Source organism: Diplotaxodon limnothrissa, linkage group LG7, assembly GCF_057381915.1.
Source record: "Diplotaxodon limnothrissa isolate DT_005_m linkage group LG7, D_limnothrissa_male_GT1.1, whole genome shotgun sequence".
NCBI lineage: Eukaryota > Metazoa > Chordata > Actinopteri > Cichliformes > Cichlidae > Diplotaxodon > Diplotaxodon limnothrissa.
This window is the reverse complement of record NC_140602.1, coordinates 39618097-39690185: the sequence shown is the minus strand read 5'-3', so window position 1 is coordinate 39690185 and position 72089 is coordinate 39618097. Positions and strand designations below refer to the sequence as shown.

The 72089-nt window shown below is 38.9% G+C and overlaps 1 protein-coding gene and 2 pseudogenes across 1 annotated transcript; 1 reads left to right on the top strand and 2 right to left on the bottom strand.

Annotated features, from left to right (window-relative positions):
• LOC146628755 (uncharacterized) overlaps positions 1-23202 on the top strand; it is a 23500-nt pseudogene extending 298 nt beyond the window's left edge.
• A 3130-nt stretch (positions 23203-26332) lies between these two features.
• LOC146628754 (uncharacterized) lies at positions 26333-42084 on the bottom strand (annotated as a pseudogene).
• A 4528-nt stretch (positions 42085-46612) lies between these two features.
• Positions 46613-49012, bottom strand: LOC146628753 (uncharacterized). Its single transcript, XM_085357078.1, has 8 exons — positions 48509-49012; positions 47827-47878; positions 47650-47727; positions 47268-47431; positions 47055-47174; positions 46931-46978; positions 46765-46855; positions 46613-46656 (listed from the first exon to the last, which is right to left on the bottom strand). Exons 1-7 carry the CDS (start codon positions 49010-49012, stop codon positions 46784-46786), a joined length of 1038 nt encoding a protein of 345 aa, XP_085213204.1. The 3' UTR covers positions 46613-46656; positions 46765-46783.
• Between the last annotated feature and the right edge of the window lie 23077 nt (positions 49013-72089).

Sequence of the window (72089 nt, the reverse complement as noted above, 5' to 3'; positions counted from 1 at the left end):
GGGTAGATACACATGGAGACACAACCAGGTCCTCAGGTGTCTGGCTGAGTAAGTTGAGCGCAAAAGGAAATCCATCAACGCTCAACCCTTCACAAAGCAAGAGGACCGTCAGTTTTCATCAGCATTTGTCCGGGAAGGGAGACAAGCCGAGGACGAGACCCTCAACTCCGGACTTGAACATGCTGAAGGTTGCCAGGGATTGCAAACGCAAGCTGACTTGGATCAGAGGCTAATTTTTCCCACAGAGATCGTAACAACTACTCTGCGACCAGACCTTGTCCTTCGGTCTAACTCCCAAAAACTTGCGTATGTCATTGAGCTGACAGTACCATGGGAGGAAGCAATTGAGGAGGCATTTGAGGGTAAGAAGCTGCGGTATGCAGCTGAGGCAGAGGACAGAGGCTGGAAGATCAAGGTGCGCCCGGTGGAAGTGGGGTGTAGGGGCTTTGTTGCCAGTACAACAGCAAAACTGTTTAGAGACTATAAGAGAATTAGCAAACACTGCTGAGAGGAGCAGTCACTGGCTATGGCTAAAAAGGGCTGGCATAACTTGGACAGCTAAGGCAGTCAGCTAACCACGATACACATGCCAAGGATTGATCGACTCGTGGTGGGCCTGCCTCAACAGGGGGCGTCGAAAGGGTAAAACTTAACATTAGAAGTCTCAGGGCCTCCTGAGACTGTGCAGTTAACCTCATGGTAGTAAAACTAAAAAGAGTAATGAAAAATGTTCCGCTCTTCTCCCCTGTGCTCTTCTTCCCTTTCCTGGGAGGCAGTGGGGAGGTAGAGCGTACAGCCCGATCCGGCAGGGAGGTGTGGGAAGCCAGATCGGGCGCCCCCCTTCTGGCTCTCCTCTCTGCTCTCTCCTATCTTATCTTACTTGTCTTACTCCTCTCTGTCACCTTTTCTGTCCCTTTGAAGAAATGAGGCTCCATAAATGCTAAAGAGGTAAGTATTTCTCAGTTGCAGTGAATAGATAGAACTGTAGAAAATTAAACAAGAGAAAGAAGAAGAGAAAAACTATTTTAACATAAACCACTGACACACTCCGTGGCCTGATCAAGCCTGGCAGGGCCTCCTTGGATGAGGGTGTCTAGTGATAATGGCTGAAACACCCGATGAATCCAAGGTCCACTACTGACAATGTGTCCCAAATTTTAACAATTTAGATTGGATCTCTAATCCCTCAACCTAACCAGGGAAAATGGCAGGTTAGCTTGGGTAAAAGAACGAAAGTTGAGGCACACAATGATGTGTGCTGCTGGTAAAGTTTATGGGCTGCTTTCCTCATAACAGCCATCCCTCAAGATTTTCTCCATTAAAAGCAATGCATTGTCCGGGATTGTAACATCTAGTCCTTTACTGAATCTGTTTATTTTTAAGATGATGAATTTCAGATATTTTGCCTCTTGCTCCTTCCTGGTCTTGTTTCTTCATCCCTCTCTTCCACCTCCATTCTTCTATAATCTCAATATTCTACTCTTGTTGAAACTGATCCCTTGCTGAACATTACAAGTATGGATCTCACTCAGTCAGGTTCTCCAGCTAAGTAAGCCGATCTGGTGAGAAGCCATAAAAGCATTGTTTATGAAAAAAGCAGTAAGTGCATTGTTGGCAATATAAACCAACCTGATTTATGTTAAGGAGAATGCAGGCAGTAATAAACTGGAGGCGAATAAAATCTCCACTTGTCTATATATGCATGAGTTCATCTCTTTTGTGACTTTCTCACCTCTTTTATAACCATTTATCTTTATATCTTTTTCACTTTCTCCTTTCAACCAGATCACTCTCATTTTCTGCCCACATTTTGTGTAGTAATTTTCACTTAAACCCTCCCCCTCATGCGTTAAAATTTATTGCCTTTTACTTTTTTAATACCACACTATTTCATGTGAAAGAGGTAGCCTTTTGTTTGAAAATGTGCTTTGTAACAATATTCTGTAAATTGTACTGAATTACTCTAATCCATCCTAATCTTTCATTTATTTTTTGCTGCCATAATATTGTTTTATTTAATGGAACTATCACTGTAGGCTAGCAATTAGCTGACGTAATGGCATCAGCAGTAATAATGTTGTACAGGATCTTTGAGGAGAACACATCCAGGTGTCCAGCAAAGAGTCTTCAGTGAAATGTGGTTATAATTTAGTAATGAACTTTATTTCATACACAGAATCACAATCTTGATTAACAAAACAAGTGGTAAAAGTCAAGCACATTACTCTGCATCCCTAACTAAAATATTAAGCTAGGAACCAGTATGGCTAAATAGGGAAATTCACATTGTGTCTACACTATATAGATTCTGAATTGAGTGGAAAATCTCAGCATCTAAGAACTTGTCAATTACATAATCAGAAGTCATAAGTCTTAAAATTTTGCGAACTGCATGAAACTCTGAAAGAAAATAGTGCAAATTCTTAAATAAATCAAACAGAAATTCAAGCATATACATTTATAAAAGAAATAAATTGGACGACAGTGTCCTGTTGGTGGTTGTGACAAGATTGATTTCCCTGCCCTGCGGAAACGACAGAAGAAGAAGGAATTAGGGAAAGAGCTGCATGCCAAGAAGGTAAAATGCATCAAAGTGGCAGACAAGGATACAGTATCAGTGACAGGTATGGAGAGGAAAAGTAGGGAATAAAAGTAATGCAACTCATGGAAGCGGCAGAGAAGGAAATGGTGACAATTCAGGGGTGAGGAAGAAGGCCAGAGGGACTGAAGGATAACAAGTGAGAAATAATGATGAGATGAGAAAATGAGGAAGTACACAAGAGCAGAGAAAAATGAGAATGTGTGGAAGTTAATATAACATTGATACAAAATTAGCAGAGGGTAAAAGAGAGATGTAAAAAAAAACATTTAAAAACATCAGCGATAAGAAGAGTTTGGAAAGAATAAATGGGGAGTTGGACCGAGGAGACAAGAGTGACGAAAGTAACAGACCATTAGTTAAGAATGGAGTTCAGTGAAGGAAAAAACAAACAAGAATAAATGAGTGACAAGTGATGGAAGGAAAAATGGGAGAATCAAGTAATATGCAACTGATAATTGCGACACATCTTATTCTTGTCTGTTTTCCATGTTTAGGGCTAAACACTGCTCAAACAATCCCACAGAAGTTGCTCAAGTTAATGTGTGTTGCATTGACTGGAATGTCTTGTAATAATTTTGGGGATTTAGAAACTTTTAGAAAATGTATGAAACATTGTTGGGTCAGAATGGTGGTGTGGTGGTTAGCACCATTGCCTCACAGCAAATAGGTCCTGAGTTTAATTCTACCATTTGGCTGGGGCCTCCCTCTGTGGAGTGTGCATGTTCCCCTTGTGTCTGTGTGGGTTCCTTCTGGGTACTCAAACTTCCTGCAGTCTAAAGACATGCAATTAGTGGGGTTAGGTTTTGGTAGCTGAAAGAATAAAAACTAAATCTCACTCAATAATGTGTAATGTATTTCAAAATATGACAAGGTTTTATCATAAAATCCTGTTAGAACATAGAATTATACAATGCAGTACAGTACAGTACTCAGATCTTCTCCTTATTCATTCAGCTGTTCTCGTTATGGGTCACCACAACCACCTGTCTCCATCTCATTCTTTCCTCTTTGCATCCTCTTCTGTCACACCAACCTTCTGTATGTCCTCTTTCATTACATCCATGAACATTCTCTGTGGTCTTTCCCTTTTCTTCCTGCTTGTTAGCTTTTTCCAGTATATCCATTACCCAACCAAAACATCTCAGCCTTACCACTCTTGTCTACAAACCACTCAGCCTGACCTGTTTTTCTAATATGCTCATTATGATGCTGTCTCTCCTGGTCACGTCCAATGAAAATCCTGATATTTTAAGGACAAGATACACATTTTGGTGGACTGAGTGCACCCTTAACTTAAAAAGTCATAGCTGAATATTAGCAACAGTTCAGTAGTGCAACAAACAGATACATACCAATAGCTCAGTAGGATCTCCATATTGTCACAGTGCAGTGGACTGGACAGATACTTTACAAGATTTAAAATACTTTCTTTGTTATATATTTTGGAAATTCTTTTGTTACAGCAGTTATGATACTACTAGAACTAATATTACTACTACTACTACCACTAATAATAATAATAATAATAATAATAATAAGGGTGCAAGATGACAACATATAGGAACATCTGTGCCGGGTATGGCCTGGAAATGGGATATGCCCCCTAGGGTTGTCAAGAATGACCGAGCTAAGATCCTGTGGGACTTCCATCCCTTCCATCTTAACCAAAAAAATAGTAATGTGCTTTACTATGTTTTCCTCCTTTTTCTTTGTAAAATTCACGGATAACAACAATAATTATCATTTTAGGGCCATGCTAGCTTCCCTACCAAAGTTATCAGAATAACTGAATTCACCTATATTGAATTTGGTTTGTGGTCAGTGTTGGGAAGGTTACTTTTAAAATGTATTCCACTACAGATTACAGAATACATGCCCCAAAATGTATTTTGTAATGTATTCTGTTATGCTACTCAATGAGAGTAACGTATTCTGAATACATTGGATTACCTATTATATTATCATGCTTTTTACAACTACATGAATGTCCTATTGCTGTGTGAATTATTACTTTTACTGAAGGATACCCACCATACCAATAGCAACTAGATGTTTAAATCTTAATATAAAATGAGTAACAGTTGGGTGGACATTAGGTACAGAAAACTGTTTCATGCGTATATAAATTATTATATAATTATTATTATATTTACATGCTTCCATCTCTCGCTTCTGGTCGGTGACAACTTGCACTTTTCCACTCTCTTTTTTCTCCCTCCCTCGCTCACAAACACATAACAGGTATGGCAGTCCATTCTCCCTGCAGCACGGACTACACTGCCCATGAGGCTACATTCTTTAGGGCTATGACTGTAACACTCTGCCTATTGCCTTCATATTAAATAATTTTTGTGAATAATTTTTAAAAATATTTCTTCACGTCATTATGCGGGCCACAAGTAGAGGTGACATGGGCCACGAGATTGAGACACAGGCATTAGAGCTTCTTAATGCGTGTTTTGTTTGGGGCGTGGAAACGAAAAATAGAGAGGGCATAGCCGAACATATGAAACAGGAAAACACCGCCGTGTAATCCCTTTATTTCAGCAAAGTAACTGTATTCTAAATACCACCTTTTTAAACGGTAACTGTAACGGAATACAGTTACTCATATTTTGTATTTTAAATACGTAATGGCGATACATGTATTCCGTTACTCCCCAACACTGCTTGTGGTTTACGGAATTAACCAAAGATGAATCAGACTAACTAGCACAGTACCTGCATAATTAGTAAAGTATGTTTATGTAATATACAAGTGACAAGGAGGAGGTTAGGTTCACACAGTCAGTTATCATATATTAACTGACATGGAGTTTCTTTGATGACAAACCCAGAATTCCCATCATCAAGCTCAGAATTTTTACTACACCCACTTTTTAAAAGTCATTTCAAAAACATGGTTGGAAGCACAGACAGGCCAAAACATGTGCACATTGGGATGCAGAAGCAGCAACATGAACATTTTGTACTCTGTATGCTGCAATAAAACATAAGATCAGAGCAGATGAAATCAGCAGCAACAGACAACACACTACACTAACAAGCGTATAAACAAACAGAGAGAAAAGCATACATGCATTAAAAAAAATGCTAACAGCTGAAAACCAGTTGTGTTTTGCTAATTCAGTCCATATTTTACTCTTATAAACTCAAGGATGGATCACATTAAAGACAGATGTGGCCAGTGATCATTAGGAAAAATGGGAATAGATGACTGAAAAGGTGAGTAGATAAATGAAAGAGCTTCAAAGGGATTTTGATGGAAGAAAGATAGAACAGTGGTGGGGTGGATGATTAAAAAGGTGATACATCTAAATGAAAGGGCTTATGTAGTTTTATACAAATACATTTTTACACAATAAAAGTCCCAAGTTCTCAATTCATCTCTTCATCATTTTAAGTGCCACATAAGGCTTTCACAATAATAAATTCTCTTGCTTTGAAGAAAGCCTGTAAGCCATCTGTGGGACTTATTTCAAAAGAAAAAAAGAGAAAGCATGCTCATTGTTTTATCATTCTTTGTTTAAACACTTACAAGATATAACAGCAAGAGAGCCTTGAGGTGTCAGGCTGAAACTGGTGGAAATATGAACAACAAACAAAAACAGCAGGGTGGAAAGAATGAAACACTTGGGGTAAAGTGAGAGGGTGAGAAATGGGGAGGAATAGAAAGGACACAGTTCCAGAGGAGCTACAAATTAAGAGGAAGCAAGTAGTAAGGGTGCAGTTTCTGTAAAGAAAATTTGTCTGGTTTCTCAGGATTATAAATATCATCCATTATGGTTTTGGGTGGACAAGTGTTGGAAAACTATTAGAAGATGATATGCTATATTCAAGCCAAAAGGGACATTACTTGTACAAAATGCAATGTAAAAAAATGAACCTTTCTTCTTTTGAGAACAAGTACAGTGTGTCATTGTTTAATATTCCCATGCCTATTGTTCATAGTATCACGACACAAATGTTGTACTGCATTTTGTATGTGGAAGTGATTTTGTTTTACAGCATGCACTTCATGCAAACCACAAACATGTTCAAACTGATTTTTAAAAATAAATACTGCCAAACAAGAGCCTCTGTGGCCTGGCCATCTTACGAATTGTAGTACTAAACACATATAGGGTTAGACTGTTGGTTTTGGACATCAACCTGATGCTTGTTGGGCCACCACATGTGAAAAGGAAAGAAGAAAGCCCAACAAGACAAGTGTTTCCAGTTCACTTTCAAGAGCAAATGAACAATGACCTAAAAGTAATACAAGCTGTGTCTGATGCAAATGCAGACCCTAAGGTTGAACATGAATATGCTTGCAGTGCACAGGCACACTGCCAGTTAATCAAAGCCAAAGAGATATTATGCAGACAATGACAAAGGCATATGAAGCTAAACTGGCAATGGGAGCCACATATACACAGTATCAGTTTAGAAAAAGCAGTGTCCACAGAAACTAATTAGGTTATAGGATCCAGCTGCAGAGGCAGGCAGCAGGTCACAAGAGCTGATCAGGAGATGAAATGCAGAAGTGAAGGGCAGACAGATACGTTGGGTCACAAAAACAGGAGCAGGAGACATATGTCCTGTTGTGTATGTTTTACAATGGACTGAATCAAAGCACTTACCAAGGACACTGAGAATGGCAGCAACACTGCAGAGAACTTCAGATAGAATTTGGAGTTTATAGCAGTGATAGGAAAAGCACCTATAGTAGTCATAAAGAAGTGATGTTTTGTTCAAGAACACATAAACAGGGTGGATCTTGAATGTGATAGATGACCTTTCCCATCTTTATCATCAGGTGATGTAAAATCTTTGTCAGATGCTTGATAATTGGCCTGTTTAAGAGAAGACTTCAATCAGCTCTTAATTTGTTTATTGCTATGCCTTTTATTTCCCTTCTCTGACTTAAGAAAAACTAAGATTTTTATAATTTTTCCTCAAATATCATTTTATCATAAACATACAGGCTTGTGCATATCTATAATTGACAGAGGCTCTAATTAGAAAGGCTCATTCTGTCACGGCTGCCGAGACGAGCGTGTGGTGGTGGAGGGAGAAAGGACACAAAATGCAGGCAGTAGATGATAATGCTAGTGATGTTTGTTTATAAAGTGGTGTAGTGGCAAAACTAAAGCAACCTAAACTGGGAAAACTAAATAACAAACCTGAGATACCAAACAGGGTGAACAATGCAGATGACAAACCAGCAACAGGCAGGAGAACACACAGGGCTTAAATACACACAGCAGTAATCAGGGGATGAGAGACAGGCGGGCAACACACCTGGGAGAAGTCAGAGCCGACGGGACAGGGGAAACGTAAACTGAACACACTCACATGAGATGGGGACCTTCAGAATAAAACAGGAAACTCAGACACAGAGCACCAGACAAGGCACTGAACTAAGCAGACAGGTTCACAAACAGACAGTGTGACACCATAGACAGACAGAACACAGAAGTGGGACCAGGGCAGGCACAGAACAGAAACCTAACAAATGGCAAATCATACATATAGAATACATACTCAGAATAAACAAAAAGCATAAAGAAACACAAAAGACTGAGGACCATGACACATTCTCCTTATTACTTTTTCTATAATTGTAATTCATTGCAGGGAAAAAGAAATGTAAAGTATCTGCAAACACGCTGTAATATAAATAAGGTTTACTAGGGAAACTAGGACTCTTACTATTCATTTTCATAACTCTATCCAGAAGAATTCTATGATTCCCTGCATTTTGTTCTAAGAGTAATCTTTGCGAATATTTTTTCATGATAAAAACAAATAAAACATTCTAAAAGCAGAGGTCCATATTTGCACAAAGTGATTGCAGTATAGTTTATACTGCAGTATACTTTAAGGGACAGTCACGTAGCAGCTGACTTGGGCCTGCTATCAGCATGCCTCAGGATTGGCTGTCTTTATGGATCCTGTCTCTGTATTAAAATAATGTCAGCGGTCAGCTTAAGTGCAGAAAAAAACATTTCAAAGTTTAGCTGAAGGATAGAAAATGCAAAATTACATCTGAAGACACAACTGTTGATTATAACACCCACTGGCAGGCCTGTCTGATAAGGGTCCAAAAGCTTCAGAAGGCTAAGGCAGCCACTGTCACTGAGTATGACACATGAGAAAGACAACCTGAGGCAGCGAATTGCACAGTAGAACAGTCTGACTCAATATCCAGGTTAAGTTGCAAGTATCATCACTGCTAATGTGCAACTAACTGACTTTGGTTTGCAACTAAAGTGTGAACAGTTTTAAAATATGTGGGAGACCTGGATTGAATAGTCCCAGACACCATACATACTTTAGATAAGGAATACAGAGACATTTAAAGCACTTAAAGAGTGGTCATTCTAACTGGACTGTCAGAAAATTGCCAAAGATGCACAAGAACCTCAGACACCAACCATGGAAAAAAACAGATGGACAGAGCAACATTGTTGTCCTTTATGTGGCAGGTTTGTTGTAAAAATCAACCTGTAGCTAAAAACCCCTCTCCATATGCTGTCCATGGGGAAATATATGCACAAACAGACACAATTACTGTATCATAAAATATGCATTAGAGAAGTTTCACGCTCTGTCCTGGTAATGACCCACATCTATATTTCACACCTTGAATGGTTAAATATCAGAAATCTTTATCAGTTGTTTTTCGAACTGAAGAAGCATGTTAGAAGAAAGGTGTAACATCTTCATAAAACTAAAGAATTCGAGTTGCTATCTTTTCAAATACTCAAGACTACCCTGACCTTAATGACTGAGAACCTACACAGACATGATCATTACATTTTATTCTGTGCGCATACAGTATATCAAGGAGTATGATCAATTTATGCTTCAGTATGGACTTGTATGTCTGAGGGAGGGGGTGTTTTAAGTGTTAGAGAAAAACAAGTAAATTCTGAACTTATTTACCATATTCCATCACATCTCATATGACTTACTATAGTAGGCTGTCATATTTCACTGTGACAGTTATTATTTTATCAACTCCATTTTAAATGCTACAGTTTAACGGCCCTACTAGTAGGGACTTAATGAAGAAGTTCGTATAGTCCTGCATTCTGGGTATCCATTCTTTCTTCCTACAACAGTCCAATAGGTGAGGAATAATTGGTTGTCTGTCTTAGTTAGGCCTGTGATAAACTGGCAACATGTCCAGGGTGTACCGCACACCTCTCCCAGTGGGATTGGCTCAAGTGCTCCTGTGACCCTGAATTGGAAAATTTAAAAAAAAAAATGGCTGGATATTCCACCCTGCTGAAGTGAAGTAAGGGTATTCAGAGTTTTCAGGTTAAAATGGCAGCAGGAGGCAGAAGTAGTGGTAGAACCATCGATCCAACCATTATGATTCACACCCATTTCAAACAAGCTGTTTTAAAGGACTTTTTAAAAAAAATTTACTTTCAGTTTTATGTACAATTTTAATTGCAATTCTTCAAATTTCACTAATTACTAAGAATGCCAAAACCCTACGGAGATGGCTATAAGCAGTGTTGGACTACACTCCCTGCAGCAGTGTAGTCCGTGCTGCAGGGAGAATGGACTGCTATACCCGTTATGTGTCTGTGAGCGCGAGGAGGGAGAAAAGGGGAGTGGAAAAGTACGAGATGTCACCGACATGAAACGGGAGCTGGAAGCATGTAAATATAATAATAACCACTGCAGACAAAAAGAGTGCCTGACGAGCCCAGTTGTAAGTAAGCTATTAAGACTTGACTGTACACTGTTTTCGTGTTTTCCTCCGAAACAATAAGTTCTGTTGAAGCAGCCTTTCAACGCCTCTCTCTGTCTCTCGCAAGCAAACTTGACCCAGACAATCGGCTACGAACCCGTATTAGCCAGAGGTCCCTTTACTACGGGTCGGAGCCGCGGACCTGTTTTATATAGGCGCGGAATAGTCTTCTATACGAGATGACTGCAAAAAGTGCAGCCTTGCCTAATGTCCATCCTACTGTTACTCATTTTATATTAAGATTTAAACATCTAGTTGCTATTGGTATGGCGAGTAACCTTCAGTAATAGTAATAATTCACACAGCAATAATACATTCATGTAGTTGTATAAAAGCATGATAATATATTAAGTAATCCAAAGTATTCAGAATACGTTACTCTCATTGAGTAACGTAACATGCTACAAAATACATTTTGAGACTTGTATTCTGTAATCTGTAGTGGAATACATTTTAAAAGTAACCTTCCCAACACTGGCTATAAGGTATAAGATGGCACTTATATCTATAGATTTTGGGGGGGTTTTTTCTATACTTTGCCTGACATTTAAAATGCTTTTCAAGGAGAAACTAACATTTTATATAATTAGTTTCAAAAGAAAGTTAAAAAAATAAAGACAGAAATCCATTGTATCATTTTCATTTAACGACAGTTAAATGATAGATTTAAAACAATGAACAAAACTGCCTAGCAACCACTACCTAAAATTAAGTTTTTTTTAAATTTTGCTAAAAACTTTTTTTTTTTTTAGCATTTAGGTGCCTTATAACACCTATAACACCTTATAAAACCATTTCATCATCTCATTTCATTTCATATCACAGCATCGTCTAATTTAGCAAATATTAAATATACTCAACACTAGATACTTTTGCTGTATCTATGTGTAGCGAGTGTAGCATTGGTATGTGCTGGCTTACTTCATAATAGTTTTTTTTAAAACTGTCTTTGTTCACTTAACTACATTCCAATTTGTTTTAAGTCACAGTTAAAATTTCTGGTTAGTGCCAAATGAACAAAAAATAAATAAGTGAGTGAATAAAAAATAAATTCATTACTTAAAAAATAAGTGGAAAGTTTTAAATTAACCTCAAAATTGCAGTGTAACTCCCATCTCCATTTTTATCTTCTGTTCTCGCCATCTGCTTTTCCTGGTCAGACTAATGATGCAATAAGACTGCCCTTTTTTAAAGGTTAAAAAAATAATGTTTTTATTTTTGTTATTATCATCTAATTGCTTTGGCAGTGCTACTAGCAGTCCATTTAAAGCACAACTGAAAATTAAATTTGAAATTGAGTTGTTCAGAGAGAGCGAGATACAGAGAGCAATAGCAAGAGGCATTCACTATTATTCCTTGGCAATGAAGTATTGTTACTTGTGCCAAATACAGTGCAATGAAATAAAGGCTAAGGGGGAAGACAAAGCACTCTCTGGAGTGAGTCTCTCAATGGAGAAATAAAGACATACATACACAAATAGAGAAGCAAGAAACAAAAGAGAGGACAAAGGAAGATAGAATAGAATGAATGAATAAAGCAAAACAAAACAACACAAAAAATACCAGTGAAATACAACCCCCTCCTCACTGCCCTCCAACCAAGGCTATCATCATGCTGGCAGTACTGAGATTACATCAAGGGAAAGGCAGAGTTAAAGGAAAGGGGCTGAATGTTGGATCAATATGTCTGGTGAGAGAAACATAAGGTAAAGTCCAGACAGAAGGAGAGAGAACGAGTGTAAAAGAGTATTAAGACAGAAGCAAGAAGAAGGTTAGTTAGTATAAACTCACTATGTTTTTGTTTTATTCAAGGTGTAAAATATGCATCCTTGCAGATGTTCTACATTGCACGTTCACGTGTGTGCCTTGTGGCCCTGTTGTTGCCTTGAGGCTGACATTTAGTTTTGCTTAATTATGAGTGTGAAAGTTTAGACATTTGAGTTTTTATGTGTGACAAAAATTTAGATGCATGAATATTCTTGTGCATCATTTTGCGTTATCAATCTTTAATGTGGTTTGCCAATTCTTTGCACTCCTTACGTTCTCAAATGCACAAGCTGAAGTCTTTACATAAAAATGGACATTTTATTATATCCTTGGAACTGTCACATATACAGACTGTTCCATTTCCATGTCACACTTTTTCTTTTCTATGTGTTTGCGGGAAAAAACCTGGACGATACCTAATATCTAAGACTAATTTGCTCTGAGTAAATGTTCTAAGTGTCTATGACATTTAGAGCAACAACATGGATTCATGTACTGTACATTTATTGGATTTCTGTGTGTGTGTGTGTGTGTGTGTGTGTGTGTGTGTGTGTGTGTGTGTGTGTGTGTGTTTGTGTGTGTGTTGAGCAAGTGAAGCAGATGGGTACAGCAGCTGTGTTGCTAAGGTTGTTTCATGACTCGATACCCAACAATAAATCTCCACTAAATGTAAAAATGAGCACCTTCACAGTGTTCCACAGGGTCTCTGACACACTTCCTGCCATTACTTTACACAGGTAAACAAAGTAGTTATTATTTAGGATAGAATTTACCTCCAGCCAGCAAAGTGTTCATATTCTGAATTTATTCATCTAAGAGATGAAGAGGACTTCCTATAAAACAATGAACTTTTGATTATCAATTGGCTAGTTTGAAGACCAGAAATTATAAGAGCATGCTTTCCTTTTCCTTTTTTTCTTCATTCATTCCAGGTTATTCAGTTTGACTTTTTCCTCCCACCAAATGGTCTCCTTTCCCTGTCAAGCTGCCAATATCTGGATGAGAGATGAGAGGAGCTGCTCAACATGTGTACACACCTATTAGAGTTGCTTTAAGTTATTACAGTGTGCTCAGAGAAAATAGTCAGTAGAAGGTTGCACAGCAACGTGTTTTGCTGACTCTTGGGTGCAGCCTGGCTTTCAAGCTACAATCAGCCTTAATTTGCTACTAAGGTTATATTGACTGAAGCCTGGGAGGAAAACTTATAAAACACAGATGAAAACATTTTTGACATAGAGCTCATATTTCTTGGTACTCTTAATGCAACAGTTGATAAATATGGAAGATTCAGGACTCCATAAAATTTGTTTCACTGATAAACTACAGTCTGAAACATATATCCAACTTGCCCTATCTACATAAGTTTACAACCATCGGGCTTTGTGGTGTAAAACTATTTTCTTTAGGTACATTAGTTGACCATAGTACAATAACCTTGTCAAATAATTTAAAAGTTATAAACTCTGGTGATAAAAGCTAACATTTTTAGTTTTTCTTTCTAATTTTGTATACTATCTAATATGTATAAATCATTGTAAACAGTCTAATATGGTGTATGGTGTGGTAGTATGGTGATGCTGTTATCAACCGCCATAGTGCCATTAAATTTCTTACTCAAAGCCAACATCCAAAATATCTCAGTTATTTAAAAATGCTTGATTGTTACCGCCATAAGCCTGTCTTTTATCCTAAGAGGTTTCTATACAGCGTCTGAGATATTTAGCATGCTTTTGAAACTTTTTTTAATAGTAATTTACTGGCTATAATTTCCTCTGTTAATCCTTTTTTTTTTTTTTTCCTCTGTTAATCCTGTCGTAGAAGCTGTGGAAATTCCGTAAGTTGCTTGTGGAGAGTTACACAGAGCAGTTGTTTAATTTCCACGACGATCTGCTGCCTGTGCATTTACATGTAATCCTTGGTGATAAATTAGAATTAAGGAGGAGGATCAGTGTTGGGGAGTAACGGAATACATGTACCGCCGTTACGTATTTAAAATACAAAATATGAGCAACTGTATTCCGTTACAGTTACCGTTTAAAAAGGTGGTATTCAGAATACAGTTACTTTGTTGAAATAAATGGATTACACTGCGGTACTTTCCTGTTTGATATTGCGGCGGGTCAGGACTGTTTGGGTTTTGTTTGACAGCTACGTTCTGTTGTTCCAGGCGGCAGCGTTACGGTTGCCATGGTTACAGGGCGACGCTCTCTCTCTGCGACTGTGTGTTTCCTGGGTGAGAGAGCGCCTTTTCGTTGTTGTTGTTGTTGTGCTAAGCTAACAGGCTGAATGCTACAAGCATAGCTCTAAAGAGTGTAGCATCATGGGCAGTGTAGTCCGTGCTGCAGGGAGAATGGACTGCCTTACACGTTATGGGTCTGTGAGCGCGAGGAGGGAGAAAAAAGGGAGTGGAAAGGTACGAGTTGTCATCGAGCAAAAACGGGAGCTGGAAGCATGTAAATATAATAATAACCACTGCAGCCAAGAAGAGTGCCTGACGAGCCCAGTTGTAAGTAAGCTATTAAGACTCGACTGTACACTGTGTTCGTGTTTTCCTCCGAAAACAATAAGTTCCGTTGGAGCAGCCTTTCAACGCATCTCTCTGTCAAGAAAAGTTGACCCACACAACAAGGTAAAGCTATTTTTCGGCTACGAGCCGACAGGAACCCCGCCGTATTAGTCAGAGGTCCCTTTACTACAGTTCGGAGTCGCGGACCTTCAGTAATAGTAATAAATCACACAGCAATAGTACATTCACGTTGTTGTAAAAAGCATGATAATATATTAAGTAATCCAAAGTATTCAGAATACTGTCATTGAGTAACGTAACGGAATACGTTACAGAATACATTTTGGGGCATGTATTCTGTATTCTGTAATGGAATACATTTTAAAAGTAACCTTCCCAACACTGAGGAGGATGGAATGACAAAAAGAGAGAAACACCAATTTCAGACTTTCATTCAGTTTTTGTCGAAGCGGGAAATGTATCTCGCGGAGCCTTGAGCAGCAGTCTTCATCTTGGGCTGAAACAAACCGTTGTCTTACTTTCACAGTGACCACTGGCTTGAATGCAATCAAGCTACTCCTATTCATCTGCCTGCCAAATATATTAACATCTATTGTTTATCTTTGTTGTCACAGGCGGCCTGATAATTATTAAAATGTTAATCTGATTACAAATTTATGCCAAAATAATTTTCTCTTGTTTTGGATTCTGGAATCTTCTGTCACTGTGATGACCAGTTCACAGCTGTTCACACACAAACACAATCCACACTGATTTTACGGGTGACATGATTTCTATGTAATTAGTCTGTTTTTATTCTGAGGCACAAAGTCCCAGTTTTATCATATTTTAGCAGCCACATTCACAAAATTGTTGATATGCATTAAGCCATTTCTTTTAGTAATGATTACAAACATCTACTTTATTATTCATTACTTTGCACACCCATGTATCCACACACAGGGTACAGAATATAAGCACACAAAAGAACAAGGAACAGCAATAGCCTACGGCATTTATTAATATTAAATGTCTCCATTCATTTCCACAGGTGAATATAAGCTATTACATACACACACACACACACACACACACACACAGTTACATATACAAATATTTGCTGTGAGTGAAACTCTCTCAGTGCATCTGAATAAATAATGTAGTAGTTTACCCCTTAAGCATCAAAGTAAATAATGCGCTAATTTCACATTCTCCGTGCAGAGGGCAGACAGTATGAATGCTGTCCTTTTACATGTTTGCCCTAAATGATTTCCAGTTCATTGATTACATTTACAGAACATTTATAACCATTAACACAAAAGAGATACGTAAATATTTAAAAATAAAATACTCTCTTTTTTGCATTAGGGATCAGTGGTATAAAGAAGTCTAACTTTGGTATTTAGGAGATTATATCTTTATAATATAGACATAAAATGTAAAAGTAAAATTGAAAATGCATTTTCTAAGAGCACCATGTCTCTGAATAAGCAAAGTTTCACTTTTCTTCCTCAAATAAAAGTCAGTCCAACCTTGAACTGTGCTGAACTTGCACTGCTGGTAAGTCACATAAGCCTGTGGGGACAGACTTGACCCAGTCACAAGCTTCCTGTGGGGACAGACTTGACCCAGTCACAAGCTTCCTCACCCTGCCTCTCTTACTTCCTCCATCAGTCCCTCCCTATTTTTCTTTATCTTGTCAACATGTGGTATTAGTCTCAATGTCCTCTTCCCTCCATCATTTGTGTGGTCTATGGTTATGTCCTCTCTGTTCTTCATAGGATTAGTACTTTATCTTGTACCAGAGTTTGGAGACAGTTGGAGAAAGGACAGTGACTATAGTAGGGTGATGTAATTGTTAACTAAAGCTAAATAGTAGACCAATTATTCCACTAGCTCCTTGTATTTTGACTTTACCCATTGTTGTTTTTGTCTCTTTTTTTAAATATAAAATTTAGCCACATCACCCTTTCCACTTTTCTCAGACTGTTATTTGCCTTGCCCTCTAGCCCTATAAATGCTTAGGTTGTTGGGCATTAAAAAGTTATGTATAGGGACGAAATCATTTTAAAATGTGTTTTAAAAGAGTTTATGAGGAGATGAGTATTCAAATAGAGAAAGGTTGGGGAGGGACATACAAGCCAAGTGTGCACACTCACACTTGCAGACACTTGCAGGCGAAAACGCATCAAATCAGACTTTTTTGACCCTATGCAACCCATATCGCATATATTTTCAAATCCGATCTGGGTCACTTTTGTATGTGGTACTGAATCCGATACGTACCTGATGTTTTAAAAAGCAACTGCTGTTTGAATGGTTATGTCGCATTAAATCCGTCTTTTAGGTCACTGACACAAGACAGACGCCAATTATCAGAGCTGGAGAAGCGCCCAATAAGACATCGCGAACGCTTCCTGGCCATCCCATGTAGATGTTAGTGAAACTGTTGGGAAGACAGCGTTGGAGAAACGTGAACGTTTTATTTGTACTGTATAATCTGCAGATTCTGACAGAAATCTGCAACTATCCTTTGAAGCACCGCTCCTCTCTAAAACAGCAATAAGGATAATTATTAGGCCATATGTAAATAACAAAATAACTTTATAACTTAAAGCAAAATTTGGAAACGTAAAGTCCAAAACAAGTCTTTATATTAAGGGCCATCAGTCAAACAATACTGTTTGCTCTGGGTCTAAACAGAGTGCGTTGTTTGTGACGTCTTCTTTTGCGCATGCGGGCTGCTTTGAGGGTTCGCACTAAAGCGTTTGCTGTCACATTTTATTTGTAGTGGGAACAAGCAGACAAAAAAAATCTGATTTGATCAAAAAATCAGAATTGAGCATTAAGACCTGCAGTGTAAATGCAGCCTTAGACTTAACGGGCATTTTGCTGCAAAGTCAAGGAAAATGGATTGATTTGAACACAAGCGATACAAACACAAATAAAAAGGAATTTTCACTCACATATCTTGCGATACTATGTGCAGCAGTATGTGCATCAAAACATGATCAGATCTCTTGAGATATTTCAGACTTTGCTACTCACTATAGATCTTCACTACAAGTTCCTCTGTGTAGGCACTCTGAATTTTTCAAAGACTGGCAACAGCTTGTGAAAGTTTTACCACTGGGCTGTTTGTACAGCTCATGTTTAATAAACACAGAAACCCAGAGTAGCAACTGTGCAGACAATAACTGTAGCAAGATTTCAATAATGGCTGCATCAAGTTCAAGTGGACCCTCTAAAGTAATCATTTTCCTTCGTCTTTCTTTGCTATTTCACTCAACTGGACATATGTGTAGTTTTTATTAGCTAAATCTGGTGAAGTTGTGGTAAAATGCCAACATTAGCCTATTCGTTGTAGCAAGCTAGCTGGCAGCTAAAATTTGCTAAATTCAGTGATGCCCCTGTCTCTTTTAGGAGTTAGAGGCCCGTGTTATAACGGCGGCACAAGATATAATCAACAGGTTAGCTCAAATTCTTCAGCAACCTAATACCACATGTCTACCAAATGCTGAGCACTCTCACGAGCACTCAGGTGGACAAGCCCAGACCCCAAAAGATACAGTGCAGGCGGAGATGGCAAGGTTAGAAATTGTATTGAACCATTATACTTTTAATCATTTGGATTAGTAAAAAAATAAAATAAAATCCCTGCATGTTGAAAATTATTTCTGCTTCTCACATATAGGTCATTTCCAGGATTTTTTAAAAGAAAAAGGGGGGGGGGGGAATCGCTTTTCCCCACTCCAAAGTAGCACGCTGAGGCCTAAATCCAGCAAGCCATTCAGTGTATATATATATATATCTAGTGAATAAAGGCTGCACCAACACTCCTTCTGCTACTGAGGAGCTGCAGCTGAGCCAAGCAGGGCTGGGAAAGAGATCCCTCATCTTGACTGATGATATGAGCCATACAATGGTAATGTAGTTAAACTTATATAAGAGAAATGCATTTACATAAAAAAAACATGTTCTATATCAAATCATAATGATAGACATTCAAATGATAGTTGGTTTGGGTCATATATTAGCACTGATAAAAATATTTCTTAATTGTGTAGTTTTACCAATTGTGTCCCCTTATGTACTGTTTTAGATTAATAAAATGATCACTGAAGAATATCCCAAAATGGATGGCGTGCAAGGATGATTGTTGCACAAGTCATCAGGTGCATAATTTTCCTCTTTGAAATTATTCTTTTTAGATGCTAGTGAAAGTTGAAAATTGTACAATGTTTTTTCTATCAATCTGTGTATTTAATTTAGGTGGTCAAGGTAGGAGGAAACTTGTAGCAATTCCTCCTGATGTAAATGGCTACACAGGAAGACTGATCCGCAATGTTTCCAGTGCAGGAAAGACCCTCTTGTATGTTGTTCCGCTGCAGCAGGACCTTGATCTTACTCCTCTTCCATCAGATGCAGCTGGATTTCAAACCATGCCAAAGGCTTCTTGCCAGGTGTGCAAGGAAAGTATGCCTCTGCATATCCTAGCACTCCATGTCAACAATTGTGTGAAGTCTCAGTCAACAGAAGAGGAAGATGAGGTGAATTTATGTTATATTGTGGAATATTGCCTTATCAACAGTCTATAAATATTTGGGATATTTGTGCACGTAATTATAGAAGGTTTTTTCGTGTTCTATTCTGTTTTTGTTAATGTACAATACATTGTAGTAATTACAATTGTACTTCATAGACTAATGTCCAGCTTCTGTCTGTCATGAATTCACGAAGTTTTTGTAGAGAGCCTCTTGACATGAAGCAGGTGATAATGTTCAATCCACATATTTACAAATCATTGTTTCTTTTATGTTTTAACAATATTTTTTTTCTCTAGGACATGAAAGAATGCCCAATTTGTCTTTGCTGCTTTCCAGTGAATGAGATTGCCCAGCATGCAAGCCTGTGTGGTGAAAGGTTCGTTCAAATTTATACATATTAAACACATTTTCCTATGTTTACATCGGATTCCTTTTTAAAATTTTTAAGCCATTACAGTTTTGAGCTCAGTATGTAGTTACAGTAAATACTTACTTGGTCCACATTTTAATGCTTACAGTATAATTGAAACACACAATGTAATCACCGTACCTATTAAGCTCAGGACGCAATTTAAATGCCAGTAAAATCAGTTAAAAGACATCATAAGTTACATCACATATATTTTTGCTATTGTTCATAATTTTTAGACCTGAGGACACTTCCACTCACATGACAGACGTTTATGCCAGTACTGACTCTGAGTGCAGTGTGCCAATCAACAGAACAGATCCTTTGACTGATTTAGTCAGGTATGATTTATATTCTTTGCCCTTTCAGATTATCTGGTTTTGTTTATAATACATTTGCTTTCATTTTAAGAAACGATAATCATTTTATATATTTTTTTCTCAGTGAAGCAGATGTGCTACAGTGGCTTTCAAGTCAGGTGGATACCAGCAAAGACTTTAGGATTTGCATCACTCGCAATGATCTTGTTCAAAGAGGCTTCATTCAGTGGCAACGACAGAAGAAGGCTTCCCCTGTCAACAAACGCCACGTGATTTTTATCGGAGAAGCAGGAATTGATACTGGTGCATTAAGCAAAGAATTTTGGACTGATATAGCTATGTACATTGTACTTACAGTTCAGATATTGAATATGGCCAAATCAAATTAAGATACAGTATACCCTTTAAATTATTTTGTCTTTCTGTATCTCTATGTAGAAATGATGCATGGTATTGAGACTCGACTGAAGGCAGTGGCAAGAAGGGAAAGAGCCCTGTCATGATGTCACGAGCCCAGCGGCAGCAGCAAAGCTAGGCTAACACTAACTAGCTAGCAAGATTATAAACCTGGTGCTAAACTAAGAGAAGCCACAAAATCAGTTTGAATAAGAGTAAACATTTACTCACCAAGTCAGTGTATCAGGTAAAGATCCACAGCAATGACAATAATCTAATATTTAATATTTTTAATTAAACACAATATTACATTTTGAAATGTAATATTGTGTTTAATTAAAAATATTAAATAGGCTGAACTCAATTTTTTATCAATTTGTTATTAGAACTCGATTTAAATAAGTTACCAGTACTTTTGATGATCTCATGATGATCTCATGATGTCATCATCAGTGATTTAGAAAATAGTTTCTACAGGTTTGTCTGTTTTTATACATTTCCGAAGATTATGTAGCATATGAAGCATGTTAAATATTTCTTTGTATCTTGCAGAAGTGCAGGAGAAGTGTTTTCAGTGAGCCTTGCCCAGGGAGGTCCACCACCCTGCTTCCTGAGAAGCTGGTGTTATCAGTTTCTTGCAACAGGAAACTTCGATGTTCTTCAGCTGACCAAAGATGATGTGGATGACACTGAATATAGGTCTCTAATCGAAAAGGTGAGCTGTGTTTGTACAGACTAGTGAAAAAATGCTGATTGTTTGTGTGTGTATACAGTGTTGAGGAGTAACGTAAGACATGTACCGGCGTTGCGTATTTAAAATACAAAATATGAGTAACTGTATTCCGTTACAGTTACCATTTAAAAAGGTGGTATTTAGAATACAGTTACTTTGTTGAAATATATGAATTACACAGCGGCAGCGTTACGGTTGCTATGGTTACAGGGTGACGCGTGCTCTCTCTGCGACTGTGTGTTTCCTGGGTGAGAGAGCGCCTTTTTGTTGTTGTTGTTGTGCTAAGCTAATAGGCAGAGTGTTACAGTCATAGCCCTGAAGAATGTAGCCTCATGGGCAGTGTAGTCTGTGCTGCAGGGAGAATGGACTACCATACTCGTTATGTGTCTGTGAGCGCGAGGAGGGAGAAAAAAGGAGAGTGGAAAAGTACGAGTTATCATCAAGCAGAAATGGGAGCTGGAAGCATGTAAATATAATAATAACCACTGCAGCCAAAAAGAGTGCCTAACAAGCCCAGTTGTAAGTAAGCCATTAAGACACGACTGTACACTGTGTTCGTGTTTTCCTCCGAAACAATAAGTTCCTTTGCAGCAGCCTTTCAACGCCTCTCTCTGTCTCTCACTAGCAAATTTGACCCAGACAACAAAGTAAAGCTAGTTTTTGGCTACGAGCCCGACACGAACCCGACATATTAGCCAGAGGTCCCTTTACTATGGTTCGGAGCCGCAGACCTTCAGTAATAGTAATAGTACATTCGTGTAGTTGTAAAAAGCATGATAATATATTAAGTAATCCAAAGTATTCAGAATACGTTACTCTCATTCAGTAACGTAACGGAATACGTTAAAAAATATAGTTTGGGGCATGTATTCTGTAGTGGAATACATTTTAAAAGTAACCTTCCCAATACTGTGTGTATAGTTACATAATTTCAAAAACTTGAAATTATTTATTGTTTTGTTTTTGTATGTTTTCAGGTGGAAGTGGCAGACAACCTGACAGACCTCACTGAAGACATTGTGAGCCGTGGTTACACAGGACTTGTGAAGTTGGACAAACGGGACAGTATAATAAGGTAGTATATTTTAATAGACAATATACCAACCAGAAACATTTGAAAGTAATATTTTGTAAGTTAAAACCCTGGTTTAGACCACCATACCCCATCAGTTTCACTAATGACTGTGTTTGCTTTTCTAAATAGATCAATTGTTGTGCATGCTACGGTGCGTCTGACTCCAATGCTACAGCAAATCAGAAATGGCATGAAGATCTACAACCTTCTGGAGGTGATTGGAAGGCACGAAAGTCTCTGTTCAAACCTGTTTGTTCCCATAGATGAGAATGATGATACAGCGGTAAATATGTCTTCATTTATTTCAGTTTAGTTTTTACAACAGATTCTAAAAATACATGTGATGTAGTAATAGCCCTGTGAGGACTTTTTTGTTTCAGCCTTTATTTAGGTTGCTCAGATTAATGAGTATTGAAGAATATCTTTGTTATTGTTTATTTGAAATCACAACACGTGACACCCCCCCCTCCCCCCCAAATCTCTTTAGCCGGATGCTGATTACATAATGAGCATCCTTGAGCCTGAGCTGAGTGAGAGGGGAAGTCCAAGGCATGCCAAAGAAAATGCCATCATCAACTTCTTCCAAGACTTCCTGGAGAACCTTGAAAGCTCAGGTTTGTGCCGTCGGCCAGTTACTGGTATTATCATCAAAACAACATTAACACAACAGCTGTTACAAATACAGTGTTGTAACATTTCTTTCAAATGTACTATACTCTGCAAAATTGTCATCACAAACGATAACAGTCTAGAGGAACTGAAATCTCTGTAAAGATTTGTTTATATGTTTTGATGTTTTATACAATCTACCACATGTCTAAATGACAAAATTGGTTTTGCATATTAATAAATTTTGTGGTATGACAGTTAAAGATTTAAAGTAAGTCGAATCTGCTTCTTTAGATCAGGATAAAGACAAAAAGAGCTGTGAGTATGGGATCCAAGTCCTACAGGACCAGGAAGAATACTGGATTTCCAAACACCAACCACCGAGAATGTCTGTCCCAGTGATTATGCAGTGGTTAACTGGACAAAGACACAAGCCATGCCTTCCTTCAGAAAGGGCAAATTTTAAAATACATGTAAGATTTGAATAGAATAGAATAGAATAGAATTCAACTTTATTGTCATTGCACATGCACAGGTACAGGGCAACGAAATGCAGTTTGCATCCATCCAGAAGTGCTTTAGTGATATAGATATATTACAATATATATTAGCAATAATATAGATATGTGAGTATATTACAGAAATGGGTCTATTATGGTATGTTATAATGTACACGGTATGAAGTATGTTGTGAATATTCTATAACTATAAGTATGTACAGGCTGTAGTGAGTACAAGCTATGTACAGGATATGAACAGGATATAAATATGAAAAAACTATACAGAATATGAAATAAATAACTTTACAGAATCTGGGATATACAGCTATACAGAAATGGGAACTATGCAAGTTGTAAACAGTTGTAGGATTAAAGATTATCGAATGTACAGAATGATTATTTACAGAGCTATACAGTAGTGCAGTTAAGATAAGTGAGATATGTGGATAATTTCTACAGAGGCTATATAAAGTGCTAGTGGTTGTGAGTGGTGGTTCAGTCCATGTTATTATTGTGTTTGAGGGTACAGTTGTCCATTGTGGGTGTGTGTATGTTCAGTCCATGAGTTTAACGTGGGTCAGATGTCAGGAGGCAGAGTTCAGGAGTCTGACAGCTGTGGGGAAGAAGCTGTTCCGGTACCTGGTGGTCTTAGTCCGGAGGCTCCTGTGGCGCCTCCCAGAGGGCAGGAGGGTGAAGAGTCCATGTGATGGGTGACTGGGGTCTTTGATGATTTTCCCAGCCCTTTTCAGACACCGCTTCCTGTAGATGTCTTTTATGGCAGGAAGTGGTGCTCCGGCGATGCGCTGGGCAGTTTTCACGACCCTCTGCAACGCCTTCCGGTCCGAGGCAGAGCAGTTCCCGTACCAGACTGTTATACAGTTGGTCAGGATGCTCTCGATGGTGCAGCGATAGAAGTTCACCAGGATGTCTGAGGACAGGTGGTTCTTCCTCAGAGTCCTCAAGAAGAAGAGGCGCTGGTGAGCCTTCTTGACCAGCTTGGAGCAGTTGGTCGTCCAGGTGAGATCCTCGGAGATGTGGACTCCCAGGAACTTGAAGCTGCTCACACGCTCCACAGCCGTCCCCTTAATGTGGATGGGTGGATGTGGGTCAGCATTCCTCCTGTAGTCCACGATGAGCTCCTTGGTCTTCTCGGTGTTAAGCAGCAGGTTGTTTCTGTCGCACCACTCAGCCAGACGATCCACCTCCTCCCTGTAGGCGGCCTCATCGTTGTCACTGATGAGGCCAATCACCGTGGTGTCATCTGCAAACTTAATGATGGTGTTGGAACCACCAGCAGGTCTGCAGTCGTGGGTGAAGAGGGAGTAGAGGAAAGGGCTCATCACACAGCCTTGTGGTACACCGGTGTTCATTGTGATGGTAGATGAGCAGCGGTTATCCAGCCGGACATGTTGGGGGCGGTTGGTCAGGAAGTCCAGTAACCATTTGCAGATGAGGGAACTGATACCCAGGTCTGTCAGTTTCCTGATGAGTTGTGAGGGGTGGATTGTATTGAATGCTGAACTGAAGTCTATAAACAGCATTCTGGCGTAGGTGTTGTTGTTGTCCAGGTGTGAGAGGACAGAGTGCATTGCGATGGAGACTGCATCCTCTGTGCTCCTGTTCCGGCGGTATGCGAATTGGTGGGGGTCCAGGGTGGGGGGGAGACAGGATTTGAAGTGTGCTAGGACCAGTCGCTCTAAGCACTTAGTGATGATGGGGGTGAGTGCTACTGGGCGGTAATCATTGAGGCAAGATGGGTTGGAGTTTTTGGGTATCAGGACGATGGAGGTGGATTTGAAGCAGGCCGGTACCACAGCGTGGGTCAAGGACAGATTGAATATGTCTGTGAGCACTCCTGCAAGCTCCCCAGAACACGCTCTGAGAACACGCCCGGGGATGCCATCAGGGCCTGCAGCCTTGTGGACATTGATCCTGCTCAGCACCGCTCCTACATCGGTGGGGGAGAGAGTCATAGGTTGGTGGTCTGGCGTCATGTCTGCTTTGGTTGTGGTTGTGGGGTTCCCTCGCTCAAAACGAGCATAAAAGTTGTTGAGCTCGTTGAGGAAGGAGACATCAGAGGATGCGGGGGAGGGTTTGGTGGTCCTGTAGTCTGTGATGGTCTGGAGTCCTTGCCACATGCGTCGGGGGTTGGAGTTGGAGAAGTGTTCTTCTACCTTCTTTTTGTAATGGTGTTTGGCTTTTTTGATGCCCTTCTTTAGATTAGCCCTGGCTGTACTGTAGGCGTGTGCATCTCCTGACCTAAAGGCAGTGTTGCGGGCCTTCAGGAGGAGACGAACATCCCGGTTCATCCAAGGCTTCTGGTTGGGGTACATGGTGATCCGTTTCTGGGTGGTGACACTGTCTGTGGTTTTGGAGATGTAATCCAGTACAGATGAGGCGTACTGGTCCAGGTCTGTGTGGGTGAACATATTCCAGTCTGTGTTTTTAAATCTGTCCTGGAGCACTGCGTCTGTCCCCTCTGGCCACACTTTAATTGTCCTCACAGCAGGTTTCACACGTTGGATGAGTGGTGAATACCGAGGTGTGAGGAACAGGGAGAGATGGTCCGATTGTCCAATGTGGGGGAGGGGTGTGGCTTTGTAGGCTCCAGCCAGGTTGGAATACACATGGTCTAAAGTCTTGTCTCCTCTGGTGTGGCAGGAGACATGTTGGTGGAATCTGGGGAGGACTGTCTTTAAGTTGGTGTGGTTGAAGTCGCCAGCAACAATAAAAGCAGCCTCGGGGTGTTTATTCTGGTGTTTGTTAATGGCTGCAGAAAGTTCTTTCATGGCCAACCTAGCATTAGCGTCGGGGGGTATATACACGGCAGTGAGTATGATCGAAGTGAATTTGTTAATATAAATGCACAAACCTCCACCTCTGGTCTTGCCGGAGTCATCTGCTAGCCTGTCGGCTCGGTGTGTGTGGCGTCCTGCTAACTCGATAGCATTGTCCGGGCAGCTGTTGTTCAGCCATGTTTCGGTGAAAAACATGACATTTGAGTCCATAATCCGTCTGTTGTTAGTGATGGAGAGCCGTATCTCATCCATTTTGTTTGCCAGAGAACGGACATTGGCGAGAAAAATACTGGGTAAAGGCAGCCGGTGTGGTGTTAGCTTTAGCTTAGCCCGTAGCCCTCCGTGCCTACCTCGCCTTTGTTTACGATCTCGGCGCCGTCTGCGTGCACTTCCGCCCAGCCGGGGAGAGTGGGCAGCCTCCGGTGTTCTGGAGATCTCTGGGATGAGTCGGAGATCGGCGATAAAACTGTTGGAGTTGTGAGTCCAGATGTCCAGAAGCTCTTGTCTGCTGTAGGTCAGCAACGCACAGCAATTCTGGACGAATAATCCGGTTAAAAGTAGATAAAAAACCGCTAAATAGCAGATTCTGGAGAGACACTGAGCCTCGCGTTGTTCACGCGCCGCCATCTTGGAAAGAATTTGAGCATCAATACAAAGATACAATGCCTGAACACTACATATGTTACCCACTTGTAAGTGCCTGCACAAACACAATCATCTTTCCTGTGGCACACATGAACTCATACACCGAGTTCACAGACGTTATGACAACAGCTGTCACAATGGGGAGAGATTTCAGCCGTGTGTAGTTGACACTCATAGCATGCCATCACAAGTTATGCAGTATTGCACTGTATTTCTACTATTTGTCTAACCCTTTAAACCTATTTCAGTTCTTGGAACACAGAGTAAAAAAGTAAAAAATATTTACAGTTAGATTATTTTTCCACGTTGTTTCACTTACTTTTTGTTCTTATAATGTTAAAAACTATGTTGACAAAACAGAGGAACTCAGAAGACTGCATTCATAAAAACTTCTAAAAAGTCTAAGATTCAACTTGTTCGCAAATTAAATTCTGTAAGTCTGAAGAAGTTTAACTGAATTTTGTTTAAATATATTTTCTGCATATAAAGCATGTAGTACTATTTTGTTACTGAAATGTTTTCCACTGTGAATTGTAAATTTAGTGATATCCCAACTGTTTTGCTGAAAATAAATATTCTTACACTTGATGAATTGTTTTTTTCAGTCATTAAAATGATATCATTTAATTGTTTAGAGTATTTATTGACATGACATGTTAAACAAATTTAATCAACCCAGTTACAAAATCATCAGACAGTAGGCTCATTACCTCAGTCAATGCACTCTGGACTCATAACATTTATTCTTAAAACTGGGAAAGACCCTTTAGACCCAAGTGGTTACCGCCCTATATCTTTGCTGAATTCTGACCAAAAAATCTTGGCAAAGGTCTTAGCGGGCCGATTAAAAGCAGTAAAGGCGAAAATAATTCATGCAGACCAATCTGGTTTTGTTCCAAACCGCTATGGTTCAGATAATATTAGGCGGTTGGTTAATTTGCAAAATTATGTATATGATTCAGTATATCCAACAGTGGCCCTATCGCTGGATGCTGCAAAAGCTTTTGATTGTGTTGAGTGGGATTATCTGTTTAAGACATTAGAAAAGTTCGGTTTTGGTGATAATTTTATTAGGTGGATAAAGATATTATATGATTCGCCTTCAGCGCGAGTATTGACGAATGGGCTCATATCAGACCTATTCCTTTTACAGAGATCCACAAGACAGGGTTGTCCCCTTAGGTCTCTTTGTAATTGCTATAGAGCCTCTGGCACAAAAACTGAGAAATAATGTAAATATATTTGGAATTTCGATGGGTAATAGTCAACATAAGCTTCTATTATATGCAGATGATATGTTGTTACTTATGACCCAGCCTGGGAAGTCAATTCCAGCCCTATTAGAATGTATAGAAAGCTTTACGCTGCTTTCAGGGTATCGTGTCAACTGGGATAAATCAGAGGCAATGCCTATGTCAGGACACTGCCCCCATACTTTATTTAAACAGTGGGAGTTTCGGTGGTCCGTGAATGGTTTGAGGTATTTGAGGATACAAATTACCTCGGATTACACTAAGATGGTTCAAGCAAATATGGAGCCAATGATTGAAAGAATAAAAATGGAATTTGGTAGATGGTCCAGAGTGCGTCCCACAATATGGGGTAAAATTAGTTGTATTAAGATGATGACTGCACCCATGATCTTTTATATTTTATCTAATATTCCATTACACATTCCAGATAAGTATTTCAACGATCTAGACTTTTTGATCCGGCAGTTTCTTTGGGGTAGTTCACCACATCCTTTAAGTATTAGGAAACTTCAAGCGAGTGCAAAACAAGGAGGTTTTTCATTGCCTAATTTCCAATGGTATTATTGGGTGATGAACGTGAAACAACTTAGAGCTTGGTTACCTACTGCACCAGTTAAACCCATCTGGTCCCATATAGAGACGGAAGTTAATGGCGGTATTTCTCCTTGGAGGGAGCTGTTTGATACCAGTCATAAAACTACCCATCCTATAATTGCAAACGCGAAGACATTGTGGTGTAAATTACATAGGGCAGGTCGCTGGGACTTTATTAAATCCCCTTCGGCAACCTTATGGGGGAATAAAAGAATTTTAATTGGAGGGACATCGGTTGACTGGCTACAGTGGCGTAAAGCAGGCATCCTTAATGTATCAGATTTATTTGACTGTGGGACTAAATGTTTTTTAAGCTTTGATAAAATTGTGGAGTTATATAAGTTGAAGCGTAATCAATTCTGGAGATATGTCCAAATACATAGTTCATTATCGAAGTGGCTGGGAACCCCCTTGAGTTGTCCTGTGGGCAGCCCTGTGGAAGTCCTGCTCTCAAGATCACCCTTGGGTAAAGGCATTACCTCTAAGATTTATCACTTATTGCAAGAACGGTCAGCTGACCCTCTCCTTAAAGTTAAGGGCTACTGGGCCCAGGACATGGCATTGGACATATCTTCAGTTGAATGGGATTCATGTTTTCAAAGTGTTAATACTATGTATAAAGAAACAGGCAGTAGATTTATTCAACTTAAGATAATCCATAGGTGGCATCGAACACCGCAACAATTGTATAAATGGAACCTGGCCTCTACGGATGAATGTTGGAGATGTGATGGTCAAAATGCCTCGATTTTACATATCTTATGGAGCTGTTCGGCACTTCGAGATTGGTGGGAAAATATAATGGAGGTAATTTTCAGTGTTTTAAAAAGGAGATTTGGTATCTCACCAAAACTGTCCATACTTGGTATAACCACAGAACTTTCTGATGGAGATTTTTCTAGTTATACAAAAAGATGGATTATTCTGGCTCTTACTACGGCCAAACGGGTCCTACTAAGACATTGGCGGAAAAAGACCCCCCCCATGAAGAGTGGCTAAAGACAATGGCTAAGTTGGCGTCTTATGAAAAAGTGACTTATGGTTTATTAGATAAATTGCATCAATATGATTGTATTTGGTCCCCCTTTACAAGCTGGCTTTCTGTAACTTGAAGAACAGAAGAGTAATGATAGAGTGGTGGTGTGGGGATTGGTGTGCGAAGAAAGAATAGGATAACTTTCCTTTGTTTTTGTTTTTTTGTTTCTGTTGTTGTGTTTTGTTGTTGTTTGTTTTTGTTTGTTTGTTTTTTAAACTATTTATTTATGTAGTTATTCTTAAGTTCTGTTATTGAAGTTTAAAATGAAATAAATAAAAATTGTTGATGACACAAAATCATCAGACATGAGATGCTTAACTGAATGTGGCTACTTTAAACATTAAGTTATAAAAGGTAAAAACAGTATTTGATGCAATTAAAAAAGATACATTCATCAAATAATCTGAAAATACAGCCTAAGATTGATTGATTTGCTATTCTATCATTACAATACAAATAATGTGGTCAAATCCTATGAGAAAGGCTAACTGAGTGGGTTCTGTTGTGTTACTGAATGAACTATGATGTAGTTCAGCACTCTCTCATAAAGGTCTCTTCCGTTGTCAAAGGAGGGACTAAGAGGATGAATGGCTGCCCTCAGTCCTGCCATCTCCTCAGGCCCCAAAGGACACTGTATTGGTGGAAGAACTACACCACCACTCTCTGGTCTCGAATAGTCAAGGTCCAAAGAGAAATGTTCTTGAATGTCCTGAAAATTCACTTGCTTTTGTTATGAACAGTATAACTATAGTTTGCAGCAATTACAAAGTTATGTTAAAGTCTTTAAAAACAAAGACAGGTGCACATGTTAAATATATGCATGTCATGAATTTCAAGGTACAAAAACATAAGCGTTATAAAACATCTGTAATAGCACATTTTATAGTCGTACCTCAGTGTTTTCTGGTGCAGCCACAGGATTTTGACCCATGTATTTAAAAATAAATAAATAAACACATATTGAATTTGTGATGATTGATTTGGGTTTACAAGATATATATATATTAGGGGTGCAACGATACACAAAATTCACGGTTCGGTTCGGTTCGATACTTTGGTGTCACGGTTCGATATTTTTTCGATACAAAAAAAATGTTCATGCCTTTTTAATTTGTCATTTATTAAAATTATAAATATATATTTTAACTCAAAAGTACAGTTTTTAAATTTAACCCTAACCCTTGTGCGTGTTTTTTATTTTGACAGCGAATGCGCACCTGCGGACCACTTATGTGCAGCCCTGGTTATTTAGCTCGTCATATTGCAGCCACAGAAATTCTTTTGTCCTTGAAACCATAAAGCTGCACTTTCTTTTTGCCTTATAGTCTGATTTGTCATAACTTCTCCGTTTTGTGGTAAGCTTTTCTTTGGCTGTCACTTCTTCACCCTGACCTGTCTTATTTGGCTCAGCAGAACTAAAATATATATCGTGCTGCTTTTACACACGCACTCACATAAGCTCAGCGATTCTCTGCGCGATCAACCTCTCACATGTTTAAGCTTGCTGCGGGAGATTTCACTTGTCATGTTTGCATAGTAAGCTAACGATTAATAAGACGATGTCAGAGGAATTGGTGCACAAATTATCATCACTCACCAATCAGTACTGTCGCTCTCTATACACAGTTCACGCGATTGCAAAGTGAAAGCAAAAAAACAAGCGCAAATTCAAACGCGATTTCAATATGTCACATATTGACAGTGGCTCACCGATGCCAATGACATAATTACCCAGCTACATTTCTGAAAGAATGCAAAAGCATTGACATATATTTTTCCTTCCTACAATAGCCCGACGGGCAGGGAAGAGATTGATTTTGGTAGCCCGACTGAAAAAAATCGCTAGCCCCGGGACGTCGGGCTAGCGATATTGCGAGCCCTGTATCTGATTGAGGAATCACTCATCTTTGGAAAAGAGAGTTTATTACAGAGAAATGTCTCTTTCCAAAATAAAAGCTATACTATCCGCTTCTTCTGGGCTATATTCTCAGCAGCATAAGGAGAATCATGTGCTAACAGCTGTCTAAATGACTCGGCTAAAGTTAGTAGCATGCTTGTTGTTTTTGTCTTTGCACTAGGATGATGTCGGCGTAAATGTTCAGTCATATTCGTTGTGTTCCCACTAGTGCTTTCAGGTTAATCTCGTTGAAATGACCTTAACGCCACAACACGGCAAATCTCCGTTAACGAGCTACCGCCGATCGCCCCGTGCATGGGGCTAGACGGCCAACACGTTAACGAGCTAACTGCGCTAACACACTAGCTCCCACCCATGTAATTGAGCATTGCATGGCACATCCAACATACTGTTTTACTTTAGTCCATGACTCGCTTACCTTCAGGGTCATACGTCACATGAAAACCAAAATAATTCCAAACGCCAGATCTGAATGAGGGTGGGGGAGGTCCATGTTGCAAGGAGAGCTTAACTTCTGTCTTGCTAGCTTGCCCTGCGCTCTTCCTTCTGACGATGCTGTCTGTGTTGAGCGCTCAGTGGATCTGCGCTCGACAGTGCAGCCTAGGCGGAGTAGTCGAACGCAGATTCACTGAGCGCTCAACACAGACAGCATCGTCAGAAGGAAAGTTGATAAAATAAATTACAAATGTTGTATTGTTCGATACATATGCGTACCGAACCGAAAGCAGTGTATCGAACGGTTCAATATCGATACGAATATCGTTGCACCCCTAATATATATATATATATATGCTAAGTCCTATATATAACTTACCTTTGATTGTGAACACTTTTTCCTGAAATGTAGCTTGCTCTGCCACAACCACGAACAGTAAACTGTTAGGAGGTGGTGGGTAGGTGTATTGTTGTTGTTTGGGTTTTGTTTTCCTTTTCGTTATAGGTAGGCGAGGCGGGGCTTGATGGCATTCCGACACACCTGCGACGCATCGGACGTCATCAGTGAGCGCTTTTAGGGAGCAGAGTCACGGACGTCTGGTGTCGGAGTATTTTCGCTGTCACAAGTGGTAACGAGGTAGCACAGGCTGAATCTGTTGATTCTACACTGTGGAGCTGTATGTTTTAGGGATCCACGTTTTGACTGCTTCTCTTTTGTCTTAGCCTGTTCCATTGCCTGCCTGCCTACCTAGGATTTTGTGTTGGCTATTGTGGATCCGTGACGGAGTGCTACGTTCCATCAGGCTGCGGTCACTGCAGCAGCTGTGGTTTGTGTGTCAAGTAAGCTCTCCAACTCTCTCCGTCCACTTGTGTTTAACGCTCGGCTATCAACGGTACGCCGTAAACTCTGTTTTGTTCCTTGTTGTCAGGTAGCTCCGGTGCGTCACCTGCCTACCTGCATACCTCGGCTCCGTCTCATCTCCTCGGTGTTAATCTCCTGGCACATTTTTATCTATCACTGTATATAGCCCCTTCCCTTGTAAATATTCCCTACTCGTGTATATAAACTTGCATCACAAACTATTTGGTGTCCGTGTGTGTTTCTGCCACATAATCCATCCGTGTCAGTTTACCTAACATAAACATGCAATGAGCAATGCAAACATTTTCGACACCCTGGTCTCCTCTAACTCTGCATGACGAAATAGAATACAAACAAGTTTTCAGAAGGTTGACTAATAATATAGCATGTATCAAGGTTGTACATTACCTTAAAGGAAAGCCAAACTGTTCAACAGAGCTCACAAAGAAGCCTAATGCAGTTGATGCCTTGTTATTATTTCCAGCACCAAGGTAAATTATCTGGAAAATAATTTATGAATAAATGATTTTGTTTTGAAGAAACAAACACAATATCTAACAAACCAAGAACACCTGACAGTTATATACTTTGTTAAAGTAAAATAAAGACAACTCAACACTAATGAACGTAAATTTCTTGTCAAAGGAGTGGAAGAAGAATACGCCACTTTCTCTCTATGGGGTAGTTAATTAATTTTGAGAAAAAAAATTGTGATTGCAATGGAATTGTCATGGTCCTGGGCCATGTTGGCCCAGTGTTCTTAGTTTCCTTGTATGTTTGTATTTTGTTCCTTGCTTAGGCCATGTTTTCTGAGTTGCCCTGTTGTGTTGTTCCCTAAGTGTTTTCCCTTCATGGCTTTTACCCCCTGTGTGCCCCTCTGTGTATCTGTGAGCCCTCGTCTCTCCTTATGTTTTATTCCATGCTTCCCCTGCCCATTATGTCTAAGTTCTCCCCGTGCTCTCTCTTCCCCCTGTGTGCCCTCTATGTATTTATGAGCCCTCGTCTCCCTTTGTGGTTGTTTCATGTTTCCCCAGCCCGTTATGTCTGTGTTTTCCCCGTGCTCTCTCTCCTCCTGTCTGAACCTCTGTGCACTTCCTGTTTACTTTGTGACTCTCACGCCCGTACATGTCATGTTCAGTTCACCCCGCCCTGTCTCGTTATGATTATCAGTGTCACCTGTGTTCCCCGTGTGTTCCCACTTTCCTCGTTAACCCTCTGTGTATTTCTGTCTGCGTCTCCCTCTGTTCAGCGTGACGTCGTCCCTCATGCTGTGTGGATCTCCCTGTGTCTCTCTGTGAGTTCTTAGTTTGTGGTTTCCCAGTTTAGTTTGTATGTTTGTTCGGCCAGCAAATAAAGCTGAGTTTTGAGTTCATTCCCTCGTGCCTGTGAGTCCTGCATTTTGGGTCCTACTCCTGCCTGCCGCACAGCGATTCCTGACAGGAATATTGTTTACCTTTCGCGAATAGCCATCAATCCCAGCAAATATAACTATGCCAAAAAAACAAAAGCAAAATATGAAACACACGTCCAAGTATAACATTTGTCCACAAATCATAATTTATCAACTTGTTTGTTTCTTTGCTTACTAAACAGGATTTTTTTTTTACTTTGTAGAAATAGAAATTTACCTGGATCCTCTAACTGTTAACGTAAAATGCCTTATGCTCAAATCAGAAATGAAAATAGTTACAGTGTATCCAGAGTACTGAACATACAAACACGTACTGTATACAAACCTGATGAGTTTGTGGTTTGTATCTACATGGGCCAATGAGAGGGGACCTTTTACAGAGTACACTCTTCTTGCAACACAGCCGACAGATGCCATCCTTTCTAGGATTCCTGCAGCATCTACCCTATGCATCGATACAGACACTTGCTCCCATTTGACACGGTATCCCATGGCCTGCAGTTCCCCCATCATCATTCGATAGCCGATGTGTGGCAGTCTCATTCCAGCTCATCATCTGTGACACCCAGAAGCCGATCTATACTGGGAATGGAAATTTTCATTTTGATGAGGCTTTGCAAACATTCTTCTGATATGCTAAGTTTACATTGTCCTCTCGCTGTGTATACAACATCAACAAGAGAAGAATGTGGGTGTCTCTCTCCGTCTTGAAAATTTATCAGTCTCAAAAGATTGGATAAGGCATTAAGAATATCTTGTGGTACTGCTAAATTTACCAAATGACCGTATAAGTCTCAATTCATGACTGATGACATAATGCAAATAGTCCATATCTACAGGTCTGCGTTGTAGAGCTCCATGAAGCTTTGTTAGCAATCTTTCATAGAACTGCTTCCTTATTAATGTACCTGGAACAGAAATTGATACATTTGCTAAATGTGCACTAATGACATATTAATCTATGCATATGTACATGAACACAACAGGAAGATAAACAAATTAAATCATTTACATAAACAAGTACGTCCATTTCATAAGACTTTTAATGAATTTTAGTTTGAAATACATTTATGATTTAAAAATACTTAAAAATGCAAAATATGTAAAAACTTTTTGTCCAGATTGGAGCAGAATATTCATATTTAAAATTAATTTAGTTACAAATGGCTTGGCAAAGCACCCTTTTTCCACTGACAGACAGGCAACTATTTTGTTTTAACCCTTTAAAACCGGACAGAGCGGGCACGCTCCGTTTTGCGCAAACACTTTTAAATCCCGGTAGCACTGCAACCAGGTGAGCTAGCGCAATAATTTTTTTTGCATATGAAACCTGAGGAGTTGTACTTACATCTTATGCCATCAGCTTGTCCTAGGTCACAGTTTCCTTCCACATATAGCTTTGCAAAAACTGCATAAAAAGCACTTGCAGCAACAAAAACATAATATCCCAGAAACACGCTTTGCCGATCCGATCAGCTGTTCGTAACACTTCCTACGTTGGATTAGACGTCAGCACGAACTATTGCATGTCCGCCTTGACCTGCCCGAAACCGGAAGTGATGTCATTTTCGCGGAAATGTAGTTTTTTACCATCCGGGCCTCATGAGCCTATACTGGTGTTTTTAAAAGTTAAGTTTGACTTTATGACTTTCTGTGTCATTTCTGGGATGCTTAGGACTCATATTGCACTGCTGGAAATAGTTCATTTTGATGCATATGCTGCTTTTTTGCAAATTTGCATTATAATACTTATTTTCGTTTTTCCTGCAGTGTATAAAAATTGGTGTATTTCAAAAATAAAACTATGAAGGCACTCAAAATAAATTCCCTGTGGTGGGAAACTATTTTGTGCAACTTTTTTGTATTTACAGTTTTGAGGGATAAGCCTCTTAACCCTTTACAGCCGATCGGAGCGGGCACGCTCTGTTTTGCGTAACTATTTTAAAATCCCAGTAGCACTGCAACCACGTAAGCTAGCGCAATAATTTTTTTTGCATATGAAACTGGAGAAGTTGTACTTACATCTTATGCCATTAGCTTGCCCTAGGTCACGGTTTCCTTCCACATAAAGCTTTGCAAAAACTGCATAAAAAGCGCTTGATGGAACAAAAACATAATATTCCAGAAACACGCTTTACCGATTCGATCAGCTGTTCATAACACTTCCTACGTTGGAACAGACGTCAGCGCGAACTTTTGCATTTCCGCCATTACCTGCCCGGAACCGGAAGTGACGTCATTTTCGCGGAAATGTAGTCTTTTTTTACTATCAGGGCCTCAGGGCCTATACTCGTCTTTTTAAAAGTTATCTTTGACTTTATGACTTTCTGTGTCGTTTCTGGGATGCTTAGGACTCATATTGCACTGCTGGAAATAGTTTATTTTGATGCATATGCTGCTTTTTTGCAAATTTGCAGTATAATATTTATTTTCGTTTTTCCTGCAGTGTATAAAAATTGGTGTATTTCAAAAATAAAACTATGAAGACACTCAAAATAAATTTCCTGTGGTGGGAAACTATTTTGTGCAACTTTTTTGTATTTACAGTTTTGAGGGATAAGCCTCTTAAATTTCTCTAACTACAAGTATATGTTAAAAAAGCAAAAACGATTTTCAATTTTTTTGTAGTTTATTGCACTTTTTTGCAATTTATGTAATTACTATGCACTTAATGAATACATATTATTAAAATCTGGGCTATAATGGTTGTATTGATGTATAGCAACTTGAAATGCTCCCAAAAATGACTCCACAGCAGGTAAAAATATAATATAAGCTCTGGTGGACTTGGTTCTATGGTAGGTCTTAAAGGGTTAAATTTCTCTAACTAGAAATATATGTTAAAAAAACAAAAACAATTTTCAATTTTTTTGTAGTTTATTGCACTTTTTTGCAATTTATGTAAGTACTATGCACTTCATGCATACATATTATTACAATTTAGGCTGTAATGGTTATATTGATGTATAGTAACTTGAAATGCTCCCAAAAATGGCACTACAACATGTAAAAATGTAATATAAGCTCTGGCGGACTTGGTTCTATGGTAGGTCTTAAAGGGTTAAAGAGTACGGCATACAAAGATGTATAAAAAAAAACAGGTGACCTGCAAGACATTACTTCCAACCCTACACTTGTCTCACTGTTATGTGCCTGGAATCTGCCATTGCTTAATATGTTATCATCACCACTGGCCATCAGGAGTAAGGCTCTGGCATCCTTGTAGATACTTTTGCAGTTTGAACCTCAAAAACCTCCATTTCAAAGGTAAAGTGTTTGTTTATTCACAAAAGAGACAGGGGCATCACTGAATTTAGCAAATTTTAGCTGCCAGCTAGCTTGCTACAACGAATAGGCTAATGTTGGCATTTTACCACAACTTCACCAGATTTAGCTAATAAAAACTACACCTATGTCCAGTCGAGTGAAATAGCAAAGAAAGACGATGGAAAATGATTACTTACCTGCAGTTTAGAGGGTCCACTTGAACTTGATGCAGCCATTATTGAAAGAGGCAAAAAGAGAAAAATGGCAGCTTGGTCAGCACGAGCAAGGACTTTATAATGTATGCAAATTCATGCGGGTCGGAATCCCCGCCCCCTCAAGCGCGCCTCCGGACGCCAAAACAGTGCCAGCAGATTGAAACTGAAAAATGGTTTGAAACCGTAAAATGGATTGAAACCGAAAACTGGATTGAAACCGTAAAATGGACTGAAACCGAAAACTGGATTGAAACCGAAACATGGATTGAAACTGAAAAAAAAAAAAAAAAGTAAGCGAAAACAAAATAATTACAGTTTCAATTAATTGTTTTTCACTGTCGTATTTTTTTCGGTTTCAATATTTTTTTTGGTTTCGTTTCAAGGTGGCTGATTCCATAGCATGCGGAGTGAAGCGGAAAAAAGTGCAAGAGAAAGGTTTAAAAAAAAAAGACAAAAAAAACCCACGGCTCGCAATAAGGAGCTGGCTCGCGTCGTTCACGTCAAAGATCCGGCCCTAAGAGCCATTTCGTTTGCGACCGACACGTCACTATAAGACATCGAGGTAAGGAAGATTCTACTGCCACAACCCTCTTTCCTCAAACAGATCCATACAAAATAAATTCTGATTCCATACATGCGAGCCTTGTGCTTCACGCTGGGATGAGGGGGGAGGGGCGGTAGTTACATTAGGGACATCAGGAAAGGTATAGTAATCATTCACAACTATATTCAGTTGCAGATGATAAAGGATTCAGAAAGTTTATTCATGCAGGCCCATAGGACAGAGAATATGCATCTTTTTTTTCATATTTTAATTTATATTTAATTGTGTTGTGGTTTGCAGTGTTTTGTGTTGTTTCACTTTATATTTGTAAAAGGGAAAAGCTGAAAATTTAAATAGTTAAAAGTTGAAATGTGAATAGTTGGTTTTTGTATTATATGATTTATTTATTACATTTTATGTGGAGTGAATAAATAAAAGTATATTTACGGTGGCCCCTAGAGACAAAGCACGTACAAACTTCAAAACACGTAAAAACTCAGAAGCACATAAAAACTCAAAACACATACAAAACACAACAGAAGTGCTCCAGGGTGCTGGGCGCAGTGTTGAGCTTTTGTTACACAGGGTTTAATATGATACTATAACGTATTGGCCATTCTTCCAGAAATGCATTTGTGAGGTCAGACATTGTTAGATGAAAAGGCCTGGTTCACAGTCTCCACTCTAACTGACCCCAATAATGTACTTTTAGGTTGAGGTCAGGACTCTATGTAGGCCAGTCAAGTTCTTTCACACCAAACTCACCAATCCATTTTGTTATGGACTTTCTGCACTGGTGAGCCAAACTGTTCCCACAAATTTGGGAGCATGAAATTGTACATAATATCTTGGTATGGTGAAGCATTAAGAGTTCCTTTCACTGAAACTAAGGGCTTAGTCCAGCTCCTCAAGATCAGGCAATACCATAATTCCCTTTCAAACAAACTTTACACTTTGAACATTGCAATCAGACAAGTACCGTTCTACTGGCAACCACCAAACACAGACTCATCTATCTGATTGCCAGATAGAGAAGCATGACTTGTCACTGCAGAGAGCATGTCTGAACTGGTCTAGAGTCCAGTGGTGGTGTGCTTTACACCACTGCTTTGCCTTGCACTTGTAAGGTTGAATACAGGTGTTCAGTCATGGAAACCCATTCCATGAAGCTCTCTATGTACTGTTCTTGAGATAATTTGAAGGTCACATGAAGTATGTGGGCATGTTTGAGGTATGTAGAGATTGACTCTGCAGAAAGTTGGTGACTCCTATCTACTATTCTTCACTCAGTGATTTTACGTGGCTTACCACTTTGTGGGTGAGTTGCTGTTGTCCCTAATCACTTCCTCTTTGTTATACGATCACTAACAGGTACAATATTTAGAGAATGTTTATATTTCATGACTGGACTTGTTGACAGGTGGTATACTATCACGTTGGAATTCAATGAACTTCTGAGGGCAATCCATTATTTCACAAATGTTTGTAGAATCAGTCTGCATGCCTAGGTTTTGATTTTATGTGACCATGAAAATGACTGGAACACCTGAATGCAATGATTTGGATGGGTGAGTCTGTGTGCTGAGAGTTAGTGGAGACAACATGGTTGCATTCTAAAATGTCTGTGTGCGTGTGACAAGCATGTGTTTCCTTATCTGCAGGTGTGTTTATCTGGCCATTAATCATTGTAGCACCAAAGCACAGGAGATATGGATGGCTACCTTCTTTAGCCAGTCCTTGCTCCGATAACATTTTAATGTAGTAATCAGTGCAATCCATTTTTTCCAGTCCATGTGACTTACATGACTGACAACACTCATTGTATTTAGACATTCCAAGCAATCCAGTTAGAAGGATCATATACATAAATACTCAGTCTCTGGTAAATTTTACCTAACTTGTTACCAGTAGTGCTCAAGGTCAAGGGAGTGCACACACAGCTGAATCCCATTCTCTAGTTTATTTTTTATTTTAATATAGTGTGAAAGCAACAGTTATCAGTGAAAGTATACTCTCTTTGGCCAAAGTTTAGAACACAGCAAAAACAAGCAACGATTATAAGAGCAGTTACGTATTTGCGCAAAAGTCCACTAAACACACAGAACCGAGCCACAAACCCTCCCAACCCAGACTCTGGATAGTCACATTTTGGGGGATTTGATGAATTTGGACAGATTTCTAGAAATGAGAGCTGCTCCATCCAAAGTGGGATGGATGCCATCTCTCCTAACAAGACCAAGTTTCCTCCAGAAACTTTCCCAATTATCTATAAAGCCCACATTGTTTTTTTGGACACGACTCGGACAGCCAGTAATTTAAAGAGAACATGCGGCTCAAAATGTCACTAATGGTCCAATTGGGAAGGAGACCAGAGAAAACGACAGAGTCCAACTGTCAGGATTTGAAGGCGCCCTGACCGGTCGACCTGCCAGTGTGTATATTTGTGTGCGTGTGTATGTGTGTCTCTCCTATCGCCCTGTCTTCCCTTCCGGCTCCGCTGTCATGTGTTAGGAGGTAACTTAGCAACAGGCTATCTCCGACCCGGAAGTGCTGTCACCCGGAGCTACCGCACCTGCAATCAATCCACCAGCTGCTGCCAATCAACTACCATCTTCGGCAGGGCTACTTAATGGTGTGGCTGAGCGACAGACAGCGCTGGAGTATTGCACTAAGCCTGGTAGTGTTTTCGAACCGCTAGCGTTATTGAAGTATTGTCTGATCTACGTACTCATCTTGTTGTGTGTGTGTTCACCCAGGGATTGACGGAGGATTCACCGACACAAAGGAAGCACTTGGAGGAGAGACGGGCATTCACTACCACGCACGGGCTTACACAGAAGGAAGGACGCACTATCACCATTGTTGCACATTTGAACTGTTGTCACCTTGCTGCACTGTAAATAAACGCACTGTCTTCATTTCTGAGCTCCGCGGCTGAGTCCACTCATTAACAACCATGACAGAATACTCCAGCCAGCCATGGACTCAGCGGACTCAAACCCAGTTCAGCGAGAGCTCTCTGTTCAGGGCAAAGTTTTGGACCACCATGAGAGCATGATGAAACACATTATGACGGAACAAACGGCGATGCGACAGGTGCTTGCAAACATTCAAGGTATGTTACTCACTGCTCCTGGCACCTCAGCTAAGAATCCACAACCCACTCCGTCAGTAAGTGTGGCTGCAGCTTGCCCACTACCTCCTTCACCTCCACCACCTCCACCTAGGCGAGAACATACATTACCGGTTCCGGAGATGTTTGATGGAGATATAACAAAGAGTCGAGGCTTTCTGATGCAGTGTTCATTAATTTTCAGACAACAGACACAGGCTTACGGCTCAGATTGCGCGAAGATAACGCTTATGGTGGAATTAATGACTGGCCGAGTGCTGCAATGGGCACAAGCCGTTTTAAATGTTCAACCGAATATCTCCTACCAAGATTTTCTGACCAAGTTCCGATGTGTTTGATAAAGGAACAGATGCAGATGGCGCAGCTAATGGCGCAGCTAATCGTTTGTTTACCCTGAAGCAGGGATGTAAGAGTGTCGCGGATTTCTTCATTGACTTTTGGATCCTGGCTGAGGAGACGGGCTGGGTAGAAAACGCACTCCGGGGAGCCTTCCTGAACTGCCTAAACGAAGAAATCAAGCGTAAGTTAGCTACAAAAGAGCTACCTAAGTCTCTTAGCGCTTTAATTAATATGTGCATTCAACTAGATAATCATATGAAAGAGTTTGGGAGACAGGCAGGAGAAGGACGACGACCGGCAGGTGGTGCCAATATGCCTACCAGATTGCTTCCTTCTCAATGGAGAGAGGAAGAAGAAGACCCAGCGGAGGATGAGGAACAGCCGATGCAGCTGGGCCGGGCTCGGTTCGGTGCTTCCCATCGGAGGAGAAGACAGAGTGCTTCGTGTGTGGAAGAAGGGGACACTGGGCCGATAGCGAAGCGAGTAAAAGAATCCGCCCGCCAGTAGCTGTGGGAATACTGGCGGGTACTACAGCTAACTCTGTTCCCCATCTCAGTTGTCCGGCCAAGCTGATTTTTCATTCCCTAACTCACCCGTGTAGCGCGCTAATTGACTCTGGAGCTGAGCAGAGTTTGTTGGATGAATCGCTAGCTCATAAATTAGCCAAGAGCACCTGGCTGCAGCCACTGTGGAGCTCCACACTAACCGGATACACGTGACCTCCACAGTAACCGGAAACACGTAACTTCAGTTAAATCGAAAACTAAATTGTTTTTTTGTTACTATTGATGCTGCTGAGAAATAAAAATGGTTTTAAGTGGGGGTTTTTAACACTCTGGGTTTGTTCAAAAAAATTCACCATCCCCTAAATTGTTCGTGGCCAAAAGTGTACAGTGGTCCCTCGCGGCGCGGCGCACCTTCCGCGACACTTGCTGTTTCGCTGATTTTTTTTTTTTTTTTTACAGTACATTGTGTTGTGCTTTCTGATTGCTGTAGACCATTGTCAATCAATCTAGTCCAGTGTCTCCTGTACAGGAGTGGTCCCTAATAGGCCCACGGACCGGTACCGGTCCGTGAGTCCTTTGGTACCGTTCCGCGACAGTTGATCCTCCGGTGTGAAATGTATGGTTGTAGTTGTGTGTCTTATTTTGAAAGAACTATTTACGCGTTACCATAGCGACCAGAGAGCATTAAGAAGCAGAGAGGAGGATGTCGCTGTCATTGTTGTTGGCGCACAGCTCAAGTCACGTTTATTATTATATTTACAAAATACCACAGTTTCTTTTTTTTATTCTTTTGTTGTATTTATCCGCGACACCTTAAAGGTCATTCCCTGAAAATATTGTCTGACATTAAAGTGGTCTGTGGTGCAAAAAAGGTTGGGGACTCCTGCTGTACAGTACAGAATGCGTTTAGCTTGTCGAATTTACATAAATCTTCGATCGCTAGCAGTGTAATTCTGAAGTGCTGTACTGTATGTTTGTAAGTTTTCTCCCAAACAAACACAACAATGCCGACGAAACGTTTTGCACCCTCAAATGCACCTTTTGGTTTCATTCCATAATACTGGACTTACGTTTTCTACGAAGGTTTGAACTCGAGTGTTTAAACAAAAGAGAAAAGTGTGAAAATGTTCATGCCTGTCTGAGAAAAGTGTATAAAGCATGTAGTGAGGGGTTTTACAGTCTTAGCATCTATAATAATTGTAAAAAAAATTAAGTTGGCTACTTCATGGATTTCACCTACCGCGGGTTATTTTTAGAACGTAACACCAGCGATAAACGAGCGACTGCTGTATTATTAATAGTAGTGGGACATCTAATTGATTAACATCAACATTGATTATTATGCACTATTATTTTTGTTCAAGGAGAGCAAAAAATATAAAACTCTCTCTCAGCTTGTTTGTTGCCAAAAATGGCCACTTTTTGTGTATGTTCACAAAATGCTATAAAATGTATATTTCTTAGAATCAGAATCAGAATGATTTCTGATTCTGATTCTAATGTTTTCATGAAACTTCCTTTTTTTTCCCCATCTGAGCATCGGGGAAAAGGGTGTCTTGCAATTGTTGAGGTCACTAGTGTGTGCCTCATTTCTTCCAGGATCACTCTCTTTATATGTTTTAGTGGACTCCTAGTACTGCGAAGTGGTTTCATGGTACAAAGCGATTGTATTTCAAGATCTGGGAGACTGTAGAAATGAGCAGTGATGCCCTTCCTACCATCTTTCCAGAAAAATAAGTGATCTGGAAGCTGTTAGGCTTACTTACAGCAGCAGCACTAAACTCCAGGACACATTTACTAACGGTGTTTGTTGCTGTATGTGCTGCAGCTTTGAATTTTTTAATAATATATATTTTGTTAATATTTTGGCTATGATGTCTTGTTATGAAATGTACAAGAGTAAAAGTGTTTTTAGCATGTGCTTCAAAGCTAAGTTTGACTGGGAAACTCAAAGCTCAATAGTCTGTATCAACAGAAATTCACTGCAGCCTATGTAATATTTCATGCGTCATAATTTATTCTACTCTATCTTGCAAATACATATTTGTGTGGCAATGTCATGCACAACACACACAACTATTAGATCCTTAAGATCAAACCCGTGTCATTCTTTTGGTCCACTGCAGTGCAGTAGTCAAAAAAAAGAATAAGTGAAGTGTCCACAAATGGCCAGGATAGAGCCCAGAGTGTTAATGTTTAAAATGTATAAAAATATTATTGATTACAATTCTTTACTGTTAATATCAACAATAAGCTTTTTATTTTGAAATTACAAGTTAAAAAAAAATGCTGTTACATTTACATTTAATGCTGTTACACTGTAATCCTTTATTATAAGTATGGACATAGAATCAAGTGAACAACATTTTGAAATAAGTTTAATTGGAATTTTGTACTATGAAAAAAACAAAACAAAAAACAACAACAACGACATATTAAACAAACAAACAAACAGCCAGTGCCTTCATTTGTCCATTACATGTCAAACATAGCACTGACCCTTAGTCCCTGCTCATCAGCACATGCTTTCAAAAAGAGCTCCATGTCCTCTGCAAACTGAAAAACAAAGAGGAACAAGTCCCTTGCTCCAGTGTCTTCTTCCTCTGACATGTCTCTTAAGACCCTCTGCTGGTCCCCTTGATTTAAGGACAGATATTTTGGCATTGTTACGTGTGCCTTATTTTGGACAACCCACTGCACAGCAGGACGCAGATCTTCAACAACTGCTGGCTCCTGTGTCAGGCAAATGGGGATAAAAACATAGTTATTTCTCTGTTGCAGAACAGTTTTTTAACAGTTATTCAAATGTCACTAAACATGTAATTATACTACTGTTTAAAGTGAATACTGACCTGACTGACTTCCTGGAACTTGCGCTTTTTCAGTCTGAAAATGGGCACGTGTTGTCCTTCAAGCACAGCTTTGGCTTCCTCTCTCCAGTGTGCAAATAGCTTGCCAGAGCTTAACAGAAAATGTTGATATTGTTAAGGTGTGTAAACTTTGACACAACATAGAACAGAAGTCAAAATATAAATACCTCCTGAGATCAAAGTTCTCCATCAACAGCAAGCACCACCATTTACGCAAGTAGGGCATGTCTGACTGTAAAATATTAATATGAAACATATTTAACAACTTTCAAAAGATTCAAGACTCCATTGCTGTGAAAGTAAATAGAATACTTACTATAGTATAGTCAAATGAAGCATCCAGTGCCACGTACAGAGCAGACTATTTGGAAGAAAAAATAAAAATGTCATTTTTTTAGAAGCTTAAATTAGCTTCTGTATGAATCTCAAGAAGAGAAGAGAAAAATTACCATCAGCATGAAGATCCCACAGTCAACTCCATAGTCTTGGCTTGGAAAACCCTGTATTACATTGAAAATAAAGGCTCGTTAATAAAATCCCTTAAAAGAAGACTAGTGTAATTCATATTATTCACCATACACTTAAACTAGCACATACCTTCAAGTCAAAGCTCTTTTTTTCTGACCACTGCCCGGGAATGATCTTCACTGCAAGATTCCTTTTTTTTTTAAAGACAGTTACATTCACAAGTTAACAGATGTCATCATGATGGGTGTGAAATGTTTATTGCTAATAGCACCAACTGTAACTACAGGCCTTAGGAACACGACCTCAACAAAACAGCATAACAAAATGAAAAAGTACAGTCACATGCTCACAGTTGGTCAAAATAAAGCATTTACAGCTTTAAGTTAAGGTTGGCATATTTTATAAACTAATTTTTATGATCATAATGTGAAGATGAGCCTATCCCAGCTGTCATAGGGCGACAGACTGGACAGGTCGCCAGTCTGTCGCAGGGCCAACACACCGGGACAGATAACCATTCGCACTCACATTCATTCACACAGTTACACCTAGTAGGAATTTGGATTATCCAATTAACCTATCCCCACAAGCTGCATGTCTTTGGACGGTGGGAGGAAGCCGGAGTACCCAGAGGGAACCCACGCAAACACGGGGAGAACATGCAAACTCCACACAGAAACTTGCTGATATAGTTTATAGAAAAACCATGTGAGTGTACTGTATGTGTGAACACTCAAGATCAGCAGAACATGATCTGGGATGCACTTAACCTGGAACACTGAACAGGTTCCTGAAAACTCCGGAACAAACCAAAAATGCTTATAAAAATGTGACCTCAAAAGTGAAACATATTGTTGGCCACCAAATCCTGCCTTGGTGTATAATGGGTCAAGAAAGAGGATTTCTCTTTTAGGTGGCTTCAGTACCTAAAAGACAGTTAGCCATGACTTCAAACCTGCAAACAATGTCATTGCAAGCGATCACAATCAAAGACTTTTGAAACTGCGTCATAAAAGCTTGAATACATCTCAGACACATAGCAAAATTCTAATAGTTTGTATGTGTCAAAAAACAAGACTTACACACAACTGGAAATGACTAGGTGTCCAGAGAGGGAGAACTATGATGTGCATCCTCTGAGCATCAGTCTGAAACAGAATTGTATTTTTAAGTATCCTGTATATGAACTCTCACCAAAGTTATAAAAAAAATCATTTTGATTACTTGCTTGTTTCTTTAAAGGACGGTACACTTACAGGAAAGGACTGCAATGGATCACAGCCATAGGGTGCAAGCCAAGTCCGGGTGACATACAGATTTTCTATGTAAATGCTTATCCCCTAGAATGTAAAAAAAAAAAACATTTAAAACAACAACTCTTTAAATTAAAGCTTGACAATCATCATATACAACATACAGTACCTTTGACTGAACAATTTTGGTGATAAGCTCAAAACAGCCATTTCCAATCTAAAACAGAAAAAATCATGAAAAAAAATGAATGTACACTTTATTATTTCATATTCATAGGAAAAAAAATACTTACAGTCAATTCCATTTGTTTGTTTAAACCCAGTGTCCAAAAATCTGCCCGTGTGAGGCATCCAGAAGACGTTTCAACAATCAGCTCATCTTTGGGTCTGCTGATGTCCAGAACATAGTTGAGCTAAAAAAAACAGATGGTGTCATAGACTGTGGATGACAAAATCAGATAAGCACTAAAAGTTGCACTTTGCGACATCTGAAAACTTTAACATACAAGCTGTTGTTGGCCAGGGTGCGGTACAAAACACCATGATGAACGGCTGGCCAAAATGTTCTCAGGCTTTGTCAGAGCTTCGCACGGTGGTCCACACAGGTCAGGAAAAGTTGCATCTGTTGACCTTCTATTGGCTTTCTTGTTGTCAACTCTTTCCTGAGGTTCTATAGGGATTTTAACAGGTTTCAGACAAAACACTACATAGAATGCATATTAAATGCATACAAATGCAAGAAAAATAAGCACTATTTATAGAAGGAAATTCATTTGAAACAGCATGTAACAAATTCGTTTATGAGCCATCAACTACAACAAGATAATGAATGCAAGATTATTATTTCACCTATATATGACAATCACTATTCAAATTAAGAAATTTTACCAGTGTCACCAGACATTGAAGGTGCTGGGTTCAACACCGTTTCTGTGATTTCTCTGGGTTTATTGCACACCTGTGGGGCTAGGTACACAAAGAAAAGAATATACACACACAGATAGGAACAAATCTAACATGTAAACAATGGTAGCGTTCTGGTCATGAGACAATGCATGTACTTACCTACAACAGCTTGACCCAGTGCCGACAATGAGATATTGATCTGTGTGTTTCTCTGCCATGGAGCACGATGAAAAAACATTAAAATAAGAAGGAATGTTGTTGTAACGCAAAAAAAGTGGCAACATGATCATTGTAAGAAAACTAGACGATTCCTAGAATTATGAAATCACTAACGGCAAATTTATTTAAGAAAGACTCTGTCCCAACCTTTGCGATCAACTTGCAAGACTTCCACGGTATCCATGTGTGTTTACGGCTACTGTGGAGGTCACGTGTTTCCGGTTACTGTGGAGGTCACGTGTTTCCGGTTACTGTGGAGGTCACGTGTTTCCGGTTAGTGTGGAGGTCACGTGTATCCGGTTACTGTGGAGCTCCACAGTGGCTGCAGCCAGACCCTTCTCAAATTAGCCGTACCCGTTGTTCCTCTCCCCGAACCTCTCCAGGTTTCGGCTCTTGACGGCAGCCCACTGATTACGGTCACTCACTGCACTCGAACCATCACACTCACCCTCTCTGGCAATCACTCGGAGCAGCTCAGTTTATTTCTTTTTAAATCTCCTGATGCTCCCCTTGTGTTGGGCTATCCCTGGCTGCCACAACGTAATCCGCAGATCGACTGGGCCAAGGGCCGTATTTCAGGGTGGAGCAGTCAGTGTCACGCTTTGTGCTTACGCTCCGCTACTCTGGGTGCGACGGTCTCAGGCCTGTTGCACCTCCTCATTTGTCTGGTGTTCCGCCTGAGTATCATGACCTGGCCCAGGTTTTTAGCAAAGACAAAGCCTCCTCGCTTCCGACCCATCGCCCGTATGACTGTGGCTTTGATTTGATTCCCGGCGCTCCCTTGCCCACCAGTCGGCTTTATAACATCTCCAAGCCCGAGCGGGAGTCGATGGAACATTAATGACTCCTTGCCAGCCAGCATCATTCGACCCTCCACTTCACCTTTGGGCGCGGGTTTTTCTTTGTGGCAAAGAAAGACAAGACGCTCCAGCCGTTTATTGATTTCCGGGGTTTGAATAAAATCACGATTAAGAACAAATACCCCTTGCCCTTGCTGGCGTCCACCTTTGAGCTCCTCCAGGGCGCCACAATTTTTTCCAAATTGGACCTCGGCAATGCTTACCACCTGGTGCGAATTCGTGAAGGGGATGTATGGAAGACAGCGTTCAATACTGACCTTGGGCATTTCGAATAACTGGTGATGCCTTTTGGGCTCACCAATGCCCCTGCTGTTTTCCAGGCTATGATTAATGATGTGCTGGGTGATCTCATTAACCACTGTGTCTTTGTCTACCTAGACGACATCCTTGTGTTTTCCCGGAGCCCGGCGGAATATGTGGAGCATGTGAGGCTCGTACTGCAGCGCCTATTGGAGAATCGCCTGTTTGTGAAGGCTGAAAAATGTGAGTTCCATGTTCCGACTGTGTCTTTCCTGGGCTTTATATTGCAACACGGGCGGCTGCGTCCACTCTATAACAACCGTGACACCAACATTGTTTTGGCAACACACTATTACACACCTATTCAATATTGATTTTAGTGACCTCCGGTTGACGTGACCTCCGGTTTTTCAAGGGTGCAAAGCTGAGTCTCCAATTCAGTGATCTGGCCTCCAGAGCCGCAAATAGGCTACATTTACTACAAGTATCATTACTGCTAAAGGAGGCTGAGAGGTAACTAAACATCTGTGTCATGGTCCTGGGTCGTGCGACCCAGTGCTTTGTGTTTAGTCTATTTTGATGTTATTGTTTGTTTAGGTTCATTAAGTTATTCCAGCTCATTTGTAATTATATCACCCTTGTATTAAGCCTCCCTTGCCCTTCATGTGTTTATGTCTGTGTGTCTTGTGTTGTCAAGTTCATGCTGTCGCTTCCCCTGTACTCCGTCTCCCTGGTTCGTGCGTCTACCTGTCATGAGTCATGTCTGCATGGTTATGTTTAGTTCATGTCATGTCTAATCTCCATGTTTCCTGTTTTACTTTGAAAGTCTGTATTCAATGTCAGTGTATTTAGTTTCACCTCTCCTGTCCTGTCGTTAGGTTCATGTGTGTCAGCTGTGCTCCCATGTGTGGCCACTTCCCCTGATCATCCCTCATGTGTATTTAGTCTCTGTGTTTCATGTAGGCGGTGTCGCGTCGTCTGTGTTCTCACCTCCATGTTTTCACGGTCAGTCTTTTCAGTGATCATCTTAGTCTCTGAGTTTTCTTAGTTTGTCACAGTATTAGTTTTCCCAGTTTAGCTATAGTCTAGTCACGCTATCCCTACTTTGTTTGTACACCTTGTCTCCAGCCATAATAAAGGCTCGCTTTCTGTTAAGTTCACTGCCGTCTACTCACTTGTGTACGCACCTGGGTCCATTACACACACCACCGCACGGCCTGTCTCTGCAGACCGTGACAATCTGACACAAAGAGAAAAAATGTGCAGCAGGGACAGATAAAGAGGTCATGCTGCTAGCGAGTCGGCTAGCTAATATAAGCTAGCGAAACCAGTGAGTGAGTACTGAGACTATAAATTAGCGAGTGAATACACAGAGATTGTGCTTCGGATGAAGCATGTGAAGATTACCCCCAGTGAAATTACAAGTTATCTAAAAGTTTTTAATTAAATTCCTATGCAGATAAGCTACACAAAAACACTGTGTTGTAACAGGGACAGGAAGTGATACTCTACCACAGAGAGAATGAACACCAAGTGACAGCGCTGATGATTTTGTGCAGAGGATCCATGCATCCTCTAATCTAATTAGTGTGCTTAACAACTCCACTTCTACTTTTCACAGTTTTTTTCTTCGCACTGAGTTCATCTTGTACACTATCTGTCCATTGGAAAGCACTGCATCTTGATACAAGTGTGCCTTACAACAAAAGAAAGTGTAAACATAGGAGGGCTTCTCTAGTAGCACTGCTAAGAAATTTCCTAATATATCTGCCCCCATGCACTACACATTTTCACATTTTGTTGTGCATGGGTAATCATTTCCTCTTGTTATCTGTGTGGAGGGCACATTATTTGGTCTACTCTCAGTCAACCTTATGTGACTACAAATTTATCAGTTTGCAAAGTCTTGATGAAAAAAACAAATCTTTAAACTTAACTTCCCTCTTGTTGTCTCACCTTCACCCACTCCTTTGCACTCTACATCCCTCTTGTATCTCAGCTCCCCCTTATTTCCATCTGTTTCCATTTCCTCTATCTTTTGTCCTTCTGTGTGATCTGTTGCTCCTCGGGGTGACGTTTTGGGGCAGATTGATGGTGTTCAAGCCTGACTCTGGTCAGTGAGGTCTTGCTTCATCACACATATTTTCTAATTTCTCCCTCTCTTTCTCTCTCCTTACTATAATTCCCACTCTGAACCTATTTTATAAATTTTCCTCCACCCCCTTCCCTTCCCCACAGCCCTGCAATCCAGCAGCTTGTCCTACCTTCTCTCTTCTCTATGTGGGGACCATCTCTTTTTCTTTTTGTCCCTACATTCTTTCTGCTCCTTCCATCTTTCCGGGCACTCCCCCACACCCTTCATCTGCCCTGACAGATTAATAGTTTTCCTGTCCTACAGAAAAACCTACAAAGACTTGTCTCTCCCTTGACAACACTAAACTATGACTCTTTCACTTCTTTCTTAGTCTTCTTTTCCATCTTTTTTCCTCTCCCCCTCACACCCAGTGACCTGTGCTTCCTCTGGGCACACTATACTAGACATTAATAATCCTTACTACCATTTTGTTCTGTTAAGATGCTTACTGGCCCTACTTTCTACTTTTCTTTACTTTTTTATTTCCAATAAACACTTTTTAAGTGAAGGTATGTAAAATTATCCAAGTAAGGTAAAATGACTATGTGATTTGATAGAACAGTAGTCTATGCACTGTCTTTTTTTTTATTTTTTAAATTTTTCCTATAGTAACAGTTTTACTTCCACAGATTGCTTTTCTGAGATACTGACTTTCTTCACAGATAAGTACATTTGAGAGTGTCAGTATCTTTCAGTATATACTGGTGGTTTTGGTTTTTCAAAATAATTGTTGCAAAATAATTCACAAATGATTTTGTGCAATTGTAAAATGAGTTAGACATATCTTTGGAACTTCATTTGCTTCAGTAATGTCATGTTAAAGTAGAAACAAACCATTATTTCTTTAAGATTTTAACCTTGATTTATGCCCCTTTTCGCATTTCATAGGTATAACTAAACATAGAAAGGAGAATAACAGCAAATCAATACAAACATGTTCTTAGTACAAGTTTCATTCCATGATGAAACTTTTCTGTCCTGGTTTAAGTGACCACAATGCCCCCAGCCACACCGGATCACTGAATGACTTGACCAGTATGAAATTCTGCTAATATTAAGCTACATTTTCCATTAAAATAGTTAAAAAAAAAAAAAACATATAAAAAGCTAAATTCTCGACACCTGAGATAATACATAAAAGCCTACAGCATGACTAGCTTTTGCAAGATGATGATTTCACAGCCAGCATATTTTTACATTAGGTTTCTGTGTAAAATTAAATAACTGCTACAATGCCTCTTATGAGCTGTGAATCATTTAACTGACATAAAACTTCCATAGTACACTGACAATCATGCAAATCTTTGAGTACATAAAAAAAAAAAGTTTTACTGATTTTTTCCACATAGGGCTTTTTTAACAGCTCCCGAGTCTCCTAGAAAAACATACAAACTTGGCCACATTGCGCTGGAATGACTAGGGGTTGTAAAAGAAGGAGAACATCGGTTTTACATCTCAATCATGTCTGATTTATGATGGCTTCTCTCTGCAAGGGATTCTGCACCTGTGGGTAATATCCTTTAAGTGTGTCTGTCTGTGTCTGAGTGTGTGTATGTCTGTGTCTGAGTGTGTGTATGTGAACACATATGAAGCCGTGTGATAACTAGTCACAGTAGGGAAAGAGTATGTGTAAAAGGAGACTAAAACAAGACTTTCCTATGTACACAGATGTGCAAAGATGCACATTTACATGCACATTTGAAGAAAAAAAAACAGTCACTGAGCAAGCAACCACAAGACATTTCCTGCCTATGAATCAGGCTGATGATGGAAAGTGTAGCTTTTCGATTGCTGAACAAGTGGCCCAGATGATGCACTTTGATTGTGCAGCATTCACTCACTGCACAGTCAATCTCAAAGCAGCGGGAAAGAAGAAATCAGCTCTCTTTTTTGAAAATAGCAATGGATCCTGACGGCCTGGAGGGTCCTTAGAGTAGAAGGACATGAATAGATCGGACAAAGAATCGATGAATAGATAGAGAATATGGAGACAAATTTAACAGATTCAAGGTTTGGGGAATGAAAAAAGGGATGAGCAAACATGCAAATGTGGGCTTACATGACTGAGAAGAATTGGTAGGAAAAAAAGTCCTAGTGATTAAAAAAAAAGATGTAATGGCTGATAAGTCTGTTGATTGATGGATGAGTGAATGGGTGTAGTGAATGTTGGGGTTTAGGGAAGGATGAATGGAGCCAGGGATGGTAGGAGACAAATAATAATGATAAAGGCAGACTGACAGTTAAATGAATTGCTCTATTTTTCTCTGGCTGTGGACAGTAAAAGCCAAATGTTTTTTAATAATAATTTGAAAGTAGAAGCATACCAAGGGAATGTTCTTTTGCTGGATGGTCTTATTGTTAGCTCTGGCCCCAGATGAGCTTCTCATAAAATGGTGGGGACAAATAAGAAGGAAAATAAATTTTTACATCCTGCAAAAATGGTAATTTTTGCCTTGCAGTCTTTTACACATGATCCATTCCAACAGAAGAAGCATGTTTGCTGACCTGGAACTCATTATGTTATATGTTATGTATTATATGGTACTGGTGAATCACAGATGTTCATCACTTTGGCTCATGTCAAGATTAGTTAAGTTACTATGCTGTCGTTGTAACCTAAACCAGAAATTGTGAGTATAATGATGAATAAACAGTTAAACAACTGTTTTTCCTTTTTACAACAGTCCATCAATAAGCAGGAACTGAGGAAACCTGTTGTTCAACCTTTGGGAGAGGAATGTTGTCCCATTTTGGCCTGATGTAGGATTCTAGCTGCTCCACAGTCCTGACTCTTCTTCATTGTGTTTTTCATTTGACAATGTACTAAATGCTTTTAATTATTGAAAAGTATGGACAAAAGGCAGGCCAATTCACTGTTAGGGTGCCTGGGTCGTCGACCCAGTGTTTTGTGTTTTTGGTTCTTTGATTTTGTTTATTTCATTATATTCTAGCTTTGCCTTATGGGTTATAGGTTTATTCTTAGTTTAGGTTTTTGGTGTGGGTTTGGTAGAGTTTTAGTGTTGTGGTTTTCTGTCTGTGATCCATAGTTGCTGTCTCCCCTGTCTCCTGTATCCCCATTCAAGTCTGTGTCTCTGTGTTATGTTTCCTGTTTTACTTTGGAAGTCCGTGTCTCATGTTAATGTGTCTGGTTTTGCTTCCTTTGTCTCGTTAGGCCTGAGTTGCCCCAGCTGTGTTTCCCTCCTGTTACTCATTCCCTGATGCTCCCTCTGTGTATTTAAGCCCTGTGTTTCTCTGTGTCTGTGTTGCGATCTACCCTCATCTTGCTGTGTGGTCTGTCTGTCTGTCTGTCTGTCTGTCTGTCTGTCTATTTTGGATTCGCACTTTTGTAACTTGTTTGAGTTCAGCATTAAAGCTGTATTTAAGTTCACCTTTTGTCTCCGAGTGTCTGCACTTTGGGTCCTTCATACCACCACTCCTGCCTGCACACAGCCTGCACATGACATTCAGCACATTGAGTCTTCAACTGATAGGGATGTGCGGATCGATATTGAAATATCAATTCTTCCGATACCAGTAATTTATGTTCTAGAATCGACACTCATATTAAAATATCGATATTTTAGTACTTTGGGGTAAATTTGTAGTTTTTCATTAACAGGAACACAGTGGAAAGAAACTACATCATTCGGATTGTCTAAATTGGAAGGAACTACTTCCTCTTACGCCTTTCATAGTCATATGCGAAACACGGCTGTATAAATGTGTCGCAGCCCCTGGCGTGCGCACTCACAACAATGGCTGAGCGTAAACGGAGTAATGTGTGGACGTATTTTACCTTCACAAACAGCCAAGACATGGTTTGTGATACATGTGGCAAGACAGTGTTGTGGCAACACCACTAGCCTCGTCAAACACCTCAGAGTAAATCATATCACAGAATATGACGAGCTTATGTTGAGGCGAACTGAAGAGGAGGAGAGGGACAGGTGCTGCTAGGGCGAGACAGACGTTTGTCAGAGTCCTTTAGTGCTGCAGGCAGCAACATGCTCAAATAACGCACAACTTCAGGTTTTTTATTTCTATATGATAATTCTGCATCGTTAAGCAGTAAGAACAAGTAGTCTGATGTCCTGTAATCATTATGAAGCTATATTATTATTACAATTACATAATGCAATTATATATTGTATTATGAAATACAATGAAACATTAATTTTTTGTACAGAGTATCGGATCAGTATCGTTGATACCACCCTGAATTTTACTTGGTATCAGATCAGAAAGCAAATCAGTGGTATTGCACATCACTATCAACTAAAGCTAATCTGTTTTAGTAGATGCAGTATGAAGTTTTAGCTTTGTTTTGCTGAAATATGCAGGAACTTCCCTGACAACCTGTTTGCCTTTCAGCATTGATTGTGCCTTTACAGATTTCTAGTTGCCTCCAAAGGTAGTGATGCATCCTCATTTTATCAGCAGGGATGGGAAATGAAAAGAATTCAGTGATTCTGACTGCATTATCAATACAATTTATCGATTTGATTTCTTATCATTTCTCTTATCAGTTCTCATTGGCTCTGCTTTGAGAGTCACCACCATGGGTGAGCTGCATATTATAGATATTTGTGCAAATTAATTGCATGATGTGTGCACATGCTTTCTTTGTTCCATTGTGAATAAAATATGATTTTGACATTTGCCAATCATTATATTCTGGTTGTATTTTTTTTTTTTTTTACGAAGCAACCAAACTATTGCGCAGTTGTTTTTTAAATATTTTACTTTGAATTGAATTTAAAGGATTTTTTTTTATTTAATAAACATTTACTAAACTATCATACAAATGTTGCTACTGTGGCTAAATTCTATGACTGACAAACTGAAATTTGGCTGCAAGATGATGAGCTGGCAGATTAGTCGCTGTGCCACTTGATGCAAATGAGAGCACAGTTGGTTTGCTACAAATCTTTAATAAATCTCCATAGTTATCTTCTGCTTCTGACATCTCTGGCTATGTCAAAAAAAAGAATGTGAACATTTGTCTGTTTGGCAACCACAATTTTGATTTTAGACAGCTGTAGCTTTCTCACAGTATGTAATTATTCGTTGTTCAGTTAACAACAAATCATTGAGAGGAAATAGGGAGTTTCTATCAACCTAGTTTGGAGCCACTTGGCTGTATGCAGAAACTCAGCCTGTCACATTACATTATTTTCCACATGAAAGAATTTATCGCCCTCCAGAACGTAAAAATCAGATAACTTTGGTTTATATACTGAATCACAGAAACAACCTAAAACGAAGGTGATTTATTTTGTCTATAAAAATCATGAAACGTGAATGCTCTTGGTGAAACTGAAATCTGCATGTGGGCTGTGAGAGGAGAAAATGACAGAAGGTTGATGATCTGGTGCCACTTAATGGAAATGAAGACTGAACTGGTTTGTTTGTAAGAGATTGTCTACATCAGAGTGTGCCCATAACAATTCTTGCTGTCACTGTGTGCTAAACATTTGTCAGTTTGGCAGACTTTCTCTTGAATGCCTCTTCCAACATGACATTGCTTTGGAGAATTATTTTTGACAGTTTTTTTTTTATTGTGCATCTGGGAGTTTATGAGAGATGAGATATGGCAAAAGCACTTTAGGAGAAGAGTGCAAAAGTAATTAGAGATGCCATTGGTAAAATGTAATGCCTTGATGCAAGCCCAAGTGTCTTGGGGAAATTCAGTGAATTTCCTCCAGTTTCTGCTGCTCAACAACTGAGTAAATAAGTTGACTGTTGAACATTGCATGATATATATCTTGTTTATTCATTAATTAATTTTTCTCTCGCAGCGATCAAACATGGTTATGCAACATAAATCTGACAATGAATTTTTGACAGTTTATGATGTAAAAGAACCAAAAAGCTTCACTACTGAGACTGAAAAATTGATACTAAAAATTAAAATAAAAAAACAGATGTCACACAGTTTTGTGAATAGATTGGTCACTTTATTACATTTACCTGTTCAAGTGTTCATTATCCATTGACAGCTAAACAGAGGATCAGAATGGGGAGGAAATGTGATTTAAATGACTGAATGTGGCATGGTTGGTGGTCCCAGATGGGCCTGTATTTCAGAAACTCCTCAGATTTTCCCAGACAGTCACCTCTAGTGTTTGCAGACAATGGTCCAAAAAAGAGAAAATATCCAGTGAGCAGCAGTTCTGTGGTTGAAAATGCCTTTTTGATGCTAGAGGTCAGAGGAGAATGGCCAGATTTCTTGGTTGGAAGAGAGTAACTCAACCATTCCCTGTAACCAGAAAGTTGCAAGACTGTATGCAGAAGAGCATCTATGGAAGCACAACATATTGAACCTCAAAGCATATGGGCTGCAGCAGCAGAAGAGCAAACCAACAGCAAAAGACTGGAAAAATGTTGTTTGGTTTGGTGACTTTCACTTTATGCTGTGACATGAATGATAGCTTCACAAACAAACATGATAGAAGCACTGATCCATCCTTCCGTGTATCAACGATTCAGTCTGCTGGTGGTGTAATGGTGTTGGGGCTATTTCATTGATACACTTTGTGCTACAATATCAACTGTCATTTAAATGCAGCAACCTAGAGTATTGTTGCTGACCACGTGAATCCCTTTATGACTACAGTGTTCCCATCTTCTAATGGCTGCTTTCAGCACAATTATGGTGCAAAACTGAAATTGCCTGAAAACAGTTTCAAGAAACATGACAATGAGCTTTCAGTACTCAAATGACCTCAACAGTTATCAAATCTAAATTCAAATATTTAAAGTCTAAAAACATGTGGCACACTGGACTATTACAAAATTTTAAATCTATGTCCTGCATATCTCTGTTTGATTGGATAATCTAACCTGGACAGTAATGATGTTTTATAGTACTTGCTGAACTACCTTTGGGAATTATTATGAATTGTTTTCATTTTCTTTAATCTTGTATACATTTAACAAGTATTTACTATGCAACTAATTAAGCTCTCAGTAGTATGCGCACTGGGCTGTGGTGTGGTTGCTTGAAAAGGAAATAGTTGTTTGCAAATGGTATCTAGTGTCCCACCTGCTTACCACACAGATGGTAGGTAATGGTCACAGAAGAACTGTGTCATGAATTAAATTGTTTGTGTTACAATTTGAAAATCTGTGCATCTTGATCAACTTCACATTGCCTCGTTGCCTAATGCTGTCTTGACTGTGGTCATTCTTTTCTGTCTTGTTTATTCAAAAATGTTACAAATGAACTACAACCAATTCCAAAGTATAAATCCCAATACTATGCACACCAGTTTTCAAGCCCCCAAAATCATTTTCTCTCAGGTTATGCTATATATTAATTTTAAAATCACTTTAGATAGGCCATGGTTTTGCTCTAATATGCCTTACTTGCTTGGAGTGTATGGACTATTTCAGCCTCTCAGGTCCTCCAGCAACAGTCTGCTTATACAGACAAGTACAAAGTACAGGACAAAAGCCTTGGAAGCAGCCTTTGGCTATCATGCCACAAGAAACTGGGAGCATATGCCATATGTTAAAGAGACTTTTAGAAGCACATTTTTGTGTTATTTTATTTTGTTTTAGTTGATTTCAGCTATTTGCTATTACTATTGCTGTTGCTGTTGCCACAAGCCTGAATGTTAAGAGAGTTACACATCAGAAATATTTGGACAGAGACAACCTTTTTCCAATACCACAATGAATTTTAAATGAAACAATTCAGATGCAGTTGAAATGCAGACTTTCAACTTTCATGACAGTCTGATGTCTTAAACTCATACACTTCACCAGATGCTTTCTGTCTAAAGTTTAGTCTTCAACAAGTGATATGCACGCTCAATTGGATTAAGATCAGGGGACTGATTTGGCCATTCAAGAATATTCCACTTCTTTGCTTTAATAAACTCCTTGATGGCTTTGAGTCATTGTCCATTTGCATTATGAAACACCTCCCAATTAATTTGACTGCATTTAGCTGGACTTTAGCAGACATTATTTCTCTGAACTCCTCAGAATTCATTCGACTGCTTCTGTCCTGTGTCACATTATCAATAAACACTAGTGTCCCAGTGCCACTGGCAGCCATGCACGTCCAAGCCATGACACTGCTTCCACTGTGTTTGACTGATGATATGGTAAGCTTTGGATTATGAGCTATTACGTGCCTTCTCTTTTTCTTGCAACCATTCTGGTAGAGGTTGATCTTGGTTTGGTTTTTGGTTTTTTAGAAAAGTTGTATTCTTGAGAGTTATGAATGGCATACACCTTGCAGTGAACCCTCTTTATTAATTTTCATGAAGTCTTCTCTTTATGGTAGACTTGCATATCAATATGCCTACCTCCTGCAGAGTGTTGTTCACTCCTTTGGCTGTTGTGAAGGGGTTTCTCTTCACCATGGGAATGATTCTGAAATCATCCACCACTGTTGTCTTCCGTAGACTTTCAAGGTCTTTTGTGTTGCTGAGTTAAACAGTGCTTTCTTTTTTTTCTCAAGATGTACCAAACTGTAGATTTTGCCACTCTTACTATTGTAGCAATTTCTTGGATTCATTTTTTCTGTGTTCACAGCTTATGGATGCTTGCTTCACCTGCATGGAGAGCTTGCTTGACAGCTTTTTGTCTGTTCACAGTAAAAGCTTCCAAATGCAATCATCTGAGGACCTATACATTGTGTCCATATACATTATACAATTATAATTGGAATATGTTTCAGTAAACAGCAGAAGAAGAAGAAGGAAAAAAAACAAAAAAAAAACTTGTGTCTGTGTCTAAATATATATGGGCCTAATTGTATTTCTCCTAAGTATAAGTTTGAGGCTTTGCATTTGTCATTGAACCTATTATATTTGAAATTACATTAAGAATACTATTATTAATTTAATATTTCCAAATATAATTAAAAGCTAGGCAGATTTATGATTCACACAAAGTGCAAGAACAGACTTATGGTAGATATGCTTAAAATATAGTATTAAGTACACTGAGTTCTTGCAGTTCAGTTAATCAAGATTTCACCTGTTAATATTGACAATACATCACAAGTCAGAAGTCTTATATTTTATACTATGGTGCATGATGGTGAACTTACATGCATGTAAGTTCTATTTTTACTGACTTCTTCCCTGTGACTATACTCTTTATGCTGTTATTCAGCAATTGTGTAGCACACACTGAAGCTTAAGGAGCTTCTGCATGTGATCAATCTGCATCCAGAGAGCCCCTCAACTACCAATAAATCAAACATACCTGGACTAAATAATTAAACATTAATTCTATTGGGAAACTATGGTTTTATACTCAAACTTCTGTTATTTCTTGATTTGAAATCAAATTGCATCCCTGAATGTAAATGCAAACTAACATTGACTGAAGGAGTCAGTGGCAAGGCTGTAACAAGACATGGGTCTGTTGAAATCCTGAGCGAAGAAGTAGACTGAAACTAAAACGTGCTTTAAAAAGGCTTCTACTATTTCTCATGCTCTGACTCCCACGCTTTTACACAAAAGCAATAATTCAGTGGTCCAGAAAATATATTAAGAACCAAAATAAAATAAACTCTTATAAATTCCTTAAGCCTTTTTTGGTACCCAGAGAGGATGTGGGAGGCCACATGAGAGGAGTAAAGAGAGACAGGAGGAAGCAGAAAGAGTAAGGGAGTGACAGAGGTAGTGTGAATGAGAGTGTGTTTGTGTGTGTGAGAGTGTGTGAAGGTGAGAGGAGGAGGAAAAACATTTCCTGTTCTTTACTGTCCAATGACGGGAGGTAATAAACACACTTACAGGCTCAGTCTGTAGACTGTGCATGTGTGCGGGAAGTTGGCATCTGGCATCCAGCACAGGACATAAAAAATCCAAAAAAGGGAGGCATAGTCTCTCTTTTGAGAACATGCACACAAACAGTCATGAGCATGTGCACTCACCCACACAGTGCTTGAGATCAGATTTGGGACATAGAGAACAAGTGTTTTGGTACAGTATTGCTTTCTGAACTTTTGCACCAGACTCCAAAAGGAAATTACTATGTTTTGCATGTTTTATCCCATTTACTATACTTTATATATAACTGCATATGATTTATCAAAGTGTCTTGTACTTTTAGGGCTTGATAAAAGGGGTTAGCTCCTCATAATGTCTTTGTCAGAAATTGGTTGTATAATGTCTGTAACACTCTCCAAATGCTGTTCTTTAACATACGCTTTCTGGTTAGTAGTTCTATGGAGCTTGAGTCAAATTTGGTCAGTGGACCTGATCTGATATGTCAAAATGATTTCCTGATCTTTCTGGGGTTTTGTTTTGTTTTTGTTGTTGTTGTTTTTGTTTTCCCCAAATCTGAGGCTGTTTTGCATTGAACCATTCTGAAGTCCATAATTATGACTTATTTACCGTTTTTTTTTCCTTCTTTTTTAGATAGTGCTATATTTCGAAGACTCTTCTATATGCATACAACATACATTGCTTCTCCCAGTGCTCTCAATAAAAATAACTGAAAAAAGTAGAAAATACTAATTATAAACATCATACATTCTAAATATACTTAGTTTTTGTTGTTAACTTATCTAGAATTTCATTGTATTTGAACACAAAAGTACATCTCATTAAAGCTGAAATCGTCCTGTTAAATGTTATATGTTGTCCCGTTATATATATACATATATATATATATATATGTATATATATATATATATACATATATATATATATATATGTATATATATATATATATATATACATACATATCTTCCTTCTTTCTTTTTTTTTTAATCATCATATTGGGTTGTATCAAAATGAATGAAATGCTGTTTTGGAGTCTGCTGACATTTCACAGTCCACTTTCTATGTCAAGTAAATTGCTAAAAAGATTGCCTAGGGTGTCATTGGTCCGTCTGTCTTTGGCTCTGTTCTACCACGGGCACTGTTCTCTGTTGCTGCTTTCTCTTTCAGTCGTGTCATTTTCACTCTGCTTGTTTCTCTCACTCTTGTCTCTCCTCTGGGATGTTTGTGAAGACATGTCAGTTTCTTTTTTAATCAATTTGACGTCCGTCCTTTGACTTAGGCAACAAACTGTCTTTATCTACTTGGCACAAGGAAATATCTGTTTCTATTTCATTTTTTCTATTTTAACTTTTGTCTTTCCCTATAAGTTTATTTCTCATGTTTTTGTTTTAACCCCCTAAGACCCAAACTCTTCCACAGCATGTATTTTTAATTTTTCTTTGATATTTGGACATATTGGGGCCCAGTGAATGTAAAAACAAAGAATTACCAGATTTTTTTTAACCCGATTTTTGTTTCTAAGAAAAATAAGAGCCACAAATGAGGATATTTGTTTAAAATTTCAATAGAACAGTAGCTGTATAATGTCCTTCTAAGTGGATATCAGGCCCTTGTAGAGCAAAATTGAGTATTTGGGTCTAAATAACCAAAAATGTGATGTCCACATATGTGGACGCAGGTCCTAAAGGTGTTTTTCTCCTATTATGTTTTTCACCATAAATTACAAATTTTGCCATAATTCTCAGTTCTCACTCAGTTCTCATGCAAATCACATATTATAATCCTGTATTTGCTGCTAACAATATGTGTCCAAAAAAGTTTGGACAAGGTGAAGTTTAAAGCTTTTTAAGCAATTAATAACCAAAAAGGTCAATTGATTTATTTTAGAGAGCTAAATGTTTCCCATACTTACTGTATCAAGAATGTTTAACAGTTGGGGGTCTAGTTTGTCATATTTTTAATTTCATATCCCATAAAAGGCTTGGATGACAAGTGATTGTGCGAAATGTGACCTTACTAAAATAATTTTTTCCTTTTTTCAAAAATATTAAAGGATGAAACAATAGCACACCTGATGAGAGAGTAAAAACATGGTAAGTGCAGGTTTCATCCATTTGTTTCTCTTTTCAAAAACAACAGTCCTCAGGACACGAACACAGGGGGAACACATTGTTTAGCCAGAGGAGAGCTGCATTATTACAGATTATTCCACCATATAAACCTGAAATTTTTTTTTTAAGATGGCTCATTTCCACCACTTGCACAGTGCCCAGTTAGATGTGAAGTATATTTGCTGTTGATGAAAGTTTTGTTTCTGGCCACCACCAAGCAGTTTGAAGAGTTTATAGTTTTCAAACCTGTATTTAGTGTGCCAGTTAGACCAGGAGCATTGTTTACTTATTTATCACATTTTTGCACTGTCAAAATAAGGCTTTCAGTGTGGATATTTTTGGTTGTCCAAACAAACTCTTTGCTTAGTACTTGGACCACTTGTTAGATGACAACTGTTTTTTGTTGTTTTTTTGTTGTTGTTGTTTTTTATGAATTAAGTTGTAAAATTAAGTATCACTGTTTTGACACATTTCTTATATCTTGACCCATTTTACATGTTAAGAGATAAGAGATATACTAACTCTTAAAAAGAAAAACTTAGCCTGTTACTGCATTTATGGATGTAGCCTAAATAAAATGACACATTCTCGGAAAAGTTTCTGCTGTTTCATACAGACATTTTCTAGATTCTCAGACTTTTTAATGTGTAGTTTTAATTGTTTGAAAAGCCTAGAAATACCTGTTTTAATTTGCTTGTTTGTTTGCTTCTTTTTTTAAAGAGTGCCTTATACAAAATAGCAATGACATTTTTGTCTTACCAACAGAGTGAATTCATTGTAATTTTAATCTTTTTAGTAAGTTTGCATTGCCTATTACAACACCCTCTGCCTTTCTACTTCTGAAACAAAACTGGAAAAGTTAAAACAATCTGGCAGGATGCTGAGAGCTTCATATAAGCACCTTGAGGCAACTGTTGTTGTGATTCAGTGCTTTATAAATGAAATTGAATTGAAATGAAATGAATATGAAGCTTCAAGTACAGGGTGAAGACTATCTCTTGATGTCTCTTGTTTTAATATTCAGCGTACCATCATTCTGACATCTTTATAATAAAGATTCAAATTGGAATGAAAATATGTGATGTATGAAAATAATGAAAATAATGAGCTTCAACTTGGGATTGGATTTTTTTTTCCTTGTTTTTGCTGTTTTTCACTGCATTCAATGCACTTCTACCTAACATGTCTACATACCGACATACAAACACAAACGTGTGTGTGTGTGTGTGTGTGTATGTGTGTGTGTGTGTGTATTACTCAAATGGATTGATCCTGACAGGCATATCTATGTCCTCTCAACTCTCCAGAAAGCTGCTAATCTTTTCAAACTATCAGCTTGCAGTGACTATTAATTAGCTGCCTCTTCACAATCTAGTTAACTTGTCTCCGTTGATCTGAGCTTCTGTCGCAAGATAAATCAGTCAGTGTCCAGTCTGGGTTCATTCTGTGCCTTTTTGCATCACCTGTTTGTCAGTTTTGCCTTAATGTTTTTAATCATATCTCATATTTCCTCTCTCTTTCATTTTTTTTTCATTTTTCAAGACAGGACTGCACTTTTGAAGGTAACCCATTTTTTGTCAAAATCTCACAATGAAAACCTTTTCTAACTAGCAGTGTGTGCATTGCACATGTGATAGAAAAACACACTGTATATACATCATTTATGCTGCTGAATTAAAGATGAATCTGCTTTTAAATCACATTCATGTTCATTGCATGATTTAAAATCCACTATAGTGACAAATAAAGACAAATATACAAAAACGGTGCTGTAGTCCAAATATTTACTGGACATAACTATATTTTCACTGGTTTATATTTCCACAGCTTGTTGGCTCAACTCACAGAACTTGTGGTGACACGGCCTGGAAACAGATGAGATTCTCTACGCATGAAGAAATGCATCTATGGTATTTTTGTGATTCTGGGGCAAGATCCAGATAGATCCATGTAAATCTGTGCATTTCTGCATCTAGTCTCAGTTTCTGGATGACAACTTTTATCGTCCAATGTTGGTTGTCTACAAACAAAGTCGTTTACTGATTTTGCTTGCTAGCCTTGATCTAAACTTTCCAGCCTGATACATCCCATTTCTGTCACTTTACAATCTGGCATGACTGTTTTAAGCTCATCTAAATGTAAGAAAAGCTAAATCTATGAACACCTTGATTTGGTATCTCAGATACAGGAGTGAGGTGCTTGTGTGTGATAAACCACTGATGTACATGTCCTAGAAATCTTATAGCATATCATCTCTGCACAGAGCATACTAATGTTTGCCACTCTGATTGCTTTTTTGAAGGATAGAGACAAGATGCTAAATATGACATGTATTATACACTCCCTGCACCTGGATGCTTCACAAGGAATGATGGAGGACTTCATTTCGAGTTCTAAGAAAGTAAAAATGATGAAAAGTTTTGCCTTTTCTATTTTTTTCTCTCAGGTGTTCATTAAAAGTTAAATGTTTAGCTGTGTTGGAGGAGGTGGTCTGTTCATTACCTAGGATATACACACTAGACTGGCACATACCCAGTCTGACAACCATGTGGTGATAAATGAGACGTGGACATGTTATTAAAAGATGTCTGGGTGGCTACAGTGGGTAAACCCAAGAGTGATGGCATATTTTCCTTTTTTTTTCTAGCACTGTTTGATATCACCAGAAACTAAAATTCTAATTGTTTAAATAATAACCCTGTGTGGGTGTATATATATATATATATATGTGTGTGTGTGTGTGTGTGTGTGTGTGTGTGTGTGTGTGTGTGTGTGTGTGTGTGTGTGTGTGTGTGTATACACACACACACATATATATATATATAGAGATAGATAGTTATTCCATTTAAAAAGTAAAGGCAATATTTCTATCAGTGAAATGTATGTATAACTTTGAAAGTAAGTCTATAGCTATAACTAAATGGAAGTCTACAGAATCATCGTTAATGCAAATATATTATTTTTAATACACACTTAGTGTGTAGAATATGGAGTATGAATTTATTTTATAGGACCTTTTTAAGCATAAAATATCACTCAGCTGAATGTAATGCAGAACGTGAGCATGTGTTCACCAATCATATAAAGCATAAACACATTAATAATTGTCTTTGCACAATACTGACATTTCATTAAATATGGCAAGAAAGCTAAGCAGCAGTCTTTTCTGCAATTGTCTGACATATTCATTATTGCAATTCAGTTGTGTCCAAGTCAGTTCCACTAAATGTTTTATTGCTTTTATGTAGAATGTATATCACTGTTATGGCTCTCTATGGGTCAGCCCGGTGAGCTCAAGAGAGCCCTGAAGCTTTGATGGTGTTTAGTATTAATACCTACCTCACTCTGAGAGCAAGAAAAACAGAGTGTGAAAAACAACAGATACACAGTAAGAAACAATGTGTATGGAGGATGAAATAATTGAAATATGAAACAAGAAAATAATTGTGGAGGCACAAACTTTGAATGACAGTGAAATATTCTATCCTTCACAATTGTGGAGAAGTTAATATGATCCACAATTGGGTTGGGACTTTTAAGAGTTACATTCTCACATGCTGTGTCTAACAGGTCACAATGGGATGTTGAAAGACCCCACTCTTATTCTATTCTAAGTGTAAATAAGCGTACTGGTAAAAAAAAATGTACTTAACTCAGAGAGGTCATACTTGGTGTTGCAAAGATAACAAAGATGAAGTCAAAATGACTGAATAGCTTGTAGAACAACAGAAAGTCAAAGTATTTTTTTAATATGATTTTATCAGTGTTTTACATAATGTGCAGGATTTTTGGCCATTTTTTTTCTTAACAGTGTTCAATTTAGAGAGGTTTGTGGGAACTTTCTTAAAGTACCTCCACTTCATTTTTAATTGGTTGAGGTCTGGACATTAACCGGGCCATTACAACACCTTGATTCTTTCTTTGTTTTAGCCATTCTTTTGTATAATTCTTGGTGTACTTTGGATTATTGACCCAGTTTCAGCCATGTTTTAGCTGTCAGTTAAATGTCCTCACATTTCACTTTTCAATCAATCTTCAATCAACTCATTAACGCCAAGGTGCCCAGGTCCTCTGGCAGCGAAACAAGCCCAATCATTCCTCCTCCACCATTGTGCCTAACAGTTGGTTTGAGGTTTCTGTGCTGGCATGCTCTGTTTGGTTTTCTGTGCTTTATGGCCAAACATTTTCACTTTGGTCCTCGTCTGTCCAAAGGACATTGTTCCAGAAGTCTCAGTGGTTTGTTCAGATACAATTTTGCAAACTTAAGCTATGCTGCTGTGTTTTGTTTTATTTTTGCTGTACGGAGAAGATGCGTTTCCTGGCAACTTTTACAAAAAAACCCATACTTGTTCTGCTTTTTCCCAGTTTCTATTCTTATGAACTTTAACATGTAACACGTTAAAGATCATAAGTTCATAAGGCCTGTTGAGCCTGAGATGCAGCTCTTCAATTTTTTGTAGTTCCTCTGAGCATAGCATAATCTAACCTTGGGTTGAGTTTTCTTGGACTTACTATAAACCACTTGGAATACTGATAACTATCTTGAATGTTCCCCACTTGAATAATGGACTTTAAAGTGTTTGGAATTGCATAACCCTTTCCGGACTGATAGGCAGCAACAATTGTTTCTAAGATCACTGCAGATGTCTTTCCTCCTTGTCAATTTGCTAAAACATCTGAATGCTCCAGTCAAGCAAACTGACAAAATGTCAGCTTTTAGAGAGATGGGCACATTTGCTGATGATCTAATTATCAAGTATATTTGATCATCAGCACCTGACTGCTACTCACCCTTTCATTTCCTATGGACGAAGTAATGGTGTACTTAATTTGTCACAGACTACTTCAGCATTTTTGCTTACTTTTAATACCTGCTGATTTTTATTATGTCCTGATATGTAAAATCTAAGAACTGAAAGACGTTTACTTTCTTCCTACTATATATGTTGTAGGAAGAAAGTACATGCTTGATGTGTATATGCTTGATATTTATAAGAAATAGCCAAACACTTCTGAATTGTCAGTTCTGAAGCTGATCCCTTCAAGTCTGTTTCTTTTTCTATTTTCTAATCTAGTCTTCTTCTATTATAGCTTAATTTACAACAGGCCATAGCTCAAAGTGACTCAAGTTAGATGACTTTTTTATGCAGTTTTCATTGAGCATGAAGTGTCAGCTTCTATGCATATGACAGGAAACCTGAGAGTACTAGCAAGTCATTCACACCAAGAATGGAGATGAAATAGCTGGAAATTCATGTCCAATAACACAACTGTGGGAACTCACAGTCTATTGCTTCACTCTTTAACAGCCTTAGCGAACTCAATAATCTGCAGAGTATGGGTTACTTAGTAGGGCAGCTAGAAAAACTCTTCCAAATACTGGTTAGGTGACAGATTACCCTTCAACACTAAATATAACATATAACCTGTTTTTATGCCGTTCATACCTACCTTAAACTTTGATTACCCTGAACCACTGTGCCACATCCAATATATGTACAGTAAATATATCAACACCAGAAAGACTACATTGGCCTTTTGTCAAAAAGTATGAGGAGAGTATGGGAACTTACTAAGAACTGCACACAGTCTCACACATAGACTATTTTCTGTTCTTTTATAAATCCATTGAACATATTTACATTTAATAATTTGGACTAAAACATACAAAACACTTGACATTTTATGCTTTTATTAGAAACATAGCTTGCAATCTTGCAGCACACACTATGTCATAGAAATTTTGTAATAGAGACACATCTGGATGTCAGCTAGCATATTACTTTGGAAACCAAGCAGGTGATGGCGATGCATTTACATATTTATCATTTCATTTCTGCTTTGAATATTTCCTCTCCCCACAAACTTTCTCTCTTACTGTCTCTTTTTTTTTCTCCTCACACAAACAAGTACACACAACACACACACACACCTACACACACAGAGCTTTAATTATGAAAAATACACACCAAATCATCATGTGTAGTCCTAAAGAAGGGGAGAAAAGACCTTTGTTGAGTTTTAGAGACAGGATTTGATGTAAAAAAAAAAAAGAAAAAAGAAATTAAATGACAAGCAGTAAGTAGGCCAAATATTGGCTCACTTTAAACCATAGCATAAAGCATTTTCTTGGTGACCAGAAAGGGGATATGCTTAAAGGCTGCAGTAATGGAACTGCTGGCTTTAGCTGGTACCTCTTTCAGAGTCTCATATACTCATGTACTGTACATTCTGCAGTACATAGACCTTTTACTTTTAAATAATTTAAACCTTTTAAAAAATGAAACAATGTAAGCAGAAATGTCAGGAGAAAAAAAACTCACAAATCTTCAGATAATTCAGAAGAAAGAATTACTGGTTGGCAAAAAAAAGCATGTACAAATAATTTATTATTCATTAATTATTCATTACTGGAAATTTATGTTACAAAATGAAGGTGGATTTGTAGCATCTTGCTTAATGTATTCTGTGATCCAATGTAGAGTTTACCTTCTGAGTTTAATATGTCACCTATAATAAGCTACAATTCTATAAAAGTAATTTAGCTTCAGTGATTTTCTGTTGTGATGGAGCAACAGTTCAGTGCCCATACTGGAAATTAAAAAATGAGCTTCAGTTAGAGCTGGGACTGTAAACAGTTGTGCATAATCAGATACTTCCTCTTGGGCTTTTAGCTGATTAGGCATTGTAAAACACTGTCTGTTTTCAGCTTTTAGAACCTCCATCTGTTATAATAGTAAACTGACACTCTCTTAGTTTTGACAGAAGATCTATCACAGTTTTCTACCTGGGAAGAGCTGCAGGTGTGGGTACGCGTTTCCCTCTCTCATTCCCTATCTCTCTTGCTCATCTCGCTCTCTCCTGAACTTGGCAGGAGATCGATTTCCTTCCTGAGGCGAAGTGTTCAGATGACTGATGCTCAGAACAGCGGAGAGCACGGCACACCCATCAGTTCTAACACCAAAGCACTGTTGACAGGATCCTAAGATCTGCAGCCTCAGAACTGATGAGGCAGCAGAAAGCAGAACAGGCAAGTACTACACTATCAAGAGCAGACAGGTAGAGCAGAAAAGGAAAAAAACAAAACAAACATATTTAAAACAGGCGGCACCATTCTGCACCAAAGTTTTGGGACTATATTAACATTGTGTGGTAGTGTACATCCTAATTTATTAAATTTAAGTACATAAACAAGGAATCACTGAAATCCAAAAAGTCTCTAAGGGGTCTCTTTCCTAGTTTCTCTTGTTTTTGTCATGGTCCCCGTGCCTGCCCAGCCAGCCTCACAAGGCTACACTTGTGTTTTTTTTCTCTTTCTCCCCCTATCTCTCTGCCTGGGCGGAGCTCACAGCTGGCTCCCGCCCTTGGCTCTCACAGCTGTTGGCGATCAGCTGATTATCCGTCTTCTATTTGAGGCTGGGTCACAGATCCTCTCATCGCGGGATGATTGCGCTACTGACGTTAGTCTACCTTTCCAGCTCCCGTGGTCTTACACCTTTATGCCTTCGTGATTTGTGAGTGATTTCTCCCTTTCCCTGTTCCAGCTTATCTTCCCGGACCTGTGACCTCCCCGCGGTACGAACGTGTGTGAGGACGTGAGCGAGCGTGAGAGAGAGAGTGCCTTCCCCTAATCCCCTGGAACCCTGAATTTCCCGTCACTGTATATATTATTGCACGGGTGTGTAAATAAATCGTGTTCTGAGACATCAACCTGCTCTGCGCTTGAGTCCCTGCTTTCAGCTCGTGACAGTTTTTAATAATTACCAAGCAACGTAATGGTCTCATTTATTCCTGGTATTAACAACCCCTAAGTACAATGCATTATCAAAAAGTTGTGGAAATGGGTCGAAAAAAATCTAAATCCTCACCTCAGTGAAATTTTGCCAATCTTCCATTCAAGATAATCTTTTTGCGCACCTCACTTGGAGTCTCAGTGTTCTATCCTTTTGAACTCAAGGTTCCAGTGTGCTTTTTATTTTTAAGAAGTGGCGAAGTTAGATGAATGCATCTGCAAAGTAGGGCTGGTAGAGTGCAAAGATTTTGATAGTGTGGCCAAACAAAATCTTGCATTTCTTTCTTTTTTTATGCACTGGTATGGTGGAAGTTACTACACTGACAAAACTCCTATCTTGAGGAGAAATTCACAGTGCATAACCTGGTGACAACCAACACCGTGGTCTGGCTGCTCACCTGGTCAGTGTTTTTAGGCTTGAAAACTGTGGGTTCCTCACCTGAAACCTTTTGAAAAAGCCCTGGTCATAGATGGAGCCCCAGGTCTCATTACTCCCATTACATTACTCATTATATAATTCTTCATAGGTAACGCTGAATTTATTTGACAAAAGCTCTCTCAAATTAATAGTCTGCATATGAGCCTTTTACCAGAGCTTTTTGACATTTTCAACACCTAATGTTGTATTTATTATATAATTTATGGGACCTTTGTGCACACCCATTGTTAACATATGCTCTGATTTTCTTGTGCTGTTTCCTCTGAGTTATACATTTGTTTTAAAACAGAATTCTTCCTCAAGCAAAAAAGAAAAGTTCTCAAAGATTATGGATTCTGCTAGATAAAGAATATCACATTAATTAATGGATAGATACACATAATATCTTGATATAAAATCTGAAAAACAAAAACAGTGTTTTACTGAGTATGTTACACTAAGTACAAACAATAGAAACTGCATGCATATGGAAGCAAAAGTATAATACAGCAAGGAATCAAAATGCATTCCTGATTTTGCAAAAGCCCTGTTATCAGCAGACCGGCAACACTGGAGATATAAAGCCACAACAGTGGAAACCTCAGTTACACCCAGCCTGGTGGTTCATTATGGGAAATGTGTTCCAACCAGAATGTGCTACATAAGCAAAACATATCTAATCTGACTGTAAAAAGTCAACTCTAAAACTTTGGTCATAACAGCATCAGTTAGGGTTAAAGTAATTAATGATTAAATAAATGATGACACTTGTGACCCCAGAACTATGAATAACTGTGAATACTATGTTCATTTTAATATAGTATCATATGACTAATAAGATATATTATTGACAGATATGCAAGCTGATGGATGGATAGATGGATGGATGGATAGAT

Excerpts from the sequence above, each read along its gene's own strand:
- LOC146628753 (XM_085357078.1), bottom strand. The coding sequence starts at position 49,012 with ATGCCCAAGGTCAGTATTGAACGCTGTCTTCCATACATCCCCTTCACG. Across the intron at positions 47,879-48,508 it reads CTGAGACCGTCGCACCCAGA|AGAAACACACAGATCAATAT; the intron begins GTAGCGGAGCGT and ends GCTCCATGGCAG. Across the intron at positions 46,856-46,930 it reads CCAAAATTGTTCAGTCAAAG|ATTCTAGGGGATAAGCATTT; the intron begins GTACTGTATGTT and ends TTTTTTTTTTAC.